The 72,089-nt window shown below is 36.3% G+C and overlaps 2 protein-coding genes and 1 long non-coding RNA gene across 3 annotated transcripts; all 3 read left to right on the top strand.

Annotated features, from left to right (window-relative positions):
- The first annotated feature begins 16,958 nt into the window (after positions 1-16,958).
- On the top strand, positions 16,959-18,115 carry LOC115928306. The gene is made up of 2 exons (XR_004066007.1): positions 16,959-17,128; positions 18,053-18,115. It is a non-coding gene; the product is annotated as an uncharacterized LOC115928306 (long non-coding RNA).
- Positions 18,116-33,357: 15,242 nt separating this feature from the next.
- On the top strand, positions 33,358-34,808 carry LOC115928357. Its single transcript, XM_030995542.1, has 2 exons — positions 33,358-33,677; positions 34,615-34,808. Exons 1-2 carry the CDS (start codon positions 33,367-33,369, stop codon positions 34,724-34,726), a joined length of 423 nt encoding a protein of 140 aa, XP_030851402.1. The 5' UTR covers positions 33,358-33,366; the 3' UTR covers positions 34,727-34,808.
- Positions 34,809-43,420: 8,612 nt separating this feature from the next.
- On the top strand, positions 43,421-48,257 carry LOC105446592. The gene is made up of 3 exons (XM_030995544.1): positions 43,421-43,734; positions 44,186-44,287; positions 45,640-48,257. The coding sequence occupies exons 1-3, from the start codon at positions 43,439-43,441 to the stop codon at positions 45,653-45,655; spliced, it is 414 nt and encodes a 137-aa protein (XP_030851404.1). The 5' UTR covers positions 43,421-43,438; the 3' UTR covers positions 45,656-48,257.
- The last annotated feature ends 23,832 nt before the right edge of the window (positions 48,258-72,089 follow it).

Raw genomic sequence — 72,089 nt, forward strand, 5'->3', positions numbered from 1 at the left:
ATGAGAAAAATAAAGCACAGTATCATCTGCATATAGATGCAATTTACAATTGTGAACTTGTTTTACCAGATCATTGATATAAATAGTAAATAAAATAGGGCCAAGTATGGACCCTTGAGGAATTCCATAATCTATATCTAAAATATTTGATGTAGCAGAATCAATACAGGTACACATCTTACGGCTATACAAGTAACTTTCGAACCAAGGTAATGTGTCCGTCGAAACACCAATGCTGGAAAGTTTTTTAGCAAGTATTTGTACGTCCACAGTGTCAAACGCCTTTTTCAGATCGATAAACACAGCACCAGTATAAAGGCCTCCATCCAATGCTTGCAACCAATCATCGGTGACTTTCAATAAAGATGTTACAGTCGAATGCTTTTGCCTGAAACCCGATTGCTCGGCGCAGAGTACATTGTTTTCTTTCATATACGATTTCAATTGATTGCATACTAGTCTTTCCAGAATTTTTGAGACGGAAGGCAAAATGGATATGGGTCTAAAATTCGAAGGATCATCTTTGTTTCCTGATTTAAATAATGGTATCACTTTAGCAGTTTTAAATTGAATAGGATAAACACAATCTAGCAGTGATTTATTAAACAAATATGTTAGAGATGGAATTATAACAGGAGCCGACAACTTCAATAGCTGTGCTGAGATTCCGTCAATTCCACATGAAGATTTATTTTTTAATAGTTTAATTTCTTTAAAAACGTTTTCTTCTGATATTACTCCAAAATTAAAATCAAATACATTATGACACACTTGATCAAGAACAGATCTATGTGTGATTGGAATTGTAGATGCTAAAAGTTTTCCAACGTTGGCAAAGTATTCATTAAAATGTTCACTTTTTTCAAACAATTTTTCTTTATCGGTTTGAAATATATTTTTGTTACTATTTTTACAAGGTAATAATGATTTTAACACCTTTCAGGTGCTACCAGCATTTACTTTGAATTTTAATAATTGTTCTGAGTAATATTCCTTCTTTCTTTTCCTAATTTCAAAAGTCACTTTGTTTCTTAATTTTCTGTATTCTTTCATCTTTTTCTCATCTTTATTTTTCCAAGCTTTTTGTTTTAATTTATCCCTTTCTCTGATCAATTTGAAAATATCCGAATTCATCCATGGGGACTTCTTATTCCTAATTTTCTTGCTTCTGATAGGCATATGGAGATTAACAACATTCATAAGAAAACTTTCCCATTTATTGACTGCTTCACTGATACAGGTACAATCAAGGATTTCATGCCATGGCTGATTACCTAAATCTTCTAAATAGGATTCTATATTAATACCAGATAATTTTCGATAATTAATTAGTCGGGAGGAACTTTCATTTTTCGACTTCCATATTAAATAACTCAAAGAATGATCACTCATTCCAACATGAATAACACCGTGTGTATTTATTTTCTCAGTTGAGTTTGTTAACATATGGTCAATGAGTGTCATTGAGTTGGCTGTAATCCTAGTATAATAAGTTTTGTTAATCTGTTGCAGTGAATATAGGTTATGCGTTTCATCCAGACGTTTTAAATCAGAGGACCCTGTTATTTTTAATAAATCACAATGTGTGTCCCCCATAACAATAATAGAGTAATTAAAACTATCAAGGAATGATAATAAATCATCATACTGTTGAAATAATTGAACATTGCTATTTGGCGGTCTATACCAAGTAAGAAATATTATTGGATTTGAAAATTTCGGTCGAATCAAAAGTGGTATAATTTCTAAGGAATTTGATACATCATATTTTATAACTTCAAAAGATAGTCCGGCAGCCAAATCCAGATTATTGGCCTAACCTTGTTTTATGGTCTATAGTTTTTTTTTCAATGGATTTTGATTGCTTAGACCTTCTATTTCAAGAATCCGATTGCTGACACTCTGTCAGCCTTGAGCAATTTAAGATATATGACGTCATACAAAATGGCCGCCAAAGTACATGATTTTCCTTTAAAAATGAATAATAAATATATAATAAGGATTTTTTTCTACAATTTTTGGCAGCCAAATGTCTGTATCTCTCTAGGACCATCACTAAAAATATGTTTCGTGGTGTTGCATGGCCAGAGATGACCAGCTTATTTGCATATTTTGAAATAGCGCCCTCTATAAACATATTAATTTGAATAAAATATGTGTGCCAGCCAAATGCCAATTTCTTAAATCTATGTCACGTTGAAATCATATTAAATGCTTTTGGGGGGAAACAATCGCAGTTGTGCTGCATTAATCTTTCATCGTGTTTGGTACAAATTTAGATAGGGTAGGTGTGGGGAATGGAAGACCCTTAAGCACATTTGCATAATTTACATAAACATGAACAATGTTACACATACAGACATTTTTGTATTCTCTTTAGTATTTTTTCTCTTTATTTGGTAAAGAAATTGTGGTGATGATGTAACTGATTAATAAGATAACAATGATTAATGACGTCATCACCAAAGGTCTCTCATTACCTACATGTGTAGGTAATAAGGGACAGTTACAAATCAAGACATTTTAAATACAATTTGAATGAAAATGGGATTGTTATAGTTAGTTCAAACACTTTTTGAATGATATACATGCAGCTAATGAACTTACTGTAATTTTGAAACGATTTTAAAACAATGGGGCCCAAAATATTTCTGTAGTTTTTTGTTTACAGTAGTAAAGGTGCTCTCAAATATGTTAAAATACTTTCAGAATAATGTTCTGGCAATATGACTTTTACATTTATCAAACTCACAGCATAGAAACAACTTCTTAAAATTAAATGCATTCAAATTAGAATGGTGACACGTACAACCAAATATGTTTCATGATAGCGCCTTTCAACATGAAATGGACAACTGGGGAGAAGTAGGCCCCCATCTTGGACCTGGTGTCCCCCATTACCTACACACATTTCTGATCAGACACCATTCATAATGTGAATTGCAACACCCATTCACAACACACAGTGGCCATAAGCTTTCTGTGATGGTTGGCACATTTCATAAACTTCCTTTTAAAACTATTTTTTCACCCCTAAATATCTGCATACACCACAACATTCAGTGAAAATTGTGTTTTTATATCAGAGCAAAATTTTATGATCAAAATTGCTTATCTTGGTCAATTTTGCCAATTTTCTCGTAGAGAGAACGCACTGTAGTCTTCGAAATGAATTGGATATATGCAGTAGTGTTGTTGAAGGCCACATATGTCGCTATATCAATATTGGGGCCAACACGGACAGACAGTGACGGGTTCAAGCTTGGTGGTCTCCAATTCCCTACACCTACCCTACATATGTCAAGAAAAAAAAATGGCTATGAAAGAATTTATTTTTCAACAAATCGGTGAGAAGTGGTTTTACGGCACACATTATTATTCAATTAATAGGCTTTATTTAGACCAGCATTGCTCCAACGTCAGTGAATGTGGATAAAGCAGTTGACATCTATACTAGACAGATACATGATTTTCAAAAGAAATTACCTGGTGGATTCTATGTCACAATTTCCAAGAATGTTCAAACCGTGGCAGCCATGAAGAAGTCAATGTTGGGGTACGAAAGTCTATGAAAATTTGATCTACTCCAGAGTAATAGGACTGCAGACAAGTTCAAGAGAGGTCAATGTCAAGGACATTTTGTCATAAGAGCTTTCACCAGTCCCAACAGCACTTTTTGATGATTCTGGAAACGAGCACTCCCATGTCAAAGACGGACTTATAGAATTTGACAAAAGTTGAGATGTCAGCCAGGCATGAGACACTGGAACAACCTTGTACAGTCATTGATGGTTGTGCTCTGCTGTGGATGAAAATCTGATGATGTTTGCTTGGTGTTTGACAGATCCGAGAGTATTTAGAGGTCATAACGGGTCGAGAGTCTTCCAACTGAGTCCCGCGTCACTGCTGCCCTCCAAGAAACTATCTCTTACTGTTCGTCGTCGTCGTTGTCATATAGATCATGGCTCACCCTTGTGACCCGTTTGATGAGACCTTTTGATTGGCATCTGTCTCCTGCAATCAGGTAGAGTGTCTTTAGTATATAGAGGGTGGCTAGTGATTTCCCTAAGGTCGTCGGTCCATCTGAGCTTGAGTCTTCCTTTGTTACGTGTTTCTTCAAAGGTACCTTGAATGATAATTTGTCAAGGTTGTCTCCTGATCTTCTGCTAACATGACCAAACTATTGTAGCTTGTACTTGTCAATCATGGTAGCAAGTGGCGGTTGATCTCCGATGATGGACATTAATTGTGTACATTGGTGTTGTAATCTCTTCGTGATATCCCAAGTAACACCACATTTCAAAGGCAGATATTGCCGAGCTTCCACCCTCCTTGACAATCATTGACCCAAGAACATTATATAAACTTGTCCACTAGATCAACTTCTTCTCCATCAACCACCATGCTCTGTTGCATGTAGTTAATTTCCACCAATCATGATCTTGGTCTTTTTCACATTGAGGTAGGGTCCAAATTATTCACTTACATCCTTCACTCTTTTTTAAGGAGTTCTAGTAGTTCTTCTGATGTTCTTGTTATAAGTGTTGTCAGTGGCATACTGAGCAAAAACACTTACAGGGGCAGAAAAACAATCTGCATCACCACCACTCATACATGTTACTTGCAGGCCCCGCGGAACTTTTTTTAAAAGCGGGATGGGGGGGGGGGGGTGAAGTATTTACGATCAGGAAGAGAGGAGCGCAAATTGGCGTGGTGTTCAAAAGGCACAGCCCCCGGAAGCTCAAGGGTTTCAGGCATTTATTAACTGTAAGATGAACATATTTTGATACCTCATTTCACCTCGGGTCACTTTCTTTCTTTCTTTCTAGTTCTCTTTAACATACTTTATACAAAAAGTGAGGGGGGCTCGAGTCCCCTGAGCCCCGCTGTTCTGCGGACCCTGACATGTAGGCTTTTAAATAAGCATATTTTTTGCTTGACTGTGGATTTAGGATTTGTCATTTTTCAACATACGCTTAACAAATAATAATTTACTAAAAAGTGAGAAAAAACCCAGGAAAATCATGTCATTTCAGCAACATTTGTAAATCACTGGTATCGAATATATAAAAAAAAAAACAGTTTGAATTTTGTTTGGGGTTCAACTGTCCCCATCCTCCCCCCATCCCCTTCCCCATTAATACGCCAGAGAGTGTTGTATTGTCGGCGTATCTTAGGTTGGTGATCGTTCGTCCACCAACAGAAACTTGACCATAAAATGCCTTTCTCATGATGAATTCAGCATAGATGTTGAAAATTTATGGTGGTAGGTTGCAGCCTAGACGGACAACTTGACCAATAGTGAACCTTTCGGTGTCGCCATTCTCTGCTCTTACTGTTGCTTCTTGGTATTGGTAGAGCGACTGGATGAGTTGAATTATATGTGCTGGAAAGCCCATCTAGCTCATAATTTTCCATAGGCGTTTATGTTGTACGCAGTCAAAAGCTTTGGAAAGATCAATAAAACTAGGGAGAGAAATTGTTAAAATGTGTCGTTAGTGTTGCTAACTTCACTATCTTTTCATGACAACAAACTACAGTTGATCGACATCATAATTATATGCGCGAGTCTGCAGGATGATTGGGTGCTCAGAAATAGGCAAAAGCACAAGCAGGCCTTTACCGTCAAGATGAGGTTCTTGTTGAAGTGATTCCAGGCAGTGATGTCATGCCAAGAAAAGGTCTGTCCACAACATAGTTATGATGAAGCAGGCAACATCAAAGAACAGCAAGCGATTGGAATTGATGCTAATGAGAAGATGTATGTTAGGGTCCTAGTGGATGACACAGACGTCTACGTACTACTTTTGCATCATTATCTACATGACGGACTTATAAAACGCCAATGACCATGGAGACGCCCCTTCACAAATCGAACTGTTATTGATGTTCCTGCCAATGTAGACAAGTTAGGAGATATCATTCCATCGATGTTGGCAGGACATGCGTTGACGGGATGCGACACTCTTGGGGCATACTTTGGCATTGGATAGGGTACAATGCTGAAAGTGATGAAGCAGAAGATTCGACTCCCTTAGGACTGAGTTGGCAATGTTGATGCAGCATGGTCATATGTCATCACTCAACTCAACCTACTCAATGCTTTGCTTCATGTTATGGACAGTCAACAACCAACTGAATGTCAGAGGCTCGTATCAACGTGTGGCCATCAAGGGTCCGAAGACTAGGAGCTCCAAATACCCCCAAACCTTGCCTCACTACCTCTAACTACTGAAGCGTTTGTAGAAAATGTTAAGAGAACTCATTTGCAAACATGCGTGTGGAAGCACGCATTACAGTCACGACCTTACTTTGCAGAATTAAGTGTTAAATGACACCCTCTTCCACATGGAATATTTTAGGGTTCCCAACACTTTAGAGGGCTTTTAAACAAATTTCAAGATTTTGAAGCAAACTTATAAACGGATATAGTCCTGTATCGTAGTGGTAGTTCGTAATTTTTAGGTTAATTTAAAAGAATCTAGTACCTTAGAATACAAATCTAGTTTCTTACCGCTGTCACTGAAAATGGGCATTTATCACCATATGCCACCTCATATCTATGGGACAGAGAGCATAAAATTCAACCGTGTTTTCTTCGAGTATCAAATTACAAAATAAAAATAAATGTGCAGCACAATCTTTACTCACTGTATCCAGTGCATCTGACTCATGACATATGATAATCTCATGTTAGAAATTGGTATTTGGCCATCATTTTGACCTATGCAAGTTAATGTGTCTATAGAGGGCGCCATTCCGAATTATGCAAATTTGCATATCATTTGTGATCATACAGCATCGCAATTTTTATTTAGTGATGATTCTAGAAAAAAATCAAAATATTTGACTGCCATTTAATGTAGTAAAATGCTGTTAAAACTTTTTATATCATTAATTTTGGTTAAAAGGGGGATTTTGGCGGCCATTTTGTATGACGTCACATATCTCAAATTGCTCAATGCTGACAGAGTGTCAGCAATCGAATTCTTCAAATTGATGGTCTAAGGAACTATAATCCGAAGAAAAAAAAACTATAGACCCTAAAACAAGGTATATCGAGATGGCTGCCGGACTAAGACAACGAACTATGTATATACACGGCCACTCCACCACCGTGTCTGTTTCTATCTTTACGAATAAGGTTAAAATGATCGATATTAAGTTCACTGTCGAAAATAGATTCATCCAAAAAAGTTTCATTTAATGCTAGAATATGAATTTCATTACTCTGTAAAAATGAATTGATTTCATCTATATTACGGAGAAGGCTACGAATATTTAGATGTGCAAATTTGAGGCCTTTGCTTTTCAAACAATCAATATGTGAAAGATTTGTTGTTTCCATCAAACGTTTTGGATTACAGTTATTCGTATCACCTTGATCATCAATTATAAAATCATAGTTAAGATCAGGAAAGGGTAAGTATCTAAAAAGACATTTCGAACATTGCCAATTAAAGAAATGTTGGGTTGGATCATCATATGATTTAATACCGATATCAGTACAACGTATGTGGACCCATTTATTGCAATTTGTACATTGTAATGCCCTTTGGTTATTGTTTACAGTTTTGAAACAACTAACACAAGGGAACAGCTTTACCATTAACCTATAAAACTAATTCAAAACAACTTGATAATAACTAAAACAAAACAACACAAAATTAAATACAATTTAAACAGTAAATTCAAGAATAAATAAAAGATTGAATACAAAAATGCATCAACACATGCATATAGAATAGAATACTACTCAATAAAACTAAATCATGTAACATACGTCAATAAGAAGCTTGTTTTGAAAATAAATCGAAAAGATCAGAAGTGTAGTAAATACAGCGGAGTTTATATTCTATGTAAATTGCTTACTCAACTTGAAAGCGTTAATGGGTCACATTCGATTGACACGGTCATTCAATACAACAACAATGGATATACAGTGTTAGATACTTTCAAAGTTCACTTGACTTCACTTGCAATGACCCAAGGGTTAAAAAAATAAGCCAATGAGCTGAAAAGCTTAAAAAGCAGAAAAGGTACAATTAAAGCAACATATATAACCATGTACATAATGAATAGAGAGCAACCAATTAGTGTTCACGTCTATAGACAGGCACTAAGTCAAGGAATCTTGCAAGCACTAATTGTAACGTTAATCCGTCAAGTCAATAAGCTGTAATCACTGAATTCCACATTAAGTTATCAGTGATTTCATTCTCGAAAGCCCCAAAGGCAGAAAACAGACAATTACAGTAACATGAACATGAATAAAAGCAACCAATTTGTGTTCACGTCTCTTCCAGGGGCTGCGTCACGGAATCTTCATGGCTTTATTTGTACCAATTGTAACGTTAATCCGCAGACTGAAGTTTGACTATATGAGACTTCTTTGTCAAAGTAAGGCGATGACCTCCGTTGGTTAATACACGTATGCGTCCATCTTGGGCCCAGATGCTTTTGAATTTGCTTTTGTGATTTGACTTGATTTCCTTGAAAAGTTCAGATCTTGACCGGGTCAAACTCTCCTGAATGAAGATGGGAATTCCTGGTAGATCTCTCAGTAGTTTCCGGGATTGATACACACGGTTTCTGGCGTCATAGTTGGTGAACCGTATGATTATACCACGTGACCTGCCCCTTTTCGCGCCGAGTCGATGCGTCCTGTCGATGTCGCCATTTTGTAGATTTATGCTAAGACTTTTCTCACAGACTCCTTTCACAATTTCATTTGTATTTTCATCTTCATTCTCTTTCAGACCATGAAAAACAAGGCAATTCCTCCTCGAATATTGTTCTGCTTCATCTTGTTGCTCTCTCATTTGTTCAATTTCCTTTTCCATTCTTGTAATCCTCTCATCTCTCGTCGTCAACTCAAACTCAAAAGTCTCTCTTAAGTTTTCACCGATTTTTTGAGTAATAACGGTGGTTAGTTCCTCAATGAGAAGAGTTTTTATTTTACTTACAAGCATATCAATGATTTCGCTTGCCTCAAGAGCTTTCTGTACTTCTTCTCGTACATTTGTATTGTCTCTCGCGAGATCATCGGCACCGCGTTTGCTCCTCGTCATGATGGGCTTTTCACAAGGCATATATATATATCACAAGGTCGAACACTGATTACCAACCAAATATCTCTGAAGAAGATTCAATATCCTGGTAAGAATGCAAATATATCCACAAAGACCACAGATAAAGGCAACGATGAGTAAATTTATTTTACTGCTGTATTTCTACACAAAATCTGATAACAATCAGAGCTAAAATCGTGCACGTCCGTTCATGGCGGCGTCTTCGTTTTGATGTTTAAATTTCACAGATGGGACAAACACGACATATTCATAATTCCTGCAAAGTTCTACAGAATTTGATGTTGGCTGCAAAAGGGACTTAGTATCTTTAAACTATTTATGTTTGATGTTACATTTTATGATTTAAGCCAGGGGGTTGCCAAATCAATTATTTTCTTCATTTTTGATCACTCTAATCAGTAATCTTAACTCCCAAATTCTTCCCTAGTTTAAAAGATAAGCCCGTTCCAAAAAAATAATTTGCTTTTAATAGATGCAGAAAAACATAAGCAAAACAGAGCCAAAACAAATTGAGTAAAGTCGGAAAACTAATAAGGAAATTATGAATTTTTAAAAACTACGGAACTTAGAAAATCACTACGCAAATTGCCAATTTGGTTATCAGTTTGTGACGTCATTGCCTCACTATTTAACAATTGCCTAACATAATGTTTATCCCATTCGTGTCCCTTTTTATCTCCAAAACTTTGATTTTCCCATGCCTTTGACCAGGCTATGTGATTTGATTTGGATCATATTGCGTGCATGGCATTTCACAAAATCTTTCATGAACTTTGAAAAAATTGATACTTTTTTCTGAATTATTTCATAATCATCGCTTTTTATATAAATAGTTTATCAACATTTTAATTTTCATCATGAATGAAGTCTTGCATGAAGTCTTTCATCTACGGCCGTTAGTCAACGAAACAGAGTTAAGTCTTTTGTTAATTCTGTTTGTTGCTACAGCAGACAGTCAGTGAAAACAAATTCGTTTAATAAAATTATGGAAATGCAAGCACTGCTTTAAACAAACATAACTTTTTTTTTTATTCCAAGCTCATTTTTCCGGACTAAGATGTCTTATGAAAGGGCAGAAACTCAACTGTCTAGAAATGTTATTTTCTCTTTGAAATTCAGATACCGTCCGCCAAATGACTTTTTGTTTTCCTCTCTTCAAATTCATTTTAATCACTCATGCGTGAAATATGGATTATACGAGTTGCACAAAATGAAAGAGGAGGATCTAAGCTTTACATATATATGTGTCATTTATCAATTATAATTGTGATTAAGTTACGATAAAACATCGATAATTCTCGGTTTCGTTTTTTCTGGGATGCACTGTATAGTCAAACGCAAGTGTACAATTTTACTCTCTCCATTGGAACACCGTGAAGGAGAAGCAGGTAGCAAAAGTAGATCGTTTCAGGAAGTGGATCCTAAAAGTGAATTTCCGTCATAATACAAAAACATGTGAAGATTATGAGATTAAATGTGCATGATATAAACCATATTTCAAATTTCATATGTCAATTCGAAATGCTACGGAATTACTGATGGAGAGACAGCTATTTCAATTGTGAATACTGATGAGACAAAATAGTTTAATTTACAGAACTTCACTAATGATGAACCGAATCAGTCCGTCCCTGTTTGTATTATTTATGTACCCTTTTGGTCATAGGCGCCGGAAGCGGGAGGGTCTGTTTTTTGTTATAGAGGTGAGAAGACATGAGCCCCTGAACGCTGGCGTACTGATAGGGGGGAGGGGGGGGGGTATTTCTTATTCGATACCAGTGATTTAAAAATGTTGCTGAAATGACATGATTTCCCGGTTTTTGTAAGTCATACCTTTTTATGCGTTTGTTGAAAAATTAGAAATTCCCAAATTTACAGTCGGGCGAAAAATATGCTTATTTAGAAGCCATTATGTCATGGTGTGCAAAACGGCTGGGATCGGGGGCTCGAGCCCCCGTCACTTTTTGACAAAGTATGTTACAGAGAAAAAGAAAGAAAGAGAGAGAGAAAAAATAAGTGACCTGCCAATGTCACAAATGAGGTATCAAAATATGCTCATCTGACCTTAATTAAATGCCTAAAACCCCAGAGTTCACGAGAGCTCCGCTCCCGGACCCCACCAAGGGCCCAAAGGTAGTCCCCTGGATGCTCATCTGACCGTAATAAAATACCTGAAACCCAAGAGCTTCCGGGGCTCTGCCCACTGGCAGGCACGTAGCCACGTGTATTGTGTTAAGAGTTTTTCATTGTGGCATCGATATAAATTAAAACAAATTGTTGTTTCTTGAAAAGATTATTATTTGGTTGTTATTAGTAATAATTCAACATAATGTTGCTATCATAACAGATTGAGACTCTTGACATCCGCTCTGATGATCTCAATGACCGTCCCTCAGCATCACGTGATCTCGCTCAGTTCATCTGGAAGATGACTCATCTAAAGGACCTGACACTCAAGGGTCAGTATCACGATGACCTCTACTCAACATCGTCATCGATGGCATCATCTGCAAAGGTATTGATTTGATCATATTTTGTTAGACTCTTAGCAAATCACTACATGTTTTTGTTATACTGGAGGTGCATTCTTTCCTATACCGTGTGAGGCCAAAAAAAGTTTACACTTAGAAAATTGCTAATTATTTAAAAAATCATCTATGACCAGTAAATTATTATACATTTCATGAAAGAGTGTTTCATCCCAATTCATTTGGTATCATTCTTGTGTGGTATGTGTCCACGCTTGGATGAATAGGAGGCATTGTTTGGACTCTTAGCAAATCACTACATAATTTTGTTATACTGAGATGTACTCTTTCCTACATAGTGAAACGCAAGTATACAATTTTACTCTCCCTATTGGTACACCATTAAGAGGAAGCAGGTAAGAAAAGATGATCCGTTCATGAAGTGGATGCGAAAAGTGAATTGCTGTCATAATACAAAAACAGAATGAAGATTATATGATTGATAGTGAATAATATTGACCATATTTTTCATTTCATATGACAATTCGAAGTGCTACGGAAATACTGATGGAAAGACAGTTATATCAATTGTGAATACTGATGAGACTAAATAGTTAAATTTAAAAACCTACAAAAATGAAAAGTCAAATCTCTTTGTCCCCGTTTGTATTATATCTGAAACCCTTTGGAAAATGCAAAGTGTTTCATGTACATTTTATTTCACACTTTTCTGTTATGCACAATTATTTTTCAATATTTTGTTCTAAATCAAATTGCAGAAAAACGTATTGCTTTTATAAAATAATGACGATGGCAACTGAAGCATGATGTAATGTTTAAAATTATTTTTAAGAAGTGTAATGTCAGCAATTGTTTATCCAATACAATGTAACTATTATAACAGATTACGACTTGACATCCAATATGTGGATCGTCCACCCCCCCCCCCCTCCTCCTCCGCCACCCCTCATTCATTCCGACGTTTAAATGTAATAGGATCAGTAAAATTACCGGATCATAATAACTATGACCGCGGGATGAAAAATCCCCTCTTCTCTTACAATCATTGATCCATCACTATGATGTATTCGATAACATAATCAGGTTGTTCTGATTTCCCCTATTAAATACACACATTTTCCATGTAAAGTAGTGTAGTTGAGCACTGGTTTGTGACCGTTATGCCTTCTTGTATTATTAAACCCTTCGTCGACGAAGTCGGAGGCGATATACATGTAGTAAAGCTGACGCACGTCCTTCCTTCTGTCCTTCCGTAAAAAAAATCTGGTTTCTGTTTGATAACTTTAATAATAATTAACGGATTTTAATGAAATTTAATATGAAGGCACATGGTATTAAAATACAGCCTACATGTATGTTTAATTTCGGAGTATGTAGGTCAAAGGACAAAGGTCATAGCTCATTAAATATGCAAAAATGCCTACTTAGATATACGCGAAAATGTTTTGTTTAATCCAATAACGTAAGTAATGTTGTTGAGTAAACACGTCAAAGCTCAAAGGTCACAGACCATTAAATATGCAAACATTGCTCAATTATTAAGGAAAGTGTACCCGGCGAGGGGATGCTACGCTTTGCGTTGACTTCTTCTCTTTGTTCCGTTAGAATTTAGATCAGGAGCCAAGTCCTTCATTCATATTTACCCACTACTCCCTCAGTCAACAGGTCAACATGATCTAGAAAATATTATAATTTACTTTATCCGCAATGCCTACAGTTTCGATGGGATCAATCAAAAACAAACTAATCATCTCTCATTATCTATCAGTTACATGTATGAATAAACACCATTGAATCGGTCTCAAAAGAAGCCAAGAACTATTGAAAGTGATACTAATTTCAGGTGTCAAGATTTGTATATCATACACAAAATAAATGATATTGTGTTAGGAGTTTATCTAACACAATGTTACTATACGGCAACGATGTTAATATAATATTTAATGAATTGTTGATTCTCGAATATAGTTTTATTTGTTTGTTATTAGTATTCATTTAACATAATGTTGCTATCATGACAGATTGAGACTCTTGGGATCTACTCTCATGATCTCAGTGGACGTCCCTCTGCATCACGCGATGTCGCTCAGTTCATATGTAAGATGACTCATCTGAAGGACCTGACACTCTGCGGTCAGTATCACGATGACTTCTACTCAACATCGTCATCGATGGCATTATCCGCAAAGGTATTGATTTGATCATATTTTGTTGGACTCTTAGCAAATCACTTCATGTTTTTCGTATACTGTTGGTGCACTCTTTCCTATATAGTCAATCGAAAGTGTACAATTTTCTCTCCCTATTGGAACAACTTTAAGGAGAAGCAGGTAGGAAAAGTTAATCGCTTCAGTAAGTGGGTGTTATATGATTGATAGTGAATAATATTTACCATTTTTTCATTTCATATGACGATTCGAAGTGCTGCGGAATTACTGATGGAAAGACAGCTATTTCAATTGTGAATACTGATGAGACTAAATAGTTTAATTTAAAAACCTACAAAATGAAAAATCGAATCTCTTCGTTCCCGTTTGTATTATTTCTGCAATCCTTTGGAAACTGCAAAGTGTTCCATATACATTTTATTTCACACTTTTCTGTTATGTACAATTATTTTTTCAACATTTTTTCCTAAATCTAATTTCAGAATAACGTATAGCTTTTGTAAAATAATGAGGATGGCAACTCAAGAATGATGTAATGTTAAAAATTATTTTTAAGTAGTGTTATGTCAGCAATTGTTTATCCAATACAATGTAAGTTCTATTATAACAGATTTGACATCCAATATGTGGATCGTCCACCCCCCCCCCCTCCTCCTCCGCCACCCCTCATTCATTCCGACGTTTAGATGTAGTACGATCAGTAAAATTACCGGATCATAATAATTATGACCGCGGGATGAAAAATCCCCTCTTCTCTTACAATCTTTGATCCATCACAATGATGTATTCGATAACATAATCAGGTTGTTCTGATTTCCCCTGATTAAAAGCACACATTTTCTATGTAGAGTAGTGCAGTTGAGCACTGGTTTGTGACAGTTATGCCTTCTTGTATTATTAAACCCTTCGTCGACGAAGTCGGAGGCGATATATGGCTGTGTGACCAAAGTTCGCGCGTGACCAAAGTTCGCTTTCTCAAAAAATCGGTAAGATTTCGAAAATCTGATATCACCAATGGAAAGAGGATCATAAAATTACCCAGAAACGAAATTTTCTTTGGAATTGGGTGCGAAATTGTGAAAATATTGACAAAAGATCGGCACATTTTGCAGTTATTTGCGTCCGTTCCGAAAAATTACCAACTTACCGATAAGGGTCTGGAAATCTTCATTTTGAGAGCAGATATCCTCAAAATTGTAAGTAATAAGTGGTACCGTCTGGTTGTATGATATTTTGCCTTGCAAATTATGAAATTACCTTATTTTTGATGGATAGTATTTTTGTATAAATCAGCTGTAAACCCCCGTGCGTGAACTTAGGTCTCGTTGTTTTTATGACTTTTTTAGATGCAGCGCGCATGCACGATCGGACATCGAATTTTTAGATCGCGATATCTCCGAAATCCTTCGACGATAAATGTTGTAGTTGAACCAATTGGTAGTAAAATACTTTGCTGTCCATTTGGTAGTAATTAAAATAAATAAATTTGTGTAGAATATGAGAAAACATGGATCGAATATCACATTTTCTAATTTGTTCTAAAATCTACGCGAACTTTGGTCACCCCTTCATACATGTAGTAAAGCTGACGCACGTCCTTCCTTCTGTCCTTCCGTAAAAAAAAATCTGGTTTCTGTTTGATAAATTTAATAATAATTAACGGATTTTAATGAAATTTGATATGAAGGCACATGGTATTAAACTACAGCCTATGTTTAATTTCGGAGTATGTAGGTCAAAGGACAAAGGTCATAGCTCATTAAATATGCAAAAATGCCTACTTAGATATACGCGAAAATGTTTTTTTTAATCCAATAACGTAAGAAATGTTGTTGAGTAAACACGTCAAAGCTCAAAGGTCACAGACAATTAAATATGCAAAAATTGCTCAATTAAGGAAATTGTACCCGGCGAGGGGATGCTATGCTTTGCGTTGACTTCTTCTCTTTTGTTCCGTTAGAATTTAGATCATGATCCAAGTCCTTCATTCAAATTTACCCACTAATCCCTCAGTCAACAGGTCAACATGATCTAGGAAATATTATAATTTTCTTTATCCGCAATGCCTACAGTCACGATTGGATCAATCAAAAACAAACTAATCATCTCTGTCATTATCTATCAGTTACATGTATGAATAAACATTATTACCCGTATCAGACATCTGAGCTGGTCATTTACAAAACCGTATTGCCCTAGTTTTCACTAGCAGTGGGGAACGGAGGGGTATATTCAAAGACGTTTAAATATAATTACTAGACGGAAAGCAGCACGCGCGGAAACCATGCAGACGAATGGGATTAGGCTCCGCCTCTTTTGGATCATTTGAAGACAAAATAAGCACCCGAGGCGGCTTTTTGATTGGATATGAGCCTCATGAATATGTATTTTATCGATAGTATCGTTTAAGAAACCGGATAATATATTTGACCTCATTGCGTCACTTTAATTATGCAGATTTATGCACGACGCTACGACACTCGCACAAACTGAGAAGAGTTAGTTCATTGAGAATGGGTGAGTAATTGATTGAAATATGAGTAGATTAAGTGACTTTAGTCATCAATTTTGAAAAAGCTGCAATAGTCTTCGTGACGTACGGTAATTTCGTTACATTTGGAGACAGTTCTCAACAGATTTTTGGGGAAAAGACTAGTAAAATATTGCTCTTGAAATTGCACTTTGATTTTCATCGTCATGAAGTAGTTTGACTGCGGTTTGCCGTCATTTCACCCTAGTACTCCAGTTAGGGCCCCGGGTTCCGGCAGGCCCACCCCAAAGAATTTCGGTGCTCATTTGCATCAAGATCAAACTTTCTAATCAAGTTTTAATTGAGATTTGATCGTCATCATGAATCTAATTCACCGATCACCGATTTAATTTAAATCTAGATTTAACGTTACACCTTAAAATAATCTACGAAGCATGATTTTTTTGATAATCCAAGTGGATTAATTGTTTACAAAGGGAATTTGTCCTTATTTACAGGAGGTCCTGTGTGTAGAAGAACAATGTCTAATGCACATTCAAGGCACTCCATGATCATACATGTAGGGTATACACAGGACCCCTCATTACTTTTTTTTTGTAAGTGGTCCTTTCACTTATTGAGCAATGAAGATGAAGAAGAACACAAAATAAGATTAATGAAAGTCTGTTTATAGGATGTATTATGGTTGATATGTATCTATTATTATCACTTTTTAATTGAAGTACCTACATTGTTTTCTCTTATGTAGGATGATGCTTCTCTACGGTGGATGATGAAGGCATGCTGATTACAAACCCAGGAGAGGAACAAAGAACAGATATTGACAGAATCATATCTAGAGATGTGGGCCTACTACACTTCATACGAGCAAGTGTGCTAATATACAATGTAGGTACCCCCAATAAACTATTGTAGAACACATATCATGCAGAAAGTTATAGATCTGACAAAGATATTTTTCATTGTCCGTTACTTGTAAAAGAATACTTGACTGCATATCAAAATTGTGATTTAGATTTAAAATAAAATGTCGAAATAGATGAAATATAAGTCTACATTACGTATGCTTCAGTAGCATTATTTCCAGCACATTCACTGGTCCAAGTTGTTGGGTCATTTTATGTCCCATACTTAAAGGTAAAGACCAGTATTGGTAACGCCCCAATTTCAAAAAATGAAATGGAAGCTCTCATTACCAATCATGTGAAAGAATATGTTTTGACTAATACATGATGATAAAAAATTTGCCGGGAAACCGCCTACTAATTCATATATTTGGTAAATTTGTTTCTCTCATGGTCCTGTGAGAGATATAGGGTAGTCCCATATACATATTTCTGTGTATAGTGCTTGTAACTTTACAAAGAATGGGCCAAATGTCTTATCATTTTGATGATTCCAGAACCTTGCAGATGCTAGATGCTAGATGATCAACCTTTTCTGATCGATTCCACAACGTTTCTTTCACAATTCAATCGCATGACCATAACTGGTCTTGGCTTTAACCGAGTATTATTCAATTTTGACCGCGAGTTTACATTACAAGTACATTGTACATGTACCGGTATTACTTATTTCATACTTGTCTGATCCAAGCTCCATCAGACCTATTGTCTTAATGGGATCATCAGAAATAATCTAACATGTGGTCAGTAACTAGTCTTGTAGGAAAAATAGTTTAGGTTTGCCCACTAGAATCCCAAGTGAATATTAGTCCTTCCTCTTTTTGTCAGAGCAGGTATCAGGGTGTATGTAATTAGTTGTTCTTTATTTTCTTATACACTGTATCTTATTTCATTTTCCATTCAACAGACTTGGGTTATCATCACAGCCCTTTCTTCTGAAAACTAGCCTACAACTTCATTGATGAATGCAGAAGACATCTACATGGGACTACGTCTTAAAGATGCCACCCTCATATAATGAAAGAGGACAGTAGAGATGGGTTTAAACTTGAATATTTACATACTATTTATTTATTATTTGTATTATATGTTTGTAGAATACCACATTAAAAAAAGCTAATGAATTTATCATCTTGTCAACTTTCAAATAATTAAAGATAACTAATCATCAATGAATAAACACTAACATTTTAACAATGTCAACTACCATCTTATAGGATGAAACTGAGGGCTGGGCAGAAAGAAATTTCCTTGAAATTTGAGTGATAAAGATCTATCAGTCTATATCAAAGATTGAATTAATCAATGATATTTTAATTATAATTATACATGTTGAAATTCATTTACCTCAGTCTATGGACTTCTGTATTTGAATTTTTGTAGATTATTACATTATTGCTGCTTCAAGTATTGTATGTAAGAAGGTTTGAAAGACAACTCTCTAAATGCACTAAATATGGAAACTGCTAATCATCATTGCCTTTTGTATCCAAACTGCTAATTTTAATAGAATCATGTTTTGATACTTCCTAGCTTAAGAAAACGGGGGGGGGGGGGGGGGGGGGGGGGGGGGGGGGGGGGGGGCTTGTTATCCTCTTCCTGGTGCTGTTTCTACATGGACCATGTAACAGGTTGCAAAAGTGTAAACAATATTATATTTGTTATATGTTTATATTAGAAGGATTTAGAAAATGAAAACGTTTTGAATTATAGAATTACTGTTGCTAGAAGTAACGGCAGTATTGATGTGTAAGGGAATGGGGTGGTTTTCCCAGTGAAATTAATGGTATACCAATGTAAAATTAATAAAAAAAGAGATAACTATTCTTAAAAATAAAATTATGAAGGACATGGGCCTCCTAACTAACAAACCACTTCTGGGTTGTTGTTGTTGCTGTTGTTGTTGTTGTTTTTTTTTTTTTGGGGGGGGGGGGGGGGGGGGCAACCCAATTCAAAATTTCCAGCGTTAAATTCCATTGTCTTTAAACAAAAATTATGTCAATTAAGATGTTGAAAAACAATGTTTCACTTTCCGTTTTCAAGTTAGAAAATTTGAATAAAATGATTAACATATTTTCCGATCTCTCTGGTCTCTACATTAAACATGTTCAAAGCTCCTGCAAAGGCTGCAAAAAGGAAAAGTGAAGTTAATCCAAGTGAAATGTGGACAGTAATGGAGTGAATATGGAATGGTTGATCGTAGTTGATAACGAGTAAACGTAAATGAGTGGTAATAACAACTACGACTGAAAGTGAGACAGAATGGAACTGCAACAGGTTGTTCAGTCAAGCAGGCACGTGCCCCCCCCCCCCCAAAAAAAGAAGAAAATTCCACGATCGGTTGAACTTTTTTAGACCCCTTTTTTTTTACCTCGATCGATTACATGTATGTGCCCCCCCCCCCCCCAAACATCAAAGTCTGGCTACGTGCCTGCAGTCAAGACAACAAACCGTTAGTTGCAGAAGATAATTTACGAAAGCCAGAGAAAGAGAGAGAAAGGGAATCATTAAGGTACGATGAGAGTGGGTGGAGAAAAACCATCCACTGTGCCACATAATTTGTTTGTCTAAAATAAGGAAACTTTATACATTAGTATATTTAAAATGTATAATCATAGCCAGAGAATGTGTTGTTATATGGCTTATAGCATGTTTTATTTAATAAAACAAAAACAGACCCAGTTATTGATAGACTAAAAAGGGAATAAGATCCAGACATTAAGAATATCAGTATTTCTTATTCAATGAAGTTAAGGCCACTCCCCCATATTGCGATGCATTCTGGGTATGAGGGGTGGAGCTTAGCAAGCTTGAGATCTGTGAAAAATGGATGGTTATTATCATTTTTTGGTCAACAAAGAGATTTTCAGAAAAATTTTATGCTGGAATATTAATAAGTAGAGGTGTAATTATGTTTTCAAAGGCTCAGTTAGTCGGCGTAGATATTCATAAATGAATGATACACGCCATTAAAACTTTAAAAACAACAACAACACAACGAGTGGAATTTTTAAGGTCCACTTCCCGATGCATCCTGGGTACACCAGCTGTTATACTGGTGATCGATAATACAAGTTCGAGCGCGTATTTCACCTAACGGTGATCGCATCAGAATAATCCACGCTGATTCGCTGAATCACTTGCGTTGCTAGCGCGCAGCGTGATGAATAAATTACCCATAATTCCGTACAGTAGATTATTTGACCTCTCTGATTATGCTGATACGCGTATTGTCTTTTACCATGTAGTGAACATCATTCCAGTACACTTTTCGGGGGGAGCATCCTACAGAATGCATAATTCATAAGGCTCATGAATTATGCAAGGAGGGCTTATTTTGGCTTCTAATGGATCCGGACAAAATGGCGGAGCTTGGGGGGCCTGGGTATATTCTTTGTATTTTCCTTGGTCTCCCTGCGCGTATTGACTATGCGTGTAGAGACGAGTGAAAATATACCTTGGTATTTTCCACGGTCTTCCATTTTCATTGCGCATCTATTAATATTATGCGTACGAGAACCTGCGCACTTTGCGCGCACTCTATTGTGACGTAATAATCACACCACATACACACTGTTTGTAGTGTATCGAAAATTTTGTCAAGCACTGGATGCACAGTGTTGGTTTGACAAAGTTTGTTCAGTTCTTGAGATTGTCATGGTGGGATGTCTCTATTTGCTCTAGATGTCTGATTTGGATAACAATAAAAATATTGACTGGCTTTATTTTCGGGGATATCAGAAATATTGACCGCGCTAAGACCATATTGCCCTCGTCTTTCGACTCGGGGCAATATGATCTGAGCTTGGTCAATATTTCTGATATACCCCTCAAGGCCAGTCAATATTATATAACCATTGAATCGGTCTCAAAAGAAGCCATGAACTATTGAAAGTGGTACTAATTTCAGGTGTAAAGATTTGTATATCATACACAAAATAAATGATATTGTGTTAGGAGTTTATCTAACACAATGTTACTATACGGCAACGATATTAATATAATTTTTTAATGAATTGTTAATTCTCGAATATAGTTTTATTTGGTTGTTATTAGTATTCATTCAACATAATGTTGCTATCATAACAGATTGAGACTCTTGGGATCTACTCTCATGATCTCAATGAACGTCCCTCTGCATCACGCGATGTCGCTCAGTTCATCTGTAAGATGACTCATCTGAAGGACCTGACTCTCATGGGTCAGTGTCACGATGACTTCTACTCAACATCGTCATCGATGGCATTATCCGCAAAGGTACTGATTTGATCATATTTTGTTGGACTCTTAGCAAATCAGTACATGTTTTTCTTATACTGTTGGAGCACTTTGTTGTATATAGTCAAACGCAAGTGTACAATTTTCTCTCCCTATTGGAACACCGTTAAGGAGAAGCAGGCAGAAAAAGTTGATCGCTTCAGTAAGTGGGTGTTAAAAGTGAACTTTTTGTCATAATACAAAAACAGAGTGAAGATTATATGATTGATAGTGAATAATATTTACCATTTTTTCATTTCATATGACGATTCGAAGTGCTGCGGAATTACTGATGGAAAGACAGCTATTTCAATTGTGAATACTGATGAGACTAAATAGTTTAATTTAAAAACCTACAAGATGAAAAATCGAATCTCTTGGTTCCCGTTTGTATTATTCCTGTAATCCTTTGGAAACTGCAAAGTGTTCCATATACATTCTATTTCACACTTTTGTGTTATGTAAAATTCATTTTTCAAAGTGCTATTTAAATCAAATGTCAGAATAACGTAGAGCTTGTGTAAATGAATGAGGAAGTCTACTGTAGCATGATGCAATGTATATCGGTCTCAAAGGAATTCAGGAACTATTGCAACTAGTAATCATTTCAGATGTCAAGATTTAAACATCATTAAACACAATAAATGCCATTGTGTTAAGACTATTTTTTTAAATTTTGGCAACGATATTAATATATATCAAACATACTGTTGATTTTTTAATATAGTTTTATTTGGTTGTTATTAACATTCATTCAACAAAATGTTGCTATCAAAACAGATTGAGACTCTTGACATCCGCTCTGATGATCTCAATGACCGTCCCTCAGCATCACGTGATCTCGCTCAGTTCATCTGTAAGATGACTCATCTAAAGGACCTGACACTCAAGGGTCAGTATCACGATGACCTCTACTCAACATCGTCATCGATGGCATCATCTGCAAAGGTATTGATTTGATCATATTTTGTTAGACTCTTAGCAAATCACTACATGTTTTTGTTATACTGGAGGTGCATTCTTTCCTATACCGTGTGAGGCAAAAAAAAGTTTACACTTAGAAAATTGCTAATTATTTAAAAAATCATCTATGTCCAGTAAATTATTATACATTTCATGAAAGAGTGTTTCATCCCAATTCATTTGGTATCATTCTTGTGTGGTATGTGTCCACGCTTGGATGAATAGGAGGCATTGTTTGGACTCTTAGCAAATCACTACATAATTTTGTTATACTGAGATGTACTCTTCCCTACATAGTGAAACGCAAGTATACAATTTTACTCTCCCTATTGGTACACCATTAAGAGGAAGCAGGTAAGAAAAGATGATCCGTTCATGAAGTGGATGCGAAAAGTGAATTGCTGTCATAATACAAAAACAGAATGAAGATTATATGATTGATAGTGAATAATATTGACCATATTTTTCATTTCATATGACAATTCGAAGTGCTACGGAAATACTGATGGAAAGACAGTTATATCAATTGTGAATACTGATGAGACTAAATAGTTAAATTTAAAAACCTACAAAAATGAAAAGTCAAATCTCTTTGTCCCCGTTTGTATTATATCTGAAACCCTTTGGAAAATGCAAAGTGTTTCATGTACATTTTATTTCACACTTTTCTGTTATGCACAATTATTTTTCAATATTTTGTTCTAAATCAAATTGCAGAAAAACGTATTGCTTTTATAAAATAATGACGATGGCAACTGAAGCATGATGTAATGTTTAAAATTATTTTTAAGAAGTGTAATGTCAGCAATTGTTTATCCAATACAATGTAACTATTATAACAGATTACGACTTGACATCCAATATGTGGATCGTCCACCCCCCCCCCCTCCTCCTCCGCCACCCCTCATTCATTCCGACGTTTAAATGTAATAGGATCAGTAAAATTACCGGATCATAATAACTATGACCGCGGGATGAAAAATCCCCTCTTCTCTTACAATCATTGATCCATCACTATGATGTATTTGATAACATTAACAGGTTGTTCTGATTTCCCCTATTAAATACACACATTTTCCATGTAAAGTAGTGTAGTTGAGCACTGGTTTGTGACCGTTATGCCTTCTTGTATTATTAAACCCTTCGTCGACGAAGTCGGAGGCGATATACATGTAGTAAAGCTGACGCACGTCCTTCCTTCTGTCCTTCCGTAAAAAAAATCTGGTTTCTGTTTGATAACTTTAATAATAATTAACGGATTTTAATGAAATTTAATATGAAGGCACATGGTATTAAAATACAGCCTATGTTTAATTTCGGAGTATGTAGGTCAAAGGACAAAGGTCATAGCTCATTAAATATGCAAAAATGCCTACTTAGATATACGCGAAAATGTTTTGTTAAATCCAATAACGTAAGTAATGTTGTTGAGTAAACACGTCAAAGCTCAAAGGTCACAGACCATTAAATATGCAAACATTGCTCAATTATTAAGGAAAGTGTACCCGGCGAGGGGATGCTACGCTTTGCGTTGACTTCTTCTCTTTGTTCCGTTAGAATTTAGATCAGGAGCCAAGTCCTTCATTCATATTTACCCACTATTCCCTCAGTCAACAGGTCAACATGATCTAGAAAATATTATAATTTACTTTATCCGCAATGCCTACAGTTTCGATGGGATCAATCAAAAACAAACTAATCATCTCTCATTATCTATCAGTTACATGTATGAATAAACACCATTGAATCGGTCTCAAAAGAAGCCAAGAACTATTGAAAGTGATACTAATTTCAGGTGTCAAGATTTGTATATCATACACAAAATAAATGATATTGTGTTAGGAGTTTATCTAACACAATGTTACTATACGGCAACGATGTTAATATAATATTTAATGAATTGTTGATTCTCGAATATAGTTTTATTTGTTTGTTATTAGTATTCATTTAACATAATGTTGCTATCATAACAGATTGAGACTCTTGGGATCTACTCTCATGATCTCAGTGGACGTCCCTCTGCATCACGCGATGTCGCTCAGTTCATATGTAAGATGACTCATCTGAAGGACCTGACTCTCATGGGTCAGTGTCACGATGACTTCTACTCAACATCGTCATCGATGGCATTATCCGCAAAGGTACTGATTTGATCATATTTTGTTGGACTCTTAGCAAATCAGTACATGTTTTTCTTATACTGTTGGAGCACTTTGTTCTATATAGTCAAACGCAAGTGTACAATTTTACTCTCCCTATTGGAACACCGTTAAGGAGAAGCAGGCAGAAAAAGTTGATCGCTTCAGTAAGTGGGTGTTAAAAGTGAACTTTTTGTCATAATACAAAAACAGAGTGAAGATTATATGATTGATAGTGAATAATATTTACCATTTTTTCATTTCATATGACGATTCGAAGTGCTGCGGAATTACTGATGGAAAGACAGCTATTTCAATTGTGAATACTGATGAGACTAAATAGTTTAATTTAAAAACCTACAAAATGAAAAATCGAATCTCTTGGTTCCCGTTTGTATTATTTCTGTAATCCTTTGGAAACTGCAAAGTGTTCCATATACATTTTATTTCACACTTTTCTGTTATGTACAATTATTTTTTCAACATTTTTTCCTAAATCTAATTTCAGAATAACGTATAGCTTTTGTAAAATAATGAGGATGGCAACTCAAGAATGATGTAATGTTAAAAATTATTTTTAAGTAGTGTTATGTCAGCAATTGTTTATCCAATACAATGTAAGTTCTATTATAACAGATTTGACATCCAATATGTGGATCGTCCACCCCCCCCCCCTCCTCCTCAGCCACCCCTCATTCATTCCGACGTTTAGATGTAGTACGATCAGTAAAATTACCGGATCATAATAATTATGACCGCGGGATGAAAAATCCCCTCTTCTCTTACAATCTTTGATCCATCACAATGATGTATTCGATAACATAATCAGGTTGTTCTGATTTCCCCTGATTAAAAGCACACATTTTCTATGTAGAGTAGTGCAGTTGAGCACTGGTTTGTGACAGTTATGCCTTCTTGTATTATTAGGGGCTTTTCGTTTGTGTGGACGAGGACGGCGTTCACGTCCTCTAACGATGCAAATTGACGTCAGACACCCGTCCTGTTCACTACCTTATAACCCTTTTCGTTTTAAGTTGACACACGTTCTCTACACGATGACGTAATGGCCCCGCACGCGCTTATTCATTTTCTCCTTCTTTCACTTCTTATTTTGTTCTTCGTTTATTATTCTATTATACTCTCTCTATTTTTCTTATGATATTCTTTGTTTTTCCTTCTTCCATCTTCTCTTCTATCTTTCCATTGTCTATTCTTTATCATTTTCTCTTTCTGTCTTTCCTAATGTTATTGTTGTTGTTATCATTCTATCATTTTTCTTTCTATCTTTCCTCATATTATTCTTTGTTTCTTCCTTCTATCATCTTCTCTTAAGTTATTCTTTGTTTTTATCATTCTATCACTTTCTCTTTTTGTATTTCCTTACGTTATTCTTTGATTTTTCCTTCTTTCACCTTCTCTTTCTGTCTTTCCTTATGTTATTCTTTGTTTTTCCTTCTTTCACTTTCCCTTCAGTCTTTCCTTATGTTATTCTTTATTTTTTCCTTCTTTCACCTTCTCTTTCTGTCTTTCCTTATGTTATTCTTTGTTTTTTCCTTCTTTCACCTTCTCTTTCTGTCTTCCCTTATGTTATTCTTTGTTTTTTCCTTCTTTCACTTTCTCTTCAGTCTTTCCTTATGTTATTCTTTGTTTTTTCCCTTCTTTCACCTTCTCTTTCTGTCTTTCCTTATGTTATTCTTTGTTTTTTTCCTTCTTTCACCTTATGTTATTCTTTGTTTTTTCCTTCTTTCACCTTCTCTTTCTGTCTTTCCTTATGTTATTCTTTGTTTTTTCCTTCTTTCACCTTCACTTTCTGTCTTTCCTTATGTTATTCTTTGTTTTTTTCCTTCTTTCACTTTCTCTTCAGTCTTTCCTTATGTTATTCTTTGTTTTTTTCCTTCTTTCACCTTCTCTTTCTGTCTTTCCTTATGTTATTCTTTGTTTTTTCCTTCTTTCACCTTCTCTTTCTGTCTTTCCTTATGTTATTCTTTGTTTTCCTTCTTTCATCTTCTCTTTCTGTCTTTCCTTATGTTATTTTTCGTTTCTTCCTTCTTTCATCTTCTCTAATGTTATTCTTTGTTTTTTCCTTCTGTCACCTTCTCTTTATGTCTTTCCTTATGTTATTCTTTGTTTTTTCCTTCCTTCACTTTCTCTTTCTGTCTTTCCTTATGTTATTCTTTGTTTTTCACTTCTTTCACCTTCTCTTTCTGTCTTTCCTTATGTTATTCTTTGTTTTTTTCCTTCTTTCACCTTCTCTTTCTGTCTTTCCTTATGTTATTCTTTGTTTTTCCTTCTTTCATCTTCTCTTTCTGTCTTTCCTTATGTTATTTTTCGTTTCTTCCTTCTTTCATCTTCTCTAATGATATTCTTTGTTTTTTCCTTCTGTCACCTTCTCTTTCTGTCTTTCCTTATGTTATTCTTTGTTTTTTCCTTCTTTCACCTTTTCTTTCTGTCTTTCCTTATGTTATTCTTTGTTTTTTCCTTCCTTCACTTTCTCTTTCTGTCTTTCCTTATGTTATTCTTTGTTTTTCACTTCTTTCACCTTCTCTTTCTGTCTTTCCTTATGTTATTCTTTGTTTTTTTCCTTCTTTCACCTTCTCTTTCTGTCTTTCCTTATGTTATTCTTTGTTTTTTCCTTCTTTTACCTTCTCTTTCTGTCTTTCCTTATGTTATTTTTTGTTTTTTCCTTCTTTCACCTTCTCTTTCTGCCTTTCCTTATGTTATTCTTTGTTTTTTCCTCCTTACACTTTCTCTTCAGTCTTTCCTTATGTTATTCTTTGTTTTTTCCCTTCTTTCACCTTCTCTTTCTGTCTTCCCTTATGTAAGCCTTTGTTTTTTCCTTCTATCATCTTCTCTTATGTTATTCTTTGTTTTTATCATTCTATCACACTTTTTTTTCTGTCTTTCCTTATGTTATTCTTTGTTTTTTAATCATTCTATCAATTTCTCTTTCTGTTTTTACTTTCTGATTTACGCTGCGATGTAGCAAGATGACGTCATTCTGACGACGGGTCACTAGTTTTCTGACGAACCTCAAATCATCGATGAACGGGTTCGCAAATGTGGCCTGACGACGCCAGACGACCCGACGCATGCGCAGATCGCGGAAATGACGTCACATATTAGACGTCGACTATGTCAACGTGACAAACGAAAACCCCCTAATAAACCCTTCGTCGACGAAGTCGGAGGCGATATACATGTAGTAAAGCTGACGCACGTCCTTCCTTCTGTCCTTCCGTAAAAAAAAAAAATCTGGTTTCTGTTTGATAAATTTAATAATAATTAACGGATTTTAATGAAATTTGATATGAAGGCACATGGTATTTAACTACAGCCTATGTTTAATTTCGGAGTATGTAGGTCAAAGGACAAAGGTCATAGCTCATTAAATATGCAAAAATGCCTACTTAGATATACGCGAAAATGTTTGTTTTTAATCCAATAACTTAAGTAATGTTGTTAAGTACATACGTCAAAGCTCAAAGGTCACAGCTCATTGAATATGCAAAAAATGCTCAATTAAGGAAATTGTACCCGGCTTGGGGATGCTACGCTTTGCGTCGACTTCTTCTCTTGTGTTCTGTAACACTTTAGATCATGAGCCAAGTCCTTCATTCATATTTCCCAACTACTCCCTCAGTCAACAGGTCAACATGATCTAGAAAATATTATAATTTACTTTATCCGCAATGCCTACAGTCTCGATGGGATTAATAAAAAACAAACTAATCACCTCTGTCATTATCTATCAGTTACATGTATGAATAAACACCATTGAATCGGTCTCAAAAGAAGCCATGAACTATTGAAAGTGGTACTAATTTCAGGTGTCAAGATTTGTATATCATACACAAAATAAATGATATTGTGTTAGGAGTTTATCTAACACAATGTTACTATACGGCAACGATATTAATATAATTTTTTAATGAATTGTTAATTCTCGAATATAGTTTCATTTGGTTGTTATTAGTATTCATTCAACATAATGTTGCTATCATAACAGATTGAGACTCTTGGGATCTACTCTCATGATCTCAATGAACGTCCCTCTGCATCACGCGATGTCGCTCAGTTCATCTGTAAGATGACTCATCTGAAGGACCTGACTCTCATGGGTCAGTGTCACGATGACTTCTACTCAACATCGTCATCGATGGCATTATCCGCAAAGGTACTGATTTGATCATATTTTGTTGGACTCTTAGCAAATCAGTACATGTTTTTCTTATACTGTTGGAGCACTTTGTTCTATATAGTCAAACGCAAGTGTACAATTTTACTCTCCCTATTGGAACACCGTTAAGGAGAAGCAGGCAGAAAAAGTTGATCGCTTCAGTAAGTGGATGTTAAAAGTGAACTTTTTGTCATAATACAAAAACAGAGTGAAGATTATATGATTGATAGTGAATAATATTTACCATTTTTTCATTTCATATGACGATTCGAAGTGCTACGGAATTGCTGATGGAGAGACGGCTTTTTCAATTGTGAATACTGATGAGACTAAATAGTTTAATTTAAAAACCTACAAAATGAAAAATCGAATCTCTTGGTTCCCGTTTGTATTATTTCTGTAATCCTTTGGAAACTGCAAAGTGTTCCATATACATTTTATTTCACACTTTTGTGTTATTTAAAATTCATTTTTCAAAGTGCTTTTTAAATCAAATGTCAGAATAACGTAGAGCTTGTGTAAATGAATGAGGAAGTCTACTGTAGCATGATGCAATGTATATAGGTCTCAAAGGAATTCAGGAACTATTGCAACTAGTAATCATTTCAGATGTCAAGATTTAAACATCATTAAACACAATAAATGCCATTGTGTTAAGACTTTTTTTTTTAATTTTGGCAACGATATTAATATATATCAAACATACTGTTGATTTTTTATTATAGTTTTATTTGGTTGTTATTAACATTCATTCAACAAAATGTTGCTATCAAAACAGATTGAGAATCTTAAGCTCAACTATTTGAGTCTCAATGAACGTCCCTCTGCATCACATGATCTCGCTCAGTTCATCTGTAAGATGACTCATCTGAAGGACCTGACACTCAAGGGTCAGTATCACGATGACTTCTACTCAACATCGTCATCGATGGCATCATCGGCAAAGGTATTGATTTGATCATATATTGTTGGACTCTTAACAAATCACTACATATGTTGTTATACTGGAGGTGCACTCTCTCCTATATAGTCGAACGAAATTGTACGATTTTACTGTTTAAAGTACTACACCGTGAAAAGGAAGCAGGTAGGAAAAGCTGAAAGTTTCGGGAAGTTGATGCGAAAAGTAAACTTTCTGTCAAATACAAAAACAGACAAACGTAATATTAAAGATTGATAGTAAAAACAATATTTTTCACAGCTATACTTCATCCAAATATATTAAAAAATGGCAATGGATGGCTTCTATGATGAACAAGAATTGATCACTTTTATTAGTTCTTTCAAAACTATATGTAGGAGGGGCTGTTGAAATGTCAACATTACGCATAACATTGTATCAATGCAGCCAGGTTAAACTTGTGATAATCCATATAAAAATATACACCAAGGGCCTGTAATAAGTTTGCACGACAGATTGAGACCCATTTCATTGGAGATGTGTTTCTCAGAGGATAATTGATAATAATTAAAATATTAATAATAACTATAATAGTAATAATAATAATAATCGAATTCAAACAGCTCCTTTTCCAGAGTTTACAAGACGCTGTGTGTCAGCAATGATACATGTATCCTCTGGCACCACGTGATCACTCCACGGGGTGAATAATGGCGGATCGAGAATAGGGACAAACGCCCCCCTCCCCCTCCTTCGGCAAAACCCTATCTGGCATAATTATACAAAATAAGAATGGGTCCTTAATTATGCAATTTACCCCCCCCCCTCCCCACCCACAACGGCACTTAAATGTCAAAAGCCTTGCTTTTTCTCTCCATCTTACTATGTATCGAATATTTAGAAAAGATAAATACAAAACTCCATAGCGCTTACAAAGAAATAAACTCAAAGTAAATAGACTGATTAAATTACGAAGGAAAGACTTTTTTTCCTCTTCAGAGGTATTTATTCGGTTATAAAATACACTTAACAACAAAATAATTGAAACAGAAAAATACATTCACTTTACACCTCATCTTTTGAGATCTTTACAATCAGATAAAATCAAGGGCTATAATGTTGAAGGGCATTTGATATAACATCTGAGATGTTACCCAAGCACAGTTCATTTTTAAAAACATGCCATATTGCAAGACTGTTGTAAGTTTTCCCTTGGAAATAGTTTAACATGTACATTTTATATATTGCCTATTGTGCATATGTAATAATTACATTTATATCTTTAGTGTTGGAACAATTAGAATCTGCACCAACAATCAGGTATTTTTCGTTTATTATCAGTGTTTCCTTGAAGTTGCAACGAATAAATGCAACAACGCGTTTCCAGAAGAATATTGGGGGATTCTAAAAGAACATGAACAAACGATTCAGTTGTTTTGCAAAAAGCACACAAGTTCTCATTTACATAAATTATATCTGAACGGTAAAATTCGATGAAGTGTTTTAAAATTTACTTGCTTTACTTTATTGTTTTTATTGTTTTAAACTTAAATTTCAGTATCTCTTTCCAGTAAAAATCAATTGGAAGGTTAAATTTTTCTTCTCAGTATGTTAATACAGCTAGATTACTTTTCCTGCGCTCACTCATTAAACTATAGAAATTTTTTGATTTCATTGTTGACAATCTAATGACATCACATGTTTTAATTTCGTAGAAATCATTGTACCTCTATTGTCATCATCATGCTGGTTGACTTCATGAATTCGTTTTATCCAAACTTTAGGGATCACCTTTTTGAGCTTCGTATACATAAAGTCAACCAATAAAGAATTCGAACCAAGCACATTACAAATATGATCTCGTGTCTTAAAATGTCGATTTTCTGCAATATCATCAACTAGTACAATACCATTTGTAAACCATTCTTTAAAAAATAAGGTTCTACTATCAAATATTATGATACAATTGGACCATAACACCTCATTTCTAACATTTGCAACATGCAAAAAGTCAATATATTTAAGTTCACTCCAGCATAAGAGACGATTAACATAAAACTCAGGTAGATTGTGTTTTGAACATAAAAGCATCATATCTTTGCGAGAACAATTCGATTTTAAAACCAATGACAATGGACATATATTTTCAATCCAGAATTTAAACATAAATTTCCATTGTGTATCCTGGTTATTTTCAAAAAACTTCGATAACCATGTTAAATGCAGGGATTGGAACTTGGAATGCAAGTCTATCATACCTAGACCTGCAGTTTCATTGTATTTATTAAGACTGATCTCTTTATCTTGTCTCTTTTTTAATTCCAAAGGAAATTATAAATCAATTTGTTAACAATTAGTTTGTGAGGAATGGGTAATACTGAGGCAACATACACAAATTGAGATATTATAAATGATTTAATTATAACAACTTTACCATAAATGGTTAAATTTCTCATCTTCCAGAAATTTAGAATCGATTTAACCTTTTCAAGTTTCACATACCAACTCAGTCGATCACATTCGTTTTTGTTTCTATTTAGATATATACCTAAATACTTGACTGGATATTATTCCATCTTAAATCTTGTATAAACTCTATCGAAGGAAATACGTACTTTTGGTTGCTGGTCAGATAATTAAAGCCCCTCTGAAGTGTTGGGGGTCCCAAAAATTGGATGGAAAGATTTCACCTAAATTGTGCCATGATTTAAAAGAGGATTTCATCAATATTGATGAAAGAATACAACATTTTTTGTGGGGGGGGGGGAATCTTTGCCGAAATTTGTCTTAAATGACGTCCTATAATCTAAGTGAAATTTTGCCATCACATTTTTGGCGAATTTGTGGCTCCCAACACTTTCAATTCAATTCAAATCATTTATTTCACAATTCCAACCTCAATTCAAACACTGTGTAAAAAAAAAAAGAGTCAAAGGGCAATAAAAAACTTTGTAAAACTACTACATTTCAATCAAACGATAAAGAAGATAAAAAACAGAACAAATATAATACATAATTCAGTATGAAGAGGGGCTTTAAAGAATACGAGGGCATTTGAGAAATATAATGACCCCCTCCCCCTTTTGTTGTTGTTGTTGATCTGATCTGCCACTGCATTACCAAGCCCTACAAATAATCATCTTTATTTGTTATAGCTTTATCTGCTTTATTGACATTAATTAAAACTTTCAATCGTTAGTCATTAACATTCAACTAAAGCGAAATGTTTTCCAAAGGGATTAAAAAGAAGAAAAAACCCCGAAATGTGACACTTGTAAAGGGATAGGAATAACATGTAACTCTATCATTAGTGAAAGAAAAGGCAGTACAAATTGCGTTAATAAATATAACCATATTCTTATTCTCAGATGTTATAATGCATTTGGGTGTTTAAATGAATTGTTATTTCATACAAATCATGTAAAACATGCATCATCATTTCGACAAGATCATAATGGCAATAGACCGCCGGGTGAGCCTCAAAATTCGTCAGTTTCGTGACCTCGGCTCGGCATCTACTTTCTAAATAGTGGATATTATTGAAGAATATATTTTGATATTATATTCACAACTCGTCAATCGAAAACGTTGCATATAAGCTCAAAAAGTGGAAAAAAGGTGCTTAAAATCTTTTTTTTTTTCACGGAGGTTGTCCAATCACTGTGCATGTATCAAGTAACGGTTACAGCGCCTCAAGCTTTTTAGCCAATCACAGGCAGTGTTGTGCACGTAGCACTGGCGCGCGCTATTTCGAGCTTCCGGTGTAGTATCATGTGTGTAGTATCATGTCGTCAACAACTGAAAGTTCTACGGATGATTCAGAGGAAAACACAGGTTTTTGCTGTATGCATACAATTTCGACTCACAGTAAGGTAATATCTTTTAGTGGCAAGAGTTACAGAAAATTCAAGGAATGTGTAGATCTTTGGAAGAACGTCAGTTTTGGGTTTGAACTAGAAAAAAAAGTTGCTGCGAATGCGGTCAACCTCAACTTCGACTCGTTCGAGCAGCAGACAGAGCAGGACTCGTCCGGCGCCTCGGGCGGAGGAGTGTACCATGGAGGTGTTCGAACTGCAACAAGTTCAACAAAGAAGAGGTACGTCATTCCGAAGAAATGATTGTAGATCTATTAGCTATTTTAGCATGTTTAGAATAACTCTGATCCTATTTATGTCTATTCAAAGGCCCTAACGTTACTACTAGAATCGAACAAAAGAGAGTCAAGACTAGACCGCTACTCAGGTAGTTTTAGTAATTTCTACTTTCTAAACAAATTCTGGGCTCTCGAAATTGAGGTTTAGCTAGCAAAAAAATTAACAAGTGGTTGACCAAGTCAAATTGGATACTGGTCAGGCTTGATTCTCTACTACAGTACAGTACAGGTCTTTATAATTAATTTGGGTGTTGATTGTCCACATATCGATTATTGTCTGAGAGTGAGAGTAAGAACAGCGTAGGTCTACTGGATAACTGGTGGGTTTTTTTTGGTGGGGGGGGGGGGGGCTACTGTCCCCCTAAATTTCCACACTCAAATTGGTTTATTTTTCTTCTTTTTCTTTGCATGTGGGAAAAAACTCTCTGCATAGTCCCCCACAATATTTGACACATGATTAAGTGCGCCACTTGTGTCGGAGAATGAGCCTTGCCCTTGCCCTGCCCCTGGTGATCTTTTTATTCATGATGAAAAATGTATTACATTACCGTGTGCCCTCCATGCCCTCCAAAAAAAGTATACACTTCATAAAAATATGCAACACCTCCTTATGTTTTTTAATAAGCAGTTCTGAATAATCTTCCACTGTCACTGATGTCCAGTCCGTTCACTTCCAGTTGGAGACAGTAACCAGTCAGCACATATATTTTTTCAATTTGATGAAATTATTTGATAATTATTTGCTAGATTTGACTCGTACTCTAGGTTTTGTATTGATGAATACTTCAGTCTGTCTGTCTCGTAGAACTACATGTATAGACCTATTATTTTTTAATAAATGATATTAAATGAGCCTTGCTTTTATTTATTTTCAATAAAGGTGTGTTCAACCAGGATACCATGCGGGCTGCTACAGGCACTTCTGCAACATTACAACAATCAAGCGAGCACAGATCAAGGCAAAGAAGAAACAAGGTACGCTACATATATAGCAATAGTGGGAAAATGTATTTTTATTATTAATAAAAGTTGTAAACAAATTGTTCTGTAAAGAATAAAATATATATAAACATATATATGTATTTAACAGTTGTGGGTGGTTATTAGTCAACTTCACATGCATGCTAAGATTCTCTTTCCATGCATGCCTTGATATCAGTATTTTCCCTGCATGGCATTGAATACATGTACATGTACATCAACATTTGTCTCCTGAAATTGAATGTATACCTTTAAACACTGGCCAGTTTTGTTCAGAATAATGAGTCGTATTTGAAAGAGAAAATGAGACAGACTCTAAGCTCTGACAACTTAAAGAGGTAGCAAATGGAAGTCTTACAGAATGCTTTAACATTTTGTATTGCATAAATGGAAAGTATTAGTAATGTGTTAATGCATATTTGCTTTTTACTTCGTTCCTTTCTTGTAGATCAGCAATATGCTTCAGAGCTTGAAGAGCCAGGAACCTCTCAGGATGAAGTATTCCTCCCGCCTCCTACACGCCTTCTACGATCAGATGTGGGTACCCCAACTACTGCGATTCCTGGTAGGAGACACGTTCTACCAGTTCAGTGCCTAATCTGTCAGCGCACAAAATATATCACAGAGCGTTCCTCGGAAAAGAGGAGAATTGAGCACCTTGTAAGATGCGAAACTAAAAAAGGGGGGCAACTGGTAGCAGCTGCTGAACTTCGTAAAGACCAGCGTATACTTTTGCAAGTCCGGGACAAGGACCTTGTTGCTGTTGAAGCAAGATACCATAAGTCTTGCTATATGTGGTACACTAAGGTTACACGTACACCTAAGTCATTTGATGTAGAGGAAAGTGTCCAGTTGTATGATAAGTCATATCCTGTATTTTGCATCATTGTTGAAGATAGGCTTATCAAGGGCAAGGAGATACTAAGGCTGACGAAGCTACTCAAGCTCTTCGTAAAGACCGTTCAGGAAGTTGAAGACAAAGATGCGTCTGCCTACAAGAGTGGGTATCTGAAGCGAAGACTACAGAAATCACACCCGATGTTAAATTTCAGCAGACCAACACGACAGTGTGAGAGCGAATTTGTATATGTGGACACGCTTGGAGTAGAAGATATGGTTGAAGATGTTGTTAGAGACATGTCAAGTGAGGAGAGCAGCGGGACAAGTGACACCAGTGATTTGCCAACATGTACACCAAGTGTTCAATCAGATTCTCTGAGAACTCTCTATCGTGCTGCTCAGGTTTTGAAAACCTCAATGGATGGGATTGAGATGAATTCACCATGGCCTCCAACCTCGGCTAATTTGAGCTTGGAAAAAGCAAGAGAAGTAATCCCACTGCAACTTTTTAACTTCCTTGCGTGGAGTACAGGACTTAGTGACAATCCAACATTGACTCAGAATGTTGATGTTTCTGATGAAGAGGAAAGGAGGCTTCTGTCCATATCTCAGGACATGGTGTACTTGAAGTCAAAGGCTCGTGTTCTCATGCCGAAGCATTCTTCCTTGGCCATGGCAGTGCGACATCTTACTGGTTCTGCAAAACTTATAGGTATTCTGAATGGCTTAGGGCACTGCATATCAACCACTACTGTCTTGGAGCATGATACGGCTCTTGCCAAACGTCAGCTTGTTCTCGGAAATCAGCTTCTACCAGCTGGAACACAGCCAATCTTCACAACACTTGTCTTCGATAACAATGACTTTGGAGAAGAGACAGTCTCAGGAAAGGGAACTACACATAATACCAATGGCATTATTATCCAAAGGCCAACAGTGAGTGATAACGGCTGTGTTGCTCCATCCATCAATCTGCCCAAATCTCGTGAGACTTCGTTTGAGGCTCCAGTTACTGACATCAAGAAATACTTTGGGAGCAAGAAGAAAGGGCCTGAACCATTCGGTGGAGATGTTTCTCTCGACGCAGAGCAGTATGCAGCTGCACAGGTGCATCCACGCAACCTAGATCTGTCATATATCCTGATGAAATGTGCAAATATTTCAGATAAGCTTCTTCCAAGCTGGACTGGCTTCAATGTCATGCTGGATAAGACTGTTCCACCCAAATCAACAGTTGGGTACCTACCAATAATAGACGCCAGCCCTACAGAATATGACACAGTCTACACAATCATGGAGAGAAGTCTTGAAATAGCAGACAGTCTTGGACAGAAGGAAGTGGTAGTTGTCTTTGACCAGGCAATTTACGCAAAAGCCCAACAAATCCGATGGAGAAACAAAACATTCCTCGATCGCATTATCATCCGCCTTGGTGCATTTCATACCACTCTTGCGATGTTAGCATGCATCGGCAAGAGATTCCGTGATGCTGGATTGGAGAACATCATGATAGAATCTGGAATTGTGGCCCAAGGTTCGATAAATGGTGTCATGAATGGCCACCATTACAATCGCAGTATTCGTGCACACAAGTGCGTAATGGAAGCAATGCAGCGCATTCGTTGGGAGTTATACCTGAATACACTATCTGCTGGGGAGCGAGAAGTAGTGGAAGATACCATGCAGGAGCTTCTCCAATCTTTTCCAGGACCAGCATTTGAGGAGAACGTGAAGTCTGACCGATTTTGTAACATTGCTGACTTGTACCAGAAGTTTGTCTCGGATCAAAGTGCCAAGGAACCAACATTTGCTGTGTGGTCTTCATACATTGAGATGGTGGAGAGTTTGCTGCTCTTGGTGCGTGCAACAAGGGAAGGAGATTGGAATTTGCACCTGTCTTCTATAAGAAGCTTTCTCCCTTGGTTCTTTGCCTACAATCACACTAACTATGCTAGATACCTCCCAGCATATTGGATTGAAATGTGCCAGCTACCAAGCAGCCATCCTTCTGTTTATCAAGCCCTTGCACAAGGAGATTTTGCAGTCCAACGTCAGAATGATTATGGTTTCTCTCAAGTTGCTTGTGACCAAACTATCGAGCAAACCTGCAACAGGGACACGAAGACAAAGGGAGGAATGGTCGGATTCACAACCAACAAGAGAGCTGTTTCCCGTTGGATCTTGTCCCAGCATGAGAGAAGTGCCATAAGCAAAGAATGTGAGAACATGGCAGGTAGGGATGAGAGATCCCACATCAAAAGAGAAGTACAACAGGCACATATGGGGAAAAGTGAGAAGGATGTTTGTGCCATCATAGAGACCATTGAATCCATGGTTAATCCCTTTGAAGAGGGCGATGAACAGCTTCTTCACATTGCATCTGGAGCTGTTGCTTCATCTGACGTAACAAGTGACTATTTGGAGGCTCATGAGAGGGGAGATGTGGCATTCACAACTTATTGTAAGGAACGCTTACAAGGAGAAGGGGATATGTTTGCTGTCCTCAAGAAACAGAAGACCAAGACGTTTGCATCAATGAGTAAATCTTCCAAGTCCAAGGTGAAAGATAAAGAGGTTATCATAAAGGCTGACAGAAATCTCTTCCAAAGATTGATGATCATCGCTGGGGCACGGAAGCTGGACATCAAACATATGCTAACACACAATCTTGGTCCACTGCCTTTGTCTCTGGCAAATGTTGACGGCACACTTAACAAGACAATGAAGGCAAACCTTATGCATTTCATCGAGGACTCTGTTAAGCCATCACCTGTCACTGAAGGGGTTCCTCATGGAAGTACATGGATCATTGATGGAATGGCCTTGCTACAGGAACTTCCCCATCAGAAAGTACCGTCAACCTTTGGATTGCTTGCCGATTACCTGCTAACAGAATTGGTGAAGATTGCCAAATCTGTTCACAGTGATGTAGTGCATTTTGTCGTTGATACATATCGGCAACTTAGTATCAAGAGTGGAGAAAGAGGACGACGAGCTGCTGCTGGAAGCCAAGTAACAAAGATTTATTCAGAAGAGCAGAAAGTCCCACAACAGTGGAAGAAGTTCCTGTCGTGTAATGACAACAAAGTGGCACTAATACAGTTTCTCTTTAAGACCTGGAGTCGACGTCCATCTCATGTTCTAATGGGTGTTTGCATTGTGTTAGCACATGATGACAAGTGCCATTCTCTTTGTGATCTTGAAGGAGAAATGGAGGTGAAAGCTGTACAGGAGCTGGAGTGCAATCACGAAGAGGCAGACACAAGACTTTTTCTTCACTGCCAGTATGCTGCCAGCCGTCTTCCCTCAGCAAGCACATCAGACACAAGCTCTTCCTCTGCTGTTGTCATCAAGAGTCCAGACACAGATGTCTTCGTAATCGGTATTGCTAAAGCGAAGGAAATCAACTCAACTATACTCATGTACACTGGTAGAGGTAGCAACAAGCGCACCATCAACTTGACCGCTATTCACACTCATCTAGGGCAGAGTATGAGTGATGCTCTCATTGGCCTTCATTGTTCCACAGGGTGTGATTCCGTTAGTTCCTTTTATGGAAAATCGAAGAAGAGAGCAATGCAACTTGTGATGGACAGTGACAGCTTGCAGGAAACATTCAGGAAAATTGGCAGTTCTTTTACTGTTGAGGCCAATGTTTTTCATGAAATGGAAGTGTTTGTATGTAAGCTCTATGGACAAAGCTGTTCCGACGTTAACGTAGCTCGACACAATCTTTTTCTCATGGCTACTAAGGCCGAGTCTAGTATGCCTCCAACAAGTGATGCTTTGCGGAAGCATGTGCTAAGATCCAATTATCAGGCTGCCGTCCACACCAGATGTCTGGAGCAGTTTCCAGACATTCCTAGTCCAGATGGACATGGATGGAAGGTAAATGTCACAGAGCTAGAAGTAGTGTGGGGGGATCTCCCAGCAGCCCCAAAAGCTCTGCTCGAACTAACTCACTGTGGCTGCAGAAAGACAAGTTGTGTCGAGCAGCAAAAGACTCGTTGTTCCTGCAGGCAGCACAATATTCCATGCACAGATCTCTGTAAATGTGTTGCCTGCAAAAACTCTGCCAAAGTAGACAGTAGTGGTGATGAGGATGACGAAGACTCTGATCACTGATCAGTTTGAATCTATTTAAGATACTTGTTCAGAATTATCTTTTTGTAACTCTGGGATTTTACTTGTGCATCCTTGTATATACATGTTATCTTTGAGAAGGTGTTTGCATGCAATCGCTGCTAGTTAATATCTCTGTACCAGAGTTTTTTGTGTGCATGTATAGAGTTGTGATTAAATTGTATAGTTTTTACCAAAAGTTTGATCATAATTATGGAAAATGTGTGATTCTCCAAAATTTCTATGGATTTTTTTCTGTTCATTTTCCTTCAAATTAATTACGATAGGCAGAATTACACCACAAACTTTATCGAGGTTCTGTTACTTGAAAATCTTTGTCAACATTTATTTTTCATTTCCGACTAGAAGTGTTATCATAAATATCAAGTCCAGTATCGCGATTGTTTGCATTTTGTACATTATTTCATTGCAAAAATTTCACCAGCACGTACATGTTTCTACACATGAAGAAATACATGTACATGTATAGTTTATTTAGCCATGACTCTAACTTCCAAAGAAAATAATGACAATTGGAAGACTCGTAAATTGGAAATATTTAACTCATTGTATGTCACATTACTTGTAAATGTTGAGCCTTTTTTTGGAAATTCAATGTAAACACTTTTCTTGGGATGCTCTATTTTGCCAATTTCCGCCAGATTTGATAAAGCAGAGAATTTTTATGAAATGGCATTTGGACAAATGTATGTATGTATGCTGGAAATTTTAAAGAACATGATTTAAATATATAATTAGACTGAAGAAGAATAGCAGAGGCTGCGACCCTGTCATCCATGAAAGTTTGTATTTTATTTACAATGTGTTTATTATGCTAAAACATTCATACATGAAGTAATGCTTTTTGATCAATTGCTTGAAAGAATGTTTGTTATTGAAAATATTACATGTAAATGTTGAGCCTTTTTTGGAAATTCAATGTAAAGACCTTTCTTGCGATGCTCTATTTTGCCAATTTCTGCCAGATTTGATAAAGCAGAGAATATTCATGAAATGGCATTTGGACAAATGTATGAGATTATCTGCTGGAAATTGTAAAGGACATGATTTTAATATACATGTTCATGTATATATTAGACCGATGAAGAATATCAGAGGCTGCGACCCTGTCATTCATGAAATTTTTAATTTTGTTATTACAATGTATATTTTATGTGTATTTTTTGCTAAAACATTCACACATGTAGTAACGCTTTTTGACCAATCGTTTGAAAGAATGTTTGTTATTGAAAATATTACTTGTAAGTGTTAAGCCTTTTTTGGAACATTCAATGTAAAGACCTTTCTTGCGATGCTCTATTTTGCCAATTTCTGCCAGATTCGATAAAGCAGAGAATATTCATGAAATGGCATTTGGACAAATGTATGAGATTATCTGCTGGAAATTTTAAAGAACATGATTTTAATATATAATTAGACTGAAGAAGAATAGCAGAGGCTGCGACCCTGTCATCCATGAATATATTTTGTATTTACAATGTATATTTTATGTTTTTTTTGCTGAAACATACATACCTGTACATGTCGTAACGCTTTTCAAGCAATCGCTTGAAAGAATGTTTGTTATTGAAAATATTACTTGTAAATGTTGAGCCTTTTTTGGAACATTCAATGTAAAGACCTTTCTTGCGATGCTCTATTTTGCCAATTTCTGCCAGATTCGATAAAGCAGAGAATATTCATGAAATGGCATTTGGTCAAATGTATGAAATTATCTGCTAGAAATTTTAAAGAACATGATTTTAGTATATATATTAGACTGAAGAAGAATAGCAGAGGCTGCGACCCTGTCATCCATGAATATATTTTGTGTTTACAATGTATATTTTATGTGTATTTTGCTGAAACATACATACATGTCGTAACACTTTTTCGAGCAATCGCTTGAAAGAATGTTTGTTATTGAAAATATTTTAATGTGAATTGACAATGTGTTGTATAACTGATGATGAATCATTCTCTACATCAACCCGAAGAGCAGTATCCATGTAGTCAAGCAGGCTTACATGTAATTATTATTATTGACCATGTATTTTGAGAATGAGATAGTAATATGTCATATATTTGATGTGAAACCAGATTATACTTGGTCAAACATACCTTACAAACTTTGTTTTAAATTATGATTTATTTTATTTAAAGATATGCCATTCTCTGAAATATATATATATATATATATTTAATGTAATGAAATAGAAAGAGATAGAAGTGGGAAAGAGTGAGAGGGGAGAGGGATTGGGAAAGAGTGAGAGGGAAGAGGGATTGGGAAAGAGAGAGGGGTGAAGGAAAGTAGAGAAAGGGAGGGAATATGAGGAAGAGAGAGAGAGGAGGTGAGGAAAGAGAGAAGGGGTGAGGAAAGAGAGAAGGGGATAGGAAAAGAAAGGTGAACGAGAAAAGAGGAAGAAAGGGACGAAGAGAGAAAGAGTGCTTAGAGGGGATATGAAAAGAAAGAGGGGAAAGGGAAGGAATGAGGAAAGATAGGGGTGAGGAAATGGGAATATTAATTTGGACTGCACTGCAGCTTTGCTCTATATCAATACAAGTCATTTCCCTATAGCATAACACACAGCTGTCTCAGACAGGACCCAAGAGGGCGTTTGTCATATTTATTAAAAATTGATTTGGACATTATTAATTTGTGTGCAGTTTTTTCTACTGACGAGTTGCACCATCATCTTCAGTATATTTTTCTACATATTAGAGGTCATTTTCAAGTAGATGCCGAGGATGGGTCACAAAACACAAAAACTAAGGCACTTTTGAGGGTTCACCCGGCGGTCTACAAGGAGCCAAAAGGTGTTTAATACACCCATTTAATGTCTTGTTTCGCCTATATTTTTCTTCAATGGGGGACACGGCCACTTCGCCCGCCTTCCTCACGATATGCCTATGCATTATAACACCTACAAATAAGAATCTGTTGGGACGAAACATTACTTCAAACGCTCAATTATATGGTGGTATATTAGTACCTGTGGACATGTTTCATATTAAATATCTGTTAATCCTGCAGTAAAATTTGACATCGGACATTCCTAAATGGCCCACTGTGCATCACAATTCAAGTACTATGATTAATTAACTCTTACTATATACATCGACAAAGGTTTAATGTACTAATCATGATATAACATTTGATTTTTTAAAAATCATTTTCAAAATTACTATTTCAGACTCTTATACATGTATGGCATGCCAGTTACATTTTATTGGAATATTGCATATACGGAGTACGAAATACTTGCATTTCATTTAACTGATTGTAAATTATTTAGAAGGTGTTCATCCTAATGTACGGCTAATTAGACTGGTCTTCGTTTCATTGAATCTATAAACTGTACTTGCCTTTAACATATTTCTATTGGGAAATTATGAATGATAAACATGTACAATAGTTGTAGTGCATGAAAGCAAACAAAAATTCTTATAACTTTGACTATCATGCAACTTATATTTGCATTTGCAAAAGCTTTGTCTAATTTGTTTGGCTCATGTCTTTTTGAAATCATTGTATATATTCTACAATACCCATGAGGCTAGCATAATCAATTTTTTTACGATTTGGGTTGCTTTTTACATGAAACATTACATATTTACCAACAATCGAACATACTACATGTGCTAGTGCACTTTGATTTCCTTTTTGTTATGTACATGATCACGGCCAGAGTTGTACCACGAGCCCCACCCTGACTGAGCTGACAGTGGATAGTAACACACTAAAAGGATGGCAGGATTCGATGTTTGATAGTGCGAAGAGGGTCACTATACAGGTATGGAGCAAGATCAACTATGACGTCATCCAGAGGATCCATCTACCAGGAGCAACAGAACTCACAATTCAAACACATGAGTTTGAACGTCGACCGGCTGGTTTGCATGAGGAGCCCACTTCACTACCCAATGCCATCCTGATGATCTCCCCTCAGCTCGTCAAGGTGACATTCAGGGATCTTAACATTGGTAACAGTAAGATGGAACTAATCTTACAAGCTTTCAGTTCACCACACAACCTCAAACATCTGAAGATTATCAGGTGAGACATTAGGTCATTTTGTTAAAAGAGCACTTTGATATGTTTCATTTCTTTAACCCCCCCCCCTCTCTCTCTCTCGTTCTCTCTCCCATCATTTTTCCTTTCCATAATACGCTCAGTCCCCCCCCCCCCCCGAAAAAAGTGTACACTATTTATATTAAGAATTTTCAAATTAAAAAAATAAATAGTACTTATCTTTCATATCTCAAAATAAACATAAATTTTTCCTCTTTAAGATGATTTGCAATTGGTTTCATACCATTCGCCCCATGAGTGAGATTAGTCATTTAACAATAGTCTATCGTGAAAGAAAATCGTAAAAATGGGGGTATTTGGTCTTTCAAATGTTGATGAGCATTTCCATCTTGTAGAATCACATTAAAACAATTACAAAAATCACTAGGAGCACGAAAGGAAAAATGCTGTATTCTGTCTATTTTGATACTGGTAGATTCATACGATGCGGTTCAGATGAGGGCGTGGATGATGTCATAATTGCTTGCAATAAAGATCAGGTCATGGAGGTGGAGGTGGAGCATGGCAAACCACGTGGGTAAGTCCTTCAAACTCTTACTTCCAGGCTTGCAGTGCTCTTTAAGGTACTACATGTCCCATTTGCATGTCAAACAAATGCAAAGGTTGAATTCCAATGGCATTTGAAAGACAATACTTATTAAAGACTTCCCTCAAAAAGAAAAGGTTTGAAAATGGCGTTTTGTGGGAAAATAACGACTATTAGTTGTCGAATCGACATAAGTGAATGCAATCACCTAAGTAATAGTCTGATTTTCAGACCCTGGTTGTAGAAGTATCCTTTCACATTAACAAAACGCTATAATAGACATACAAGTGTTAGTTACTGTGTTTAATTGTTTATCTCTGTTTTCATCGAGAATGAAAGGAACTGACATTATGTACCCCTCATATACAAATTACCTCAGAAAGAGCCCTCTCTATTCAGCCTCAAAACTTGTCAATAACCTACCGGCAAACATCCGATTAAAAATAGCCTGGCAACATTCGCACGTCTTATATCTCTCTCTTAAACAATACACCCCTCCATTGTTTCTGTTATCCAAGTAATTTTGTATTCATTTTGTTTGTTTTCATCTTAGTATGTTGTTATGATAATTTTTTGTGATTTCTTTTGTATAAAATTGTTGTATTCGTTTACTTGTTGTGTTCAATTGTTGTTCACGGCCTTGATAAAAAGCATCTTCTAGCTGATAGCAGGCTTTTTAACCGTGATTAAATAAATAGAATACAAAAAAAATACAAAAAAAATAGTCTCACATCAATTAATCTGGGCAAAATGTAACAAAGAGTTGACAAATGGCGTGCATGTAAATTAATATTCCTTTGGAAATGTGTAGTCATAAATGTTCAAGGGTGCCTATTGCATAATTGGCTTAGGTTACTGGATTAGCGAAGTGATAAACTAAAGTTATTTATACCATTTTTCATATTACATGTTGGCTTATTTCTTTAGATTATTCGCGCATATTTGTATTAAGACGTTTTCAACGTATTCATTATCACTGATTAACAGATTTTTCCCGTTTACATGTTGTAAAAGAAAATAAATTCAAAATTAAATTAGTAAGGATGATTCTGTTTGACGTAAAGCTGTGTGATATTCAATCTCTCTTCATTGCCCTCCGTTTACTGCTCTATATGATTATTTTTTAATGTAGCGCTGTTTGTATGTTGATGCACACATTTACACTTCTCTCTCTCTCTTTCTCTCTCTCTTTCTCTCTCTTTTTCTCTCTCTCTCTCTCTCTCTCTCTCTCTCTCGGCTTTCTCTCTCTCCCTCTCTCTCTCTCGGCTTTCTCTCTCTCTCACACTCTTTCTCTCTCTCTCCCCTCTCTCTCTCTCTCTCTCTCTCTCTCTCCATCGCTATAGTCTTAACTTTGCTTAATCATAGAAGTGGCACCACACTCGATCTGACGAATCAGACGGAGCAGACAACCTTTGCACACGAACAGGAAATATGGGCGGAAATGAAAAGTGCCTCAAACACATCATCAGATTTTTTTCTTTGGCAATTTTCATGCAATCGACTTTAATATTCATCCACTGAATCACGTTGACATTCATATGATTTAGACGGATGTGTATGCTTTACATCGGTATTGCAGCTTTCGTTAATTTGTTTAAGAAATTGTGATTTTGATTTCCCTTCAAAATGTCACTCTCAGTGTTCATTCATTTAATATACACAGGCAATATACTTTAAAGGGTGTTAGGCCTACTTGGATTAACACGGTGGAAATCTCAAAACTTGTAAAAGGGCCAAAATGTTGTAAAATATCATTGTTATTGTTTTTTTTAATACAGTAATATTTCTTTTCGAATTTGAATTGTTCAACTGGCAGTGCTTTACACGCCATATTTGCTATGTAGGTTTCAAACAAGGGCAGGAGTTTTAGGGTAAACCTTTTGGAGTAGTATCCACAGATAGGAAATGAAGGAATGTATCTAGTCATGTAGGCCTACATCGCCCTTCCAAAAAGGCCAATGAAGACCCTTTTAATTCACAAATAAAGCAATCTATATTTGTTTTATCCAATATCTCTTGTATATGAACTGTTGCATGTATCACATAAAAGGTTTCTTATGATTTTTGATTTTCATTTTGAAAGGGAAAACAATCTTGTCTGATATATTTGAGTTGCTCATTTTGTCTGTTGATAATTTGTAAATAACGTATCCAAATTGTATGTGCCCATACGAAGGAGGGTCTTTGCAACGCAAGTTATAAATTACTGACTAACTATAAATTAAGGCTGTATAAATGCATAAGAATTTGAAATATCCAATCAGCTATTTTTCTACAAGTTCATCTAGTGATTGTACACTATTACATGTAATGCAAGAACATTATTAAGAGTAAATCATGTGGCATTCAGCTTAACATTTTTGATATATTTCTGTATTTATGTAACTAATTGTTTATTGTATAGCGCACTGATATCACTAGTAATAGTAGTAGTAGTCGTTGCTTTTGTTGTTATTGTTGTGGTATTGTTGATGATGTGGTTGTTGCGGCGGTGTTACTATATAGTATTTGTATTAATTAGCATGATCTATTCCGTTGGGTATCAGCAAAATATTGTTAACTAGCGCCAAATATTGTTTACTGAAATTGAGTATTTTGTATATATTGATTAGATTATAAAGAATGGCGTACGTCGTTTATTTACAATTTAGTTCTATTTTGTTGCACGCATGACTAACTAACTATATATATATATATATTAGAAACCATTATCTTGAATTTAAACGTGATGAATTTTATTCATCCTCATTTATGTATTGTGATATAAAGTGACAAGAATGTTTGCATGACAATTTGAACGTAAATAATATAATGTGCCTTAAATTTGTTTACTGTATGTATCTATCTTTTCGTTTATTGCGTATATATGTTCCAATGTATATGTAGTTAGGTGTATTTCAATGAGCATGGCTATATTTGTTGTTGACATTAGTTTTCAGAATCCAATAATATTCTGCATTACCATGTACAGCGCAAAGGGATTTAACCGGCAGTATAATGCGCTGTATAAATATTTCCTTCTCTCTCTCAACCCTCTCTCTCTCTCTCTCACATGGTGCACCCGCAAGCCTACTGTATAAATATTTCCTTATTGTTATGTTGTTTAATGAAACCCCTACTGATCCAATAATTATATGATTTTGAACTTAGAAGTAGTCAGACGTTTGTCCACATCATTGAAATAAAATTAATTATACAAATGTTTAATTCAATTATTGTTACTCCAGTCTCTAATTCAGATATATAGGCCTATATAACCCCCTTCTCTATAGCTGTCTCTCTTTCTCTCTCCTCATTGTCGAGTTTTATCAATCATGAACCAGCGCAATTAACGTTCTTTTTTTAATTTACGGAATTTCCTTGCTTCTTTTTCCATCATTATCATAGAGGTGTCGTAGTCGAGTGGTTTCATCACTTGACTGGAAATGTATAAACATCTTGTGTTCGAGGCCCTGTACGACACTCATATCAATGAGCAAGGCATTTAATCTACATTACTCCTCCCCACCCAGGTGTTTTAAAATAGGTACCCGGTGAGGATGTAATAGTTAATGTGATTGGAATAGCATACTATGTACATTCACGTGAACAGTCGTCGCGCCGACTCGTGTTATGCTCTGTAGCTCATGGGATTTACCCCTGTATCCCACTGACTGTAGGTCATGTCTTATTCATTATCCCCATCGATCTTAAATCGATTGTTGTGGTATGCCTACATGTAATCTCTACAAGTTCTTGTTTGCATTCCTGATTATTTTAGTTTAAAACAATTTTGCTCACTACTCTGTTGTATGTTGTTACTGGATTTCTTTTCTTTATAAGGTAGACTAACTTGAATGTTGTTGGATGCGATCAGGTAAACGACTCACGTCTGCAAAGTGTAGAACATACCGCTATCTGAAATCCTTCATTCCCTTTTCCATGAGTGCGTGTAACAGCTCACATTGAATAACGATAATAATTGTATTTTTATTTATTTATTTATTCATTTCCTCTCATAGGGTGGATGGCCCTTTCAGCACAGCTGATTTTCAAAGGGGTCCACAAACATAAAAATAACAATAAATATACAGTGAATTATACAATAATATGTAAAACGTTGCAAATGCAAGAAGTAAGGCAATGAATATATACATGTATAGTCAAACAAATAAATATCTAACAGATTAAAGTACAAAACAAACAAGCAATAAGACAGTTGATTGCAGATATTCAACTAGGACGACAACAAGCATACGAGTAAAACTGTAAAACCGTTAACATAACACAAAAAACATCAAGGTAAACATAAGAATAAAAAAAAAAACACAAGACAGGAATAAGAGGATGGGTATAATATTTATCGTGTTTAAAAAACTATTTAAAAAAACAACAATAAAAAAAACTATAAAAAAAATATTTAATCAAAAAAAAAAAAATATATATATATATATATATATATATATCTATTTAAAACATAACCAATAGAATATCAAATTGAAGGTAAAAATTGTAAAAATTGTAAAAAGGGCAAGATAATGTTCAGTCTACATGAGTTCATTCAAATCAATGGTGCGAACAAAGGTAGCCAGTGTGTCTAAGGTTCGCGTTTCAAAAGAGAGGCAATTGAATAATTTGGAGCTATGATAAAAGAAACTTCTTCTCAAAAACTCGGTCTTAGGCTTTGGAAGCTGAATTTTATGATCGCTATTTCTTAAATTGTGTGGATTATGTCGTAATTCAACTCGTGAAGATAAGTACGTTGGAGTTAAGTCGTGCATTATCTTGAATAGCATGATTAAATTTCCTCTTGTCCATCTATCAACGATTGGGATTATCTTTGCTTGTTGGTAGATTTCTCGAGTTCTTTGCTCAAAAGGTGCCTTAACCATAATCCGTACAGCTCTATTCTGTAGAACACGTAGCTTATTTAATACGACTTGAGTAGCATTATTCCAAATTATAGAGCAGTAATCAAAGTGTGTTTGAATAATACTAAAGTATAGCATTCTAGCAGTACACAAGTCAACAATAGGTCTGACTTTACGGAAGAGAAATAAGCCTCGGACAACTTTTTTGCGTACATGGTCTATGTGCAGTTTCCAATTCAAACTAGGATCAAGAATTACGCCAAGATATTTACAACTATAAACTTCTTTCAGTGCATTGTTACCGATGTGTATATTAATATTTACATTATGAAACTGCTTTACTCGTTTATGGGATCCAATAAGCATATATTCAGTTTTGCTCATATTAAGTATCAGCCTGTTAGCATTCAGCCATAAAGTTACAGTATTTAAATCATCATTAACCTTGTTTGATACATCATTGGCACTATTGGAGGAATAATATATACACGTATCATCTGCAAATAATGATATTGATGAATGCTTCACCACATTTGCAATGTCATTTATGAATATTAGGAATAACATCGGCCCCAATATTGATCCTTGTGGGACTCCGCACTCTACTTTCCCAACAGATGATGTAATACCATTTACTTTGGTGACTTGTGTGCGCTCACTCAAATAGTTTTTGAACCAAGATGCACTATTTTGATCAAATCCGTACCATTCGAGTTTCTTTACGAGCAGATTGTGATCGACAGTATCAAACGCTTTCTTTAAATCCAACGCTACAAATGCGGTTACCAGACCGTTATCCATATTAGATAATAGATCTTCAGTAAGGTTCAAGAGGGCTGTTGCGGATGAATAGTTTTGGCGAAATCCAGATTGGTGACTGTACAACAACGAATTTTGTGTAAGATATTCAGTGACCTGTTCATGCACAATCCTTTCAATAACTTTAGATAGGATCGGGAGGATCGAGATCGGTCGGTAGTTTGACAATTCAAAAACATCCCCACTTTTGAATATGGGGATTACTACTGCAGTTTTCCATTCCTTCGGGATTACGCCACTGGTTAGAGACAAATTTATCAAGTGTGTCAATGGTGAGACAATGTAGGACATTGCCATTTTAATCATTTTAGCCGGTAAGTCATCCAAACCAGTGGCCTTATTTTCAGGAATATTTGTCAGCACTCTTTTTACATCTTCGATCAAAACAGCCTTAAATTCAAATGTTGTATCTGCCCTTTTTAAAAAGGAAGTAAAGTCACCATCTGAATTACAACCATCATGTAATGTTCGTGCAATACTGACAAAAAAATCATTAAAAATGTTAGCCATTTCATGATCGTTATTAATCGTTTCATCATTAAATTTAATACCAGGAATACGAGAGTTACTCCGTTTATTAGGGATCATACATCTAAGTGCTTTCCAAATCGCTGCACTATTACCTGCATTTTCCTTTATTTTATCTTGTAAGTACACCTTTTTTGAATTTCGCAATAATGTAGTAACACTATTTCTTAACTTCTTATAACTTTCCCATTCATCAACATTGCCAATGCGCTTAGCTTTCCTCTTCTGTTTATCTCTTTCTTTCATCATGTCCTTTATTTCTTTTGTTATCCATGGGACATTATTTTGTTTGACCCTCTTCGTCTTCATTGGGGCATGCTTATCAACAATCCTTTTAAACGTTGTTGCAAATGTACAATAAGATTCATCCACATCGTTTATATTGTGTACATCATTCCATGATTCATTTAACAATTCTCCTTGAAAATTATCAACATTCATTTTGTTAACATCACGAAAGGTGATATACTTATGTTCATTAACCCTAGTTCTGATGTTGCCCCACGAGGCTACGATCATGTAGTGATCACTCAAGCCAATCTGAACTACATCATTAAAGCTGACCTTTTCTTCGCTGGAGGTAATGATTAAGTCTATTGTACTACTAGAGTTACGAGTAATTCTAGTCGGTTTAGAGATTAGTTGCTTTAAGTGGTAATTTTCAAGCAAAGTCAAAAGCCGATTAGTATTGCAGCTTGGGTGAGAGTTCATGATATCACAATTTAAGTCACCCATCAACAAAACTTCGAGGCCAGTTAATTCAATGTCTTGTAGCAATTTTTCTAACTTATCAAAAACCTCCAACGAAGAATTAGGTGGTCTATACCATATACAAACAAGAAAAGGTTTTTGCTTTAGTGGATCAACCTGTAGTATGATCATTTCTAAGTCATCACAGCTTAAATCATTTCTCACTTTATATATTATACAATTCTTCACGTATGATATAACTCCTCCACCGTGTCTATTTCTATCTTTGCGTATCATTGAAAATCCGTCAATATTAATACAAGCATCTGGAATGGAGGAGTCAAGCATGGTTTCACTGAATGTCAGAATATCAAAATTGGCGTTCACAAATTTGCTTCTGATCTCATCAATACATTTATAGAGCGAACAAACATTTAAATGAATCAAGTGTAATCCATTCTGGAATTTCATCAAGTTCTGCATAGCATCAAAGTTCTTGTAAGTTGTGTTCAACTGTTCTTCTTGTACAGCTAAATGAGGATAATCTATATTTAGCTCGTCAGTGGGAGGGGTCTCGTGGTCTGTTACTACAAAACTTAAGCAATCGGGGTTGTTTGGTAACTCTTTAAACATGCACGGTGTGCACATCCAATCCTTCTGAGATAAGAACAATTCTCGTGAAGCAGAAGAACATGTTAAATGTGCCCATTGTTTATAACATATACACATGATAGCATTATGGTTATGTTTTACAACTTTTTTACAAGAGATACATGGGTATTTAATCATTTAAAGTAAAACAAAAAAACATAAGTTTTGTCAAAAGTGCGTACCTCACAGTCTGTCGAGATCGTTCAGGGTTCTGACGGACACGACCGCGTTGTCTTTGGTCAGTGCACGAATTTTCCCATCAATCGTCCATGCCTTCGCAATCGATGGGCATTTGAGTGTCTCTCTCATGATTCGTTGGCGAGCGGCTGTCAGGTGTTCGCGGATGAAGATCTGTGTTTTTTTCAGCTTTGTTTTCGCGGCATAGACGCGTTGACGGACATTATATCTTGCAAACTTGATGATGAGGGGTCTTGGCTGTGGTCGGGCTTCGTCGTCCGTCGTACGTTTCTTCGTAAAGAGACGATGACTTCGATCGATGTCTGTGGCCTTCACATCGACTTCCAGCTTGTATAAATATGTACAATTGCAATATTAAATTGCCCGTATGAATTAAGTCTTGTACTTACAGCTGACATTGTAATCTAATGCGAAAACTGATATTCCATCTTCTATTGCAGTTTAGCTTTTGTTTGAATGGAATATGCGAATATCAACCATTTCGAAAACCATCACATACCCTGTCTACATATATTATATTAAAAAAAAAAAAAAAACTTTTCATGAAGTTAATATGTCAGCACTTACTATGTCAGTTTCACCTTCTTTCCCTTCTAATTTCCCGGTTCTTTCTTATTATATTATCTTTTTCGTAATTGTCTTCTGTTACACTTCCATGTCAATATACGAATGTGTTAACTAATTTTAAAATGGGAGTTCATTATCTTCTTCTTAAATACCTTTATCATTTCATGATATTCTCTCCTTCTTCTTACAACCGTCCCTACTTCTCTGTTCTTTACCTTGCATCGGCTCTTTTCCTTTCTCTCTATATTGTTCTCCTTCCTCTGACTCATTTCCTTCTCTCCTAACCTTGATCTACTGTCATTCTTCCCCTTTCATACCTTTTCCCCTTTTATTCTTTCTTAGTGCTCATGCTATAGGTTAGTTTACGTTTTAATGTATAAGATGTCAACGACTGTGTATATATTTATCACTTATGTATTCCGATTATTACTGTTTTTGTGTTTACATATGTATTTTCTATTCCTTGCAAAAAAGATCCCATGTAACATTTCAATGGTTTTACCTTGGAAAAATACAAATGGAACCACATTGAATCAAATTGAATCGTATTAAATCGAAATTAATATACACTGCATTCATATAAAAGAAAAAATGTGATGGTAATTATTAATGTGACGATATGTAAAATTGATGGAGGATTTGATTTCTAGCATTCATTTTTGTATTACATAATAAACCTCTTCCGATTTGCATATAATTATTTCTTTCATTATATTTACCAAGTATTGCTAATGAGATAACTGTATAAGTGTTCTCGTGAATTTATTGACTCATACTGTAAGATATTATGTTTTGAGTTTGAATGATACTTCTGTTTAATGTCTCATTTCCTTTTTATTATGAGTGTATATGATTCTTTGTACAATTATCATATTCGAATATGATACTGTGATAGTATGTTCCCTTCAATTGTATGCTGGGAGGGGTCATGAATGCAACTGCCCTATATTTCTTTTAAATGCTTTCAAGTCTCAAGGGTTGCTCGCATCTATCCTGGGCAATGTCTTTCACAATCATAGTAAAGAATATGTGTTGTGCCAAGATTTGGTTACATAATTATTATGATGACATATTATGACAGAATGGGAACTTTCCATGTTTATGAACAGTACAATAAAATCTGACGATTATTAAGGTTATCATAGTCTTATTCTTTTATTTTCAAAGAGTGTTTGTTTTGTATATTTTTGTATACGTATGTAAATGTAAATGGAAGGGGAAATTCCGAATGCTTCATTTATCAAAATAGGATTGAACAAATGTAGTCCTTATATAGTAGAAAGAAATTGCAGATGACAAAGGTGATGATGCTGATGATGATGATGGTGATTAATATTATTATTATTACAATAATTATCTATTCAGCATAAACAAAATCAAGAAAAAAGTGAATAGCGGAGCCAACCAAAAGAGTCACATGGATGCCGAGAAAGGAAAACGATGAATAATAACTATAACCTGTCGTCTTTTCTAGATTCAACGGACAATTAGTTGTAAGTATAATTCAAACGGACTGAAAACATTGGTGTTAACCTTAAAATTGGAAACGAAAGGAGTGAGACAACAATCATTATGTTCATGCATAGGCCTATTGCTGTAGATAAAATAAAAGAAGTAAATACATGTACATGTTGCTCAAGCAGGACATTGAACATGGATATGAAGAGGGCGCTGTGCAAGTGGGTACAAATTAAACATTGAGAATGGCCACATTTCATGGGACTGACCTGGATTTAAAAGAAATCGCATTGTATAATATAAGGTCATTAACTATGCATTCGAATTTTAAACATTTGGGAGTGGCTGATAATATGGAGCTGACTTGGATAAACACAAATATATATAATAATGGGTTTGTTTTTATTCAGTACCAATTAAGAATATCATCAAGGGAAATTGATTTGCAAGTATCCGAATAATATCGTAAGAATCATGAATTGCAAAATATGAAAAACATAAATACATGTCATTCTCCTGAATTGCCAATTAGTATCGGGTCTTTGGATTTAACTTACATTAATACATTGGACTCGAAGTTTTGAGAGCAAGGTACTAAGAGATAAAGACACAACACCAGTCTTCAGATCAATGGGAGAGTATCACAACAACGGAAAGATGTGTGGATGGCAGAGCTATGGAGCCTTTGGGTGCGGGATTTTACATTTAGATATTTGAATTAAACGATGTCAGAATATAATTGTTTAATATGAATAGCAGAATGAGCTGCTTCGCAATTCTTGAGGCGTTTAAGACTAGAAAAATCTAATGAAAAGATAGTGTCGCCTAGAAATATAAAGTGTAACAGCTAGTTTAAGTTTGGAAAGAGTGCATAATATTCGTTATCTTTAGTTGGGGAAGAAGAATACACAGAAAAGGAAATTTAGCAAGCAAAAAGTTGACATCATTAATGATATAGATATATTCATACGATCTGATTAATAATGAATATTTTATATATTATTTTTCATATTCATCTATACGTCTACTGCGTACAAGCATTAATAACGCAAACGCCCTCTTTCCAATGAAAAAAAGAAAAGAAAAAATGAGGAGTTCAATTTGTTACAAAAGAATCGAGAAGTTGTGCCAAAATAACATCACTAACCTTGATCGACTCAAAAGGATTAGGTACTTATCAATAGATATGTTTATGGATTCGCAACTTCTATATTCTTTTTTCCGCATTTTCTCGTTTTTTGCCCCGAGTTCCCCGTTTTCTCTTCCTTTTTAAGCATCATCCGATACAGAGAGAGAGAGAGAGAGAGCGAGAGTCAGAGAGAAAGGGAAAAGTAAGATACAGAGAGAGGGGAACAGAGAGAGAGAGAGAGAGAAAGGAATACTGCAACAATAAGCCAGTTTAGGACATTATTGTATTTTAGTTCATGGAAATGAACGGTAGAACCCCTATCAATTATTCCACTTTAAAGTTCATTGCCATCTATATAGACGAAAACTATCATGTAATGTAAGTGTTGTTACATGTATGTCTTGTAAACCTCGGGCAAGTCTTTAAGTTATTTTTTAATGAATGCACGCCCGATGTCAGTGAATAGGTTCTTAACTATAAAATAGTCTTATTTTTAAAACGATATGCTTAATTTGATATTTCACATGTATGTACAATTTTTAATTGTTGTATTATTATACTCATGTTTTTATACTGTCATTGTTTTATCCAGGACTTTCTTGAAAAGCAGATCCACTGGCTTCCAGTGGAACTGAATGAAACTTCCCTGTAGAAAGAAATCATAAATAAATAAACGTGATTGTTGGTGAACTACCAAAGGAATAGAAAAGTTTCGCCATTTGCTGAAGACAAAATATTGTCAAAAGTTGTTCGGCAGCAATGATTAGGTTGCACTTATTAACAGTCCGTCTAAATCGGTTGGAGTAAGTAAGATTAGGTAGCTGTTTACACTGAATTCTCATCTCTATTAAACAATATTATACTTTTGATCTGCTAATCAGTGTAGCTCTTTATCCATCAGTAGAATAAAAAGAACCATATGAGAAACCCATTACATCTTATACTAAAAGCTTTACGATGTGGCGGGGTGGGATGTGGTGGTTGCAGCTCTCCCCTCCCTAACTTAAAATTTGAAATATGCCTATCAACATTATATCAGCTTATATTCAGGCAGCGAGATCGAAGCGCGAGTTTGAATACATGTACATGTTGTGGCTCAAGCAGGACATTGAATTTAAACATGGATATGAAGAGGGCGCTGTGCAAGTGTGTACAAATATTGAGGTGGCCACATTTTATGGGACTGACTTGGGTTAAAAGGAAATCTCATCGTATGATATAAGGTCATTATTGCATTGGAATTTTAAACATTTGGGAGAGGCTGATAATATGGAGCTGACTCGGACAAACCATGGACCTATTACGGATGGACATTCATCGGTTTCTTAACGAATTCATTGTGATTGTCTCCGTCAATGTCATCTCAATAACATTCCGTACATGTTTCGTCAATTTGATCTCATGATGGTCACCGCCAAAAAGCCGGGACAGAATCATAATAGTGATTTTACACATGTTAATCTACATGCGCAGAAGATAATAACTCGCCTAAATCCACGGAAAATCGAGGTGCAGTTCTGGCTTATAATCGGAAATTGTTGTTCCGTGTACTGTACATGCATTTTATTTTGAAAAACATGTTGATATTACCAGATAGAGGTGATTTTTGGATTTTGGGGTTGTGATTTAAAACCCCGTTTCCCCCTATTTCCTCATAATATTCCAGAGTTACAAAGCACAGGGCTTATAAAGATCATAGCCTTCTAACTGTTTTATAAGGTCATGGGTGTGTGCGAAAGTGTGCGAATCAGTAATAATACATTTCATATCACCAAAATCGTCTGCTTTTCCACTTTGCTGCACCCCATTGAGGATGCTTTCATTTAAGACACATCTTACAGAGCACACCATTCAAACAAAATCCAAGAGAGGGAAACTGCTCCTTTGTCAATGACCGAAAATGCTTACGCAGTCGTTATTGTTAAAACAGCTGACTGTTCTCATTAAGATGCACATAATCAGAAGGCGGCGACTATCATTGGATCAAAGAAAGAATCACGTTGAATGTCCATCCGTCATAGGTCCATAGACAAACACACATTTATATTTATATATGAATATATATATATAATAATGGGTTTGTTTTTATTCAGTAACAATTAAGAATAACATCAAGGGAAATTCATTCGCAAGTATCCAAATAGTATATTGTAAGAATCATGAATTGCAAAATATGAAAAACATAAATACATGTCATTCTCTTGCATTGCCAATTAGTATCGGGTCTTTGGATTTAATTTAACTCACATTAATACCTTGGACTTGAAGTTTTGAGAACCATGTCTTAAGAGATAAAGACACAACACCAGTCTTCAGATCAATGGGAGAGTATCACAACAACGGAAAGATGTGTGGATGGCAGAGCTATGGAGCCTTTGGGTGCGAGATTTTACATTTAGATATTTGAATTAAACGATGTCAGAATATAATTGTTTAATATGAATAGCAGACCGAGTTGCTTCGCAATCCATGAGGCGTTCAAGACTTGAACAAATAATAAGAATATTGTCGCCTAAAAGAAATAAAATGTACCAGTTTAAGCTTGGGAGGCGTACATAATATTCCTTATTTTAAGTTGTGGAAGAAGAATACACAGAAATGGAAATTTGATAGCAAGAAAAGAGTTGACATCAGTTATGATACAGCGATATTCCTACTCTATACGATCTGATCGAATGTCATATTCTTCATATTCATCTATACATCTACTGCGTATTAGAATTTAAAACGAAGACGCCCCCTGTCCAATAAAAGAAGGGAAAAAGGAGGAGTTCAATCTTTTACAAAAGAATCGAGAAGTTGTGCCAAATAACATCACTCACCGTGACCGACTCTTCAATAGGAGTAGCTCGATCCATATCAATAGATATGTTTATGGATTCCTAATTTCGATATTCTTTGTCCGCATTTTATCGGTTTCCCCCCGAGTTCCCCGTTTTCTCTTTCTTTTTTTCTGTTCCCCTGCTCACTTCAGGTCTATTTCCCGTCATGATGTATACGCATTATCCCATAGAGAGAGAGAGAGAGGGGGGGGGGCGTAATAGAGAGCTAAAAGAGAGGGGAAGAGAAAGAGAGCGAGAGAGAGAGAGAGAGAGAGAGAGAGAGAGAGACGAATACTGCAACAATAAACCAATTTAGGCCATCTAATGTATTTCAGTTCATTGGAAATGAACAGCAGAATTAATTATTTCAATTTAAAGTTCATCGCCATCTATTATATGGACGAAATCTTCCATGTGATATATATGTTGTTATGCCTTGTAAACCTTTGGCAAGTCTTTAAGTCATGTTTTAATATATGCACGCATGATACCAGTGAATAGGTGAATAACGTGATTGTTGATGACCTGCAAAAGGTACGGTCAGCAAAGTTTCGCTATTTTGATTAAAGCAAATATTGTCAAAAGTTGTTCGGTAGCAATGATTAGGTTGCACTTATTAACAGTCCGTCTAAATCGGTTGGAGTAAGTAAGATTAGGTAGCTGTTTACACTGAATTCACATCTCCATTAAACAATAATATACTTTTGATCTGCTAGTCAGTATAGCTCTTTATCCATCAGCAAATCGAAGAGAACCATATGAGAAACCTATAGCATGATAAGCTTAAACTAAAAGCTTTACGATGCGGCGGGGACAAGGTGTGGTGGTTGCAGCTCTCCGTCCCCGCCCTAAAATTTGAAATATTCCTATCAATATTATATCAGCTTATATCCAGACAGTGAGATCGATGCACGAGTTTGCAAGTCTGTATCCTATCACAAATGATTAAATAAAAGTCTTATCACATTAAGATGTTTTTTCGGCTCGACCGCAATATTTCATAACCTGGAACATTTGATATTCAGGCAAAGGGTGTAAGCCCCCTTGCAAAACATGTGCCTGTAAACCTGTATGATTCTGGGAAAGTCTAAATAATATTATTCCGTAAGTTTCCCAGTTCACAGGCACAAACCCTTGTTGTTCTACGTACAGTGACTGTAAAATGAGACTACAATATGTACTGTATTTAAAGCTGCTGTGTTATACAGCCAGAGACCGAGACATCTAGGCTCTACTTAAGACTTTAGGATTGCGGCAGAGTGTCAAATGAGAGTCTGTGCTAGCAGACTATACATTATGGTACAGACCTCAACACAGTTGAAGTTGACAGTCGAAATCGATGATAGGACCAAAGAACATTGGTATTTACTTGTATTTATTCTTCATTCATAATAATTGGAACGGCAAATTACCAATAGCTGGGATCCGATTCCCAAATCCCTGCGTTGCCCCCCCCCTTTTTTTTTGGGGGGGGGGTGCTTTTTCTCACTCCCCCTCTCCCTCTCTCTCTCTCTGTGTCTATATTGCTCTCTTTCTGTGTAGCTGTTAAGCTCCCCAATCTACAGTACTCTCCCAGATAGCTAGCTCGGGCCAAATATATGATTTGCATCACAATGGTTTTTTCCAACTGATTAAGCAATAAATATGTATTGAAATATATGTTGCATGGCTATGACGATGACTTTGCAAAGCATTTCATGCGAAAAGTTTCGTTTTTGGGTGCGCCAAGAGGAAATACACACACACACACACACACACACACACACATACACTACACCACGTACATTTCTGTACTACTACTAAGTAGATTTATGCACCGCTGTGCTTTTCATTATCAAAGTCATTGTATCTTGGGTTGTACATGGGACTCGGATTATGGATAATAACATATTTCTGCAAACGGTATCTGTATTGAGAAAACTTTCTGGGGCGATTAATATTGCGTGTTTCGACACATAGTGCCAATAGCGGATATGCCAGTATATGAACACTACCCCTCCTGTTTCTGATCGTGTGCAATATAAGTATTTCAACCTCATTTTGTTTCTTAATCACACGTTCAAGAACTAACCTTTCAAGTGAGTTGTTACCTGTCACTTTGACTGAAATTTGAACAAGATACACGTGAACCTTGGGAGCTGGGATACACTCAGTTAACACGGTCAACACTGCTGATGAGGGGAAAGATTGAAGGCCCCGTTTCACCATGTTTTTTTTTGACATAGCAGATAATTAAGCAAACAGTAAGCTTCCACGTTAAAATTCTCATGATAATATTAAAAATAGCGATGACTCTTTTACAAATAATTCTAAGTGTAAATTGTAATTTTCATTATTTCGGATTTGAAATATATTTTTTCGCTATCAAAGATGCTCAAGTAAATTAAAGTAGATGATTCGATATAAAATGTTAAAAAGATAATGAGGTCAATCTATGTATAAAAAAGAAGAAACTAAATAAAGATTCAATAACAACCAAACTTGGTATTGTAAATATTCAGAGAGTTCCTTCACCAAAGTTCTTAGGTGTTATTATTGATGATGACCTCTCTTGGTCTAATCATATTGGTGACATGTGTAACAAATTGTCTAAAAATATTGGTGTCATGTTCAGATTGAAATCTCTCCCTAAACGTATTCTCAAAATGATATACTATGCAATTGTGTACCCTTACTTTATGCTCTTATTGTCTGGGGGCAATGCTGTTTTAATTCATCAAGGTAGATTGTTTAAATTACAAAAACGTGCAATAAGAATTATTAATCATTCTTCTTTTCTTGCCCATACCATTCTATTCATTAAACATAAAAAATAAAGTGTACCAGTTTAAGTTTGGAAGGCGTGCATAATATTCCTTATTTTTAGTTGGGGAAGAAGAATACACACAAAAAGAAATTTAGCGAGAAAACAGTTGAAATCATTCATGATATAGAGATATTCATACGATCTGATCAATAATATATATTTTTGAGAAAAAAAATTTGCACCCCCCCCAAAAAAAGGTAAAAATCACGTGTTTTTACATGATTTTTTTCTCAAGGGGGGGGGGGGGGCCGGGCCCCCGGACCCCCCCCCCCCCTGGATCCGCCACTGCAGTTTACTTTGAATTTTTATCTCTTTTAAACAATATTATACTTTTGATCTGCTAATCAGTGTAGCTCTTTATCCATCAGTAGAATAAAAAGAACCATATGAGAAACCCATTACGTCTTATACTTAAAGCTTTACGATGTGGCGGGGTGGGATGTGGTGGTTGCAGCTCTCCCCTTCCCTACTTAAAATTTGAAATATGCCTATCAACATTATATCAGCTTATATTCAGGCAGCGAGATCGATGCGCGAGTTTGAATACATGTACATGTTGTGTCTCAAGCAGGACAATGAACTTAAACATGGATATGAAGAGGGCGCTGTGCAAGTGTGTACAAATATTGAGGTGGCCACATTTTATGGGACTGACTTGGATTAAAAGGAAATCTCATTGTATAATATATGGTCATTAACAATGCATTGGAATTTTAAACATTTGGGAGAGGCTGATAATATGGAGCTGACTTGGAAAAACACAAATATATATTTATATAATAATAATGGGTTTGTTTTTATCCAGTAACAATTAAGAATAACATCAAGGGGAATTCATTCGCAAGTATCCAAATAATATATCGTAAGAATCATGAATTGCAAAATATGAAAAACATAAATACATGTCATTCTCCTGCATTGCCAATTAGTATCGGGTCTTTGGATTTAACTTACATTAATACATTGGACTCGAAGTTTTAAGAGCAAGGTCCTAAGAGACAAAGATACAACATCAGTCTTTAGATCAATGGGAGAGTATCACAACAACGGCAAGATGTGTGGATGGCAGAGCTATGGAGCCTTTTAGATATTTTAATTAAACGATGTCAGAATATCATTGTTTAATATGGATAGCAGACCGAGATGCTTCGCAATTCATGAGGCGTTCAAGACTAGAACAAAAACTCATGTAAAGATAGTGTCGCCAATAGAAGAAATAATATTCCTTATTTTAAGTTGCGGAAGAAGAATGACACAGAAAAGAAAATTTGATAGCAAGAAAACAATTGAAATCAGTTATGATATAGCGATATTCCTATTCTATACGATCTGATCGAATGTCATAATATATATATATATATATATATTATTCATATTGTAACGGCGACTTATATTGTTCGACAATATAGGAAGTAAAAGTCCCATAATATAGCCCCGTTGTATGTTGAAGGTTAGTTGTTAGGGATGGCCGAGATTCGGGGAGAATAAACACTCGAGAGGCAGGAATTACAGTTGAAGAGTTTATTACAGCAAACCCAAACACATTTACAAGGATGGATAAAAGAGAATGTCTTGCGAATCAGAGAGGCAAAATAATGCAGCAGGCGTTAGAACAGGCTAAAAAGATAGACTAACATGACTGGAGACCATTTCTGAACTGGTTGGCTCTCTATCCCATTCGTAAAGTACTCTCGCTTCAAACACTGTGATGACAGGCTTGTCACACTAACTGACACAATTAACTCTCGACAGCTCACTAGTTTCACTCTTCACTGACAGATTCTTCGCTCCTAACTGCCTAAGATACGAATGCAGTCTGTCTTATATACCCTTCGAGAGAGATGGAGAAAGACCAGTCATGTAGGTCACAAGTATCGCGCTGCGGAGTATTTAGGGAGAAGGGCGTCATTGAGCACATAAATAGAGAGCTCAAAGTCATATTGAGAGAGAGGATACAAGGACAGGAGAAAGTCAAGACAAGAAGCAAGCTGAAAGGGCTGAAGGACAGTGCAAGGTTGAAATGAGAGTTTCGGGCAAACAAGAGAGAAGGGAAAGTATGGTGGCCCTGAAGGGACATCGCGAATAGACTAAATCGTGAAAAATATGCGATAAAATTCACGATATCGTCAATTTTATCGCATATTTTTCACGAAGAAATTCACGAAATTGACGATATCGTGAACTTTATCGTGAACTTTTCACGATGAAATTGACGATATCGTGAATTTTATCGTGAAAAGTTCACGATATAAAGTTCACGATATCGTCAATTTTATCGTGTACTCTATCGTGTACTCTATCGTGTACTCTCCTGACGGGCGCTTCGTAAACAAAACCAGCCCTAGCTGGGGGAGACAGAGAGAAGGAAAAAAGGGAAAGGGAAAGAGAAGATAAAAGGAAAGAAAGAATAATAAGAAGAAAAGAGGGAAACGGGGGGGGGGCGAAGGGCTCTTGCCTCCTCCTCACTCCCCCCCCCCCCCTCCCCGCCAAAAAATAAATCAGAGAGAGAGAGAGAAGGGAAAGGGAAAGGGAAAGAGAAGATAAAAGGAAAGAAAGAAGAGGAAGAAGAAGAAAAGAGGAAAATGGGGGAAGGGCGAAGGACTCTTGCCCCCCCCCCCCCCGCCAAAAAATAAATCAGAGAGAGAGAGAGAAGGGAAAAGGAAAGGGGAAAAGAAGATAAAAGGAAAGAAAGAAGAGGAAGAAGAAGAAAAGAGGGAAACGGGGGCAAAGGGCTTTTGCCTCGTCCCCCCGCCCCCCCCCCCCCCCGCCAAAAAATAAATAAGAGAGAGAGAGAGAGAGAGAAGGAAAGGGAAAGAAAAGAAAGAAAGAGAAAAACGAAAAAGAGGGAGAATAGGAAAGAAAGGAAAAGAAAGAAAAGAAAGGAGGCAAGAGCCCTTCGCCCCTGTTTCCCTCTTTTCTTATTCTTTTTCCTCTTCTTTCTTTCCTTTTATATTTTCTTTCCCTCTCCCTTCTCTTTCCCTTTATGGCGGGAGGGGGGAGGGGGAGATAAGAGCCTTTCGTCCTTCCCCCGTTTCCCTCTTTCCGTCTTCTTCTTCTTTCTTTCCTTTTATATTTTCTTTCCCTTTCCCTTTCCCTTCTCTCTATCTCTCTCTCTCTCTCCTATTTATTTGTTGGCGCGGGGGGGGGGGGGGGGGAGGAGGCAAGAGCCCCTTTTTTTCTTCTTATTCTTCTTCCTTTCCTTTTTTATTCTCTTTCCCTTTCCCTTCTCTCTCTCTCTCTCTCTTATTAATTTTTTGGGCGGGGGGATGCAAGAGCCCTTCGCCCCCGTTTCCCTCTTTTCTTCTTCTTCTTCCTCTTCTTTCTTTCCTTTTATCTTCTCTTTCCCTTTCCCTTTCCCTTCTCTCTCTATCTCTTATTTATTTTTTTGGCGGGGGTGGGGAGGGAGGAGGCAAGAGCCCTTCGCCCTTCCCCCGTTTCCCTCTTTCCTTCTTAATCCTCTTCTTTCTTTCCTTTTATATTTTCTTTCCCTTTCCCTTCTCTCTCTTATTTATTTTTAGCGGGGGGGGGGGGGGGAGGAGGCAAGAGCCCTTCGCCCTTCCCCTGTTTCCCTCTTATTCCTCTTCTTTATTTCCCTTTCCCTTCTCTCTCTCTCTCTTATTTTTTTTTTGGCGGGGAGGGGGGGGGGGGGGGGGGAGGTAAGAGCCTTTCGCCCTTCCCCCGTTTCCCTCTTTCCTTCTTCCTCTTCTTTCTTTCCTTTTATATTTTCTTTCCCTTTCCCTTTCCCTTCTCTCTCTCCTTATTTATTTTTTGGCGGGGGGGGGGGGGGAGTGAGGAGGAGGCAAGAGCCCTTCGCACCCCCGTTTCCCTCTTTTCTTCTTATTATTCTTTCTTTCCTTTTATCTTCTCTTTCCCTTTCCCTTTTTTCCTTCTCTCTGTCTCCCCCAGCTAGGGCTGGTTTTGTTTACGAAGCGCCCGTCAGGAGAGTACACGATAGAGTACACGATAAAATTGACGATATCGTGAACTTTATATCGTGAACTTTTCACGATAAAATTCACGATATCGTCAATTTCATCGTGAAAAGTTCACGATAAAGTTCACGATATCGTCAATTTCGTGAATTTCTTCGTGAAAAATATGCGATAAAATTGACGATATCGTGAATTTTATCGCATATTTTTCACGATTTAGTCTATTCGCGATGTCCCTTCAGGGCCACCATAGGAAAGAGCGAGAGCTCTGAAAGTCAGGCAAAGTCAAAGTGAGAAGGGACAGAGTGAAAGTTCTGAAAGTCAGGCAAAGTCAAAGTGAGAAGGGACAGAGTGAAAGTTCTGAAAGTGATTGCAAGGTCAAAGTGAGGAGAGAATAGAACTCCGCTGTATGCAAAGCAATTGGGATCGAGCTGGCTGGATTTGTAATAGCGTAATTATAGCAAGATTCCTAACTTCGATATTCTTTGTCCGCATTTTTCGGTTTTCCCCCGAGTTCCCCGTTTTCTTTTTCTTTTTTATGTTCCCCAGCTCACTTCAGGCCTATTTCCCATCATAATGTATACGCCTTATCCCATATAGAGAGAGAGAGAGAGAGAGAGAGAGAGAAAGAGAGAGAGAGAGAGAGGAAGCGTAATAGAGAGCTAAAAAGTGAGGGGAAGAGACACAGAGAGAGAGAGAGAGAGAGACGAATACTGTAACAATGAACCAATTTAGGCCATCTAATGTATTTCAGTTCATTGGAAATGAACAGCAGAACCCCTATCAATTATTTCACTTTAAAGTTCATTGCCATCTATATATGGACGAAATCTTCCATGTGATATATATGTTGTTATGCCTGTAAACCTTGGACAAGTCTTTAAATCATGTTTTAATATATGCATGCATGGTATCAGTGAATAGGTGATTAACGTGATTGTTGATGAACTGCAAAAGGTACGGTCAGCAAAGTTTCGCTATTTTGATTAAGGCAAATATTGGCAAAAGTAGTTCAGCAGCAATGATTAGGTTGCACTTATTAACAGTCCGTCTAAATCGGTTGGAGTAAGTAAGATTTGGTAGCTGTTTACACCGAATTTATTCTCTATTAAACAATAATATACTTTTGATCTGCTAGTCAGTATAGCTCTTTATCCATCAGCAAATCAAAGAGAACCATATGAGAAACCCACAACATGAAAAGCTTATACTAAAAGCTTTACGATGGGTCGGGGGCAGGGTGTGGTGGTTGCAGCTCTCCCCTCCCCACCCTATAATTTGAAATATTCCTATCAATAGTATATCAGCTTATATTCAGGCAGCGAGATCGATGCGCGAGTTTGCAAGTCTGTATCCTATCACAAATGATTAAATAAAAGTCTTATCACATTAAGATGTTTTTTCGGCTCGACCGCAATATTTCATAACCTGGAACATTTGATATTCAGGCAAAGGGTGTAAGCCCCCTTGCAAAACATGTGCCTGTAAAGCTGTATGATTCTGGGAAAGTCTAAATAATATTATTCCGTAAGTTTCCCAGTTCACAGGCACAAACCCTTGTTGTTGTACGTACAGTGACTGTAAAATGAGACTACAATATGTACTGTTCCTCGAAACCAACGACAAGACAGTCATAACTTTATCCGCCAACTACGGAGATGTCTCTGATCTTCCTTAACCGTTTCACGAAGAGCTTACTAGATAGTATCTCATGAAATCGATACTATCGGCGAGAAGAAGGACCAAGACATAAAAAAAATTGATTTTAGGAAAACTGCAATGATTTAAATGAATTAGGAATAACAAAGATTGAAAATGATACCAGGAAATAAGAGATGCAATATACTTTAAAATTTGTGTAGATTATATAATAGAAGTCTTTGTAAAGTATAATTGTGAGTATTTCATTACATGACCGGTGAATTAGTTTTGTTCTTGAGATGGGTACCCCCCGGATATTTTCATTTGATAGCTTATAAAAATACACCTTTATATTAATTTTAGAAAAAATACGATGTAATAAAATTTGTGTCAAATGTCAGCACATTATCAAAATGACAAAACTTAAACATAACAAAAGTTAAAACACATGTTTTAAACTATTCAGTATTTTTATTCAGTAACAATTATTAAGAATAACATCTCGGGAAATTCATTCGCAAGTATCCAAATAATATATCGTAAGAATCATGAATTGCAAGATATGAAAAACATAAATACATGTCATTCTCCTGCATTGCCAATTAGTATCGGGTCTTTGGATTTAACTTACATTAAAGTGGCACGTTCCCGCCAGTGTAGTTATCGCTGCTGTAGTCATCGCCATCTTGGTTCCGAAGATCGACTTCTAATTTGCATACAGCTGTCAATCAAAGTACGCGCGGCCTGGCCGCGAATTTTTTTTCCGTACTCGAGAGGGCAAATACCCCATGTGCGCATGCGCGTGGACTTGTGATTTCTCTGCTACTTCCCATACGAAATGTACATGTATTCGCATGTACTGTGCACGATTCGCGTTCTACGAGTAAACGATGGCATAGTAGTCTTCAAACACAGACTCTGATTTGCCAGTTTGACAAAACAATTACGCATATATCGTGCGTAGCAATAGTACTAGTATTCAAGTCTGAGTAGTTGTATGATTCAGACATTTTAGTGCTTACAGAAATGCATCCCAAATTGAATAGCATGGTATAGTAGTCTGCAAGCACAGATGCTAATCGGACAGTTTGACAACATAGTGTCTTGAGTAGTGCTTTATATTCAAATATGTGTAGTTTTATGATTCAGACCCTACTGGTGCGTGTATTGGAAAGGCATCTCAACTTGCAGAGTGGCATAGTAGTCTGCAAGCACAGACGCTAATCTGACAGTTTGACAAAATAGTGTTATTCAAGTCTGAGTAGTTTTATGATTCAGACCCTACTGGTGCGTGTATTGGAAATGCACCTCAACTTATAGAGTGGCATAGTAGTATGCAAGCACAGACTCTCCTTTGACAGTTTGACAGAATAATATAGGCCTATTGTGTATTGAGTAGTGCTTTTATTCAAGTTTTCGTAGTTTTCTGTGTTGTGCCACTGCTCTCTCACTCTCTCTCTCTCTCTCTCTCTCTTTCTCTCTCTCTAGCTCTCCCTCCAGTATGCTCGCACTCTCTGTATTACTTTTATTTATAACTATGTACAAAATAGCTCTCGATCGGGTAATAAAATAGGGGGTCATCTAACTGTTTAGATACAAATTTGTTTTCCATTGGCGTCAAAATGCATGCACACATCTAACGGCAAATATCCGGCACGTGAAATTCTGAGTCTGGTCACAAATCATGATAAAAATAATGACAACTTAGGCCTAGGCCCTATATTAAACAAATAATTGTAATAATAAAGAGCAGGGCATTCTGAGTCGAATTCTTTTTCGATATAGGAGTAGGCCTAGATCTAGACGGGAAAAAAAGGATAAAATGAATAACTCCGTTGAGCATCAATATTTTGGGCCTATAGTGCTACACCAGATTCAATTTTATTGATTTCTGAAGAAGAAAACATTATAGGCTAGGCCTAAGTGCGGAATGTGTCGAATCAATTTTACAACTGAATATTTGTCTTGCTTTGTCTTTCCGTTCGTGCCCACAATCAAGATGATTGAATCATTTATTTCATCATGTGTGTTTGTTCTATCACGATTTTATTATTAATTTGACCATGGATTATACTGACAAAGGAGTTATTAGACCAAAGTTAGAAATATTATTACAGAATGACGGTTTTGAGAAGGCCAATAAATGACCTCATGGTGTGTGGGTTTGTTCAGAGCCAGAAGGGCATTCGTTGTGTTAAGAGTTAACATCCTTCTGGCTCTCAGCAGACCATGATTATAAATAAAAGTAATACAGAGAGTGCGAGCATACTGGAGGGAGGGCTAGAGAGAGAGAGAGAGAGAGAGAAAGAGAGAGAGATATGGAGAGAGAGAGAGAGAGAGAGAGAGTGTGAGAGAGCAGTGGCACAATACATAGGCCTACCATGGGGTCTGGAATCATTAAACTACACAAACTTGCATAAAATCACTACTCATCAATACACAATATATTATTATGTCCTTGCAGACTACTATACTACACTCTACACATTGAGATGCATTTCTAACGCACGCACCAGTAGGGTCTGAATCATACATCTACGCAGACTTGAATAAAGTACTTCTCAGCACACTACTAGTATGTTGTCAAACTGTCAGATTAGCGTCTGTGCTTGCAGACTACTATACCATTCTATACAAGTTGGCGACTTGAATAAAGTACTTCTCAGCACACTACTAGTATGTTGTCAAATTGTCAGATTAGCGTCTGTGCTTGCAGACTACTATACCATTCTATACAAGTTGCAATGTATTTCCATATGCACTACTGGGTCTGAATCATACAACTACACAGACTTGAATAAGCACATCGCGACACATACGCATATTGATTTGTCAAACTGGCAAATCAGAGTCTGTGTTTGAAGACTACTATGCCATCGTTTACTCGTAGAACGCGAATCGTGCACAGTACATGCGAATACATGTACATTTCGTATGGGAAGTAGCAGAGAAATCACAAGTCCACGCGCATGCGCACATGGGGTATTTGCCCTCTCGAGTACGGAAAAAAAATTCGCGGCCTGGCCTGCCTTCGCCAAGCCAGCTGATCGCTGACGATCGCGACGTCACGAAAGTGGGCGGAAACAGCAGCCGAATCTTAGAGCCGAACTGCGATTGGCATTACTTCGGCACATGTATGCGATAATCGGTATTGTCCGGGCATTCGGAACATGCCATCTGTGTAAGAGCCGTATTCTGTTGGTGTCAATAGGCAGCTAGCACCGTCCGCCAGCGGGTACGTATTTTGAACGCCCTCTGGAATACGGGGAACATGCCTCTTTAATACATTGGACTTGAAGTTTTGAGAGCCAGGTACTAAAGAGAAAAAGACACAACATCAGTCTTCAGATCAATGGGAGGGTATCACAACAACGGAAAGATGTGTGGATGGCAGAGCTATGGAACATTTTGGTGCGAGACTTTACATTTAGATGTTTGAATTAAACGATTTCAGAATATCATTTTTTTTAATATGAATAGCAGACCGAGATGCTTCGCAATTCATGAGGCGTTCAAGACTAGAACAAAACTAATGATAATAAAATTGTCAATTCAATTCAGTTCAATTTATTGTTTCATGAAAAATCACATACAATATAAAACATTGAGAATTGTACTGGATCATTAGCACCCGATAAAGCCGATGGCTTGAGAAAAGTGGGTGGACCCATAACATAAATGACAAATGTGGAAAATACAAAACATTAAAATTCACAATAAAACAAAATGCAAGACGTATACAGGACATTACAAACTAAAACACAATAATAATACAGAACGACATAATTTATATGGTAATTGTAGCCTAGAAGAAATAAAGTGTACCCGTTTAAGTTTGGGAGGCGTACATAATATTCCTCATTTTAAGTTGTGGAAGAAGAAAACACAGAAAAGGAAATTTGATAGCAAGAAAAAAGTTGAAATCAGTTATGATATAGCGATATTCCTACTCTATATACGAATGTCATAATATATATCATATATATATTTTCTTCATATTCATCTATACATCTACTGCGTATTAAAATTTATAACGAAAACACCCCTTTTCCAATACAAGAAGGGAAAAAGGAGGAGTTCATTTGTTTACAAAAGACTCGAGAAGTTGTGCAAATAACATCACTCACCGTGACCGACTCTTCAATAGGAGTAGCTCCATATTAATAGATATGTTTATAGATTCCTAACCTCGATATTCTTTGTCCGCATTTTCTCGGTTTTCCCCCGAGTTCCCCGTGTTCTCTTTCTTTTGTCTGTTCCCCAGCTCACTTCAGGCCTTTTTCCCGTCATAATGTATACGCATTATCCCATACAGAGAGAGAGAGAGAGAGAGAGAGAGAGACGAATACTGCAACAATAAACCAATTTAGGCCATCTAATGTATTTCAGTACATGGGAAATGAACAGCACGACCCCTATCAATTATTTCACTTTAAAGTTCATTGCCATCTATATTATGGACGAAATCTTCCATGTGATATATATGTTGTTATGCCTTGTAAACCTTGGACAAGTCTTTAAATCATGTTTTAATATGCAAGCATGATATCAGTGAATAGGTGATTAACGTGATTGTTGATGAACTGCAAAAGGTACGGTCAGCAAAGTTTCGCTATTTTGATTAAGGCAAATATTGACAAAAGTTGTTGGGCAGCAATGATTAGGTTGCACTTATTAACAGTCCGTCTAAATCGGTTGGAGTAAGTAAGATTAGGTAGCTGTTTACACTGAATTCACATCTCCATTAAACAATAATATACTTTTAATCTGCTAGTCAGTATAGATCTTTATCCATCAGCAAATCAAAGAGAACCATATGAGAAAACCATAACGTGAAAAGCTTATACTAAAAGCTTTACGATGGGTCGGGGGCAGGGTGTGGTGGTTGCAGCTCTCCCCTCCCCACCCTATAATTTGAAATATTCCTATCAATAGTATATCAGCTTATATTCAGGCAGCGAGATCGAAGCGCGAGTTTGCAAGTCTGTATCCTATCACAGATGATTAAATAAAAGTCTTACCACATTAAGATGTTTTTTCGGCTCGACCGCAATATTTCATAACCTGGAACATTTGATATTCAGGCAAAGGGTGTAAGCCCCCTTTTAAAACATGTGCCTGTAAAGCTGTATGATTCTGGGAAAGTCTAAATAATATTATTCCGTAAGTTTCCCAGTTCACAGGCACAAACCCTTGTTGTTATACGTACAGTGACTGTAAAATGAGACTACAATATGTACTGTATTTAAGCTGCTGTGTTATACAGCCAGAGACCGAGACATCTAGGCTCTGCTTAAGGCTTTAGGATTGCGGCAGTGTCAAATTAGAGTCTGTGCTTGCAGACTATACATTATGCTACAGACCTCAACACAATTGAAGTTGACAGTCGAGGTCCATGATAGGACCAAAATTTGTTGGCATTTACTTGTATTTATTCTTCATTCATAATAATTGGGAAGGCAAATTACCAATAACTGGGATCAAGGGCCCGTTCCTCGAAACCAACGACAAGACAGTCATAACTTTATCCGCCAACTACGGAGATGTCTCTGATCTTCCTAAACCGTTTCACGAAGAGCTTACTAGATAGTATCTCATGAAATCGATACTATAGTTGAAATATTTATAGTTGAAATAGTTGAAATATTTATTGGTTACTGAATCATCATAGGTTATAACAATAATGTGACAATGTCTTTACA

Source organism: Strongylocentrotus purpuratus, unplaced genomic scaffold (assembly GCF_000002235.5).
Source record: "Strongylocentrotus purpuratus isolate Spur 01 unplaced genomic scaffold, Spur_5.0 spur5_scaffold_21, whole genome shotgun sequence".
NCBI lineage: Eukaryota > Metazoa > Echinodermata > Echinoidea > Camarodonta > Strongylocentrotidae > Strongylocentrotus > Strongylocentrotus purpuratus.

Excerpts from the sequence above, each read along its gene's own strand:
- LOC115928357 (XM_030995542.1), top strand. The coding sequence starts at position 33,367 with ATGTCGTCAACAACTGAAAGTTCTACGGATGATTCAGAGGAAAACACA. Across the intron at positions 33,678-34,614 it reads ACAAGTTCAACAAAGAAGAG|GTGTGTTCAACCAGGATACC; the intron begins GTACGTCATTCC and ends TTTTCAATAAAG.
- LOC105446592 (XM_030995544.1), top strand. The coding sequence starts at position 43,439 with ATGTTTGATAGTGCGAAGAGGGTCACTATACAGGTATGGAGCAAGATC. Across the intron at positions 43,735-44,185 it reads AAACATCTGAAGATTATCAG|ATTCATACGATGCGGTTCAG; the intron begins GTGAGACATTAG and ends TGATACTGGTAG.